The sequence below is a fragment of the Mobula birostris genome, chromosome 1, assembly GCF_030028105.1.
Source record: "Mobula birostris isolate sMobBir1 chromosome 1, sMobBir1.hap1, whole genome shotgun sequence".
NCBI classification, from domain to species: domain Eukaryota; kingdom Metazoa; phylum Chordata; class Chondrichthyes; order Myliobatiformes; family Myliobatidae; genus Mobula; species Mobula birostris.
In genome coordinates this window covers 118,816,668-118,888,756 of record NC_092370.1, presented here as the reverse complement: position 1 = coordinate 118,888,756, position 72,089 = coordinate 118,816,668, and the positions used below count along the sequence as shown (strand labels likewise).

General features: G+C 44.2%; 1 protein-coding gene across 1 annotated transcript; it reads left to right on the top strand.

The window, feature by feature from the left end:
• The first annotated feature begins 18,434 nt into the window (after nucleotides 1–18,434).
• On the top strand, nucleotides 18,435–47,568 carry has2 (hyaluronan synthase 2). The gene is made up of 4 exons (XM_072270896.1): nucleotides 18,435–18,974; nucleotides 29,522–30,148; nucleotides 42,215–42,316; nucleotides 44,792–47,568. Exons 2-4 carry the CDS (start codon nucleotides 29,522–29,524, stop codon nucleotides 45,719–45,721), a joined length of 1,659 nt encoding a protein of 552 aa, XP_072126997.1. The 5' UTR covers nucleotides 18,435–18,974; the 3' UTR covers nucleotides 45,722–47,568.
• The last annotated feature ends 24,521 nt before the right edge of the window (nucleotides 47,569–72,089 follow it).

Here is a 72,089-nt window from a genome sequence, read left to right as displayed (position 1 = left end):
GATGCCTTTTGGTCTGGCCAACGCCCCTGCTGTATTCCAGGCCTTGGTTAACGATGTGCTCAGGGACGTGTTGAACCAGTTTGTGTTTGTGTATTTAGATGACATCCTTATCTATTCCCGCTCTCATCAGGAGCAGGTCCAGCGTGTCCGAAGAGTACTCAGACGCCTCCTTGAAAACGACCTGTATGCCAAGCCTGAAAAAAAGTGTATTCCATAAAGACCAGGTGTTGTTTTTGGGCTATACACTTACCCCATCCAGCGTTCAAATGGACCCGAGTAAAGTTCAGGCAGTTGCAGAGTGGCCCAAACTGTCTACAGTCAAGCAGGTACGGAACTTCATGGGGTTTGCGAACTGTTATTGCTGTTTCATCTGGAATTCCTGCTCGATCGCGGCTCCAATTAATGTACTGACCAAGAAGACCTCGGCAGGATTCCATTGGACGGAGGATGCCAACCAAGCATTTTCCGAGTGAAAGCAACGTTTCACCACTGCACCGCTGCCCTGCTGCCTCAACACCCAGACCCATCTCAGCCATTCATTGTTGAGGTGGATGCATCCGATGTAGGCATTGGAGCTGTTCTCTCTCAGCACTCGTCCATGGATAGCTGGCTGCACCCTTGTGCCTTTTTTTTCCGTTGCTTGACTCCAGTCGAGAGGAATTATGATGTTGGGAACCGGGAGCTTCTGGCTGTCAAGGAGGCCCTGGAGGAATGGTGACACTGGCTGGAGGGGGCAGAGCATCCACTCTTGGTCTGGACAGATCACAAGAACCTCTCCTATATTCAGGATGCTAAGAGACTCAACTCTTGTCAAGCTCGGTGGACCCTCTTCTTCATACGGTTCAATTTCGTCGTCACTTATCGTCCCGGCAGGAAGAATACAAAGGCTGACGTTCTCTCCTGGTAGTTCGTGGATCTGAGGACAGTGCTGATCCAGAGCCCATTCTTCCTCACTCATGTATCGCTGTTCCGGTGATCTGGAGAATAGAGGCAGAGGTGAGGGCCGCCCAACAATCAGATCCAGGCCTAGATGGGGGACCTCCCAACCGGCTGTTTATCCCTGCTGTGGTGCATTCCAAAGTGTTGGAATGGGGTCACTCCTCCCGTTTGGCTGGACATCCGGGAATTCAACGGACTCAGGAGTTTATAAAGAGACAATTTCGGTGGCCATCTATGTCCCAGGGTGTCCACAACTTTCTATCTGCCTGTCCCACCTGCGCTTGGAAGAAGACATTTCGTCAGCATCCCACGGGTCTGTTATGTCCACTGCTTGTGCCCCGCCGCCCCTGGTCTCACCTCTCAGTAGATTTCATCACTGGTCTGCCCCTGTCTAATAGAAACACCACCATTTTGGTCATTGTGGATTGATTTTCCAAAGCTGCCCACTTCATTGCTCTCTCCAGGCTCCCATTGGCTTGTGAGACTGCCACACTCATAGTTCAACATGTGTTCAGGCTCCATGGCTTTCCTCAAGACATAGTGTCTGATGGTGGACGACAGTTCGCTTCCCACTTTTGGAAGGCTTTCTACTGTCTCGTAGGAGCCACGGTCAGCCTCTTGTCCGGCTTCCACCCCTAATCTAATTGCCAGACTGACAGAGTGAACCAGGAGTTGGAGACAACCCTGCGCTGTCTTACCTCTTCCAACCCCACATCCTGGAGCTCCCAATTGGTTTGGGCAGAGATCGCCCACAATAACCTCCAGTCGTTCTCCACCGGAATGTCTCCCTTTGAATGCCAGAAGGGATTCCAGCCCCTGCTCTTCCCTGATCAGGAGATTAACGTAGGAGTTCCTGCAGCTGAACAGCTGATCCAGCACCACAAGCGCACCTGGAGACGAGCCAGGGCTTCTCCGCTGCATGTCCAGAAACAGCATTCCCGGCAGGCTGATCGGCTCCGTCAACAGGTAAGGCCATTCAAGCCAGGAGAGGAGGTTTGGTTGGCATCAAGGGATCTTCCCCTGAAAGTTGAGAACCGGAAATTGGCACCGTGCTACGTAGGATCGTTTGTAGTGGAAAAGGCTGTCAACAAGATGTCCCATAGATTGCATCTGCCAGCATCACTGAAAATTCACCCAGTATTCCATGTTTCCCAGCTGGAGCCAGTTACTACCTCTCCCCTGGCCCCAGTCACCCTACCTCCCTGCCTGGTAGATGGTTCCCTTGTCTATACTGTGCGGTGCCTCCTGGCATCTCGCCGGGTACGTGGTAAGGTCCAATACCTTGTAGACTGGGAAGGGTATGGCCCAGAAGAACATACTTGGATCCCAGCGAAGGACATCTTGGACAAGTTGGTGATCCGGGACTTCCAGCGGACACAGGTCTGTGGCGCCTTAGGGGCTGCACCTAGAGAGGGGGGCCCTGTCACAACCACGGATTCGGCAGCGCAGTAGATACGGCAATTACGCTTGTGAATCTGCACGTGTCAGTTTATTACTTAACTCCACACTTGTCGTCGTAGTGCTTGTCAAGACTTGGACAGACCACAGCATTTTTGTTTGCATCAGTCTTGCCTGAGAAAATGGACTGTTGAGTCAACTGACTCTGAAGATGAGCGGTATTTGTTTAATAATCAGAAGTTCTTTTCAGCTGCAGTGTAGGCTTCGTTTCCCAGTTGAGAATTTTAGTTAGTGGCCCTGCTTGGCCTAGAGTTTATTGTTTTATTTTCCCTTTAACACTGTTTGCATTAAAGTTTTGTGAACTATCGACCCGTTTCAGTGACTCTCACTCCACACTTGGGCCATATCAGAATCTGGTGACAACCACCCCACTAGCCTCCACATCCAGCACATAATTTTCTGTAACTTCTGCCATCTCCAGTGGGATCACACCACTAACCACATCTTTCGCTCCGCCTACTTTCTGGGGAAGTGGCTCCCTTGTCCACTCGTCGCACCCCACTGGTCTTCCTCCTGGTACTTATCTTTGCAAGTGGAACAAGTGCCACACCTACCCCTACACCTCCTCCCTCACTACCATTCAGAGCCCCAGATGGTCCTTCCAGGTGAGAGGACACTTCACCTGTGAGTCTGGTAGGGTCATATACTGTGTTCGGTGCTCCAGGTGTGGCCTCCTATATATCGGTGAAACCCAATGTAGACTTGTCAAGCAAAAAGTGTGATTTCCCAGTGCCCACCCATTTCAGTTCTACTTCCCATTCCCAGTCCATGGCTTCTTCTACTGTCATGATGAGGCCACACTCAGGTTGGAGAGCAAAACATCTCGAATTCCATTTGGGTAGCCTCCAACCTGGTGGCATAAACATTAATTTTTCTACATCTGGTAATTTCCTCCCCCTCCTCTCCTTTACCGCTCCCCATTCTTGTTTACCTCTTTCACTTTATCTCCTTGCCTGACCATCACCTCCCTCTGGTGCTCCTCCCCCTTCCCTTTCTTACAAGGTCTTCTGTTCTCTCCTATCAGATTCCCCCTTCTCTCGCCTTTTATCTCTTTCACCGATCATCTTCCCAATTCTTCACTTCACTCCCTCCCCTTCTCCTGGTTTCACCTATCACCTGCCACTTTGTACTTCTTCCTTTACTACCCCCACCTTCTTCGTCTGATTTCTTCCCCCTTCCTTTCCCGACCCGACGAAGGGTCTCAGCCTGAACTGTCGACTGCTTACTTTTTTCCACCGATGCCGCCTGACCTGCTGAGTTCATCCAGCATTTTGTGTGTGTTGCTTTGGATTTCCAGCATCTGCAGATCTTCTCATGTTTGTGTTTTTTTAAATGTTGTTATAGTGCCCGACTCAACCATTTCCTCTATCAGCTCATACAGATACTGTACCCTCCGTGCAAAAACATTCAACTTCAAATCCCACAGCTTTCTGCTAAGTTTCTCCAGTTCTTGATTCCCCAATCCTGGAAAAGGTCTGAGAGCATTCACCCTGTCTCTGCCCCTCATGATGTCATTCATCTCTTTGTGATCGCCTCTCATTGTCCTCTTACAAAAAAGAAAACTAAAAACATTAATAAGTAAAAATCAAATTCATTTAATGAATATTTAGCTATGGTTAATTAATTAAAAACAGATGTATACAGGAAAAAAAAATGTAAGGCCACTCTAATGAAGACCCCTCTCAGATGCACTAAAGGTGTGCTGGGACTCGAAGGGAGTTTGCAGCCTCCCAGTGTACATCGCAGGGTGACCCTGGTTGCACTGGTGGATACAGGTGCGCAACGGATGATTTACCTCCAGCATGTCGCACGCAGCTTTGCTGTGTTGCAGTCAGCCAGCATTTCTCTGTGAGCCCGATGACTCTTGCTGTCTAGTTCATTCATTGCAAGGCTACTTCCTCTCGTGTGAAGAGATCTGGAATAATGGGACTGCTGAGGCAGAAGTACAAGCCTTCCTTGAGTTATAATCTGAATACATATGCACACCTTTTGCCCAAGTCTCATTCTATAGCTGCATTGATTATAGGTATCCACAGAGGAAAAGTGCCTCATTTAGGACCCAGGCAACCTACAATATGGTTGTATGAACATTGGATTTCTGATTTTCCAGTAACTGCTTCCCACACTCTTTTGTCTCCCTTGTTGATCGACCTGGCTTCCATCTCCCTGGCTCTTTTCTCTCCTCCACCCTTCCCATCTGCCCTTCATGCAATGGTTCCCCTCCCCAGTACTCCAATCCACCTTCCTTACCTCCCTTGCTCTATTCCATGATCCACCTTCATCTCTTATTAGATTGCATCAACTTCAGACCACTTATCATCTCTCAATTCCCACTCGTCCTTCTCCCAATAAACCCTCCCCACCTAATCTATATAACATAATGTTTCACCCCTTCCCTCCACCTCTTTATACTACCTCTTTCTCCTCTGTCTTTCAGTCTCAGGGGTTCCCAGTCTGGGGTCCATGGACGAAGTTAATGGTCAAAATCCATGGCATATAAAAAGTTGGGAACTGCTAGTCTAGATGAATGGTCTCAACTTGAAACATTGTCCATTTTCCTCCACTGATGCTGCCTGACCCATTGAGTTCCTCCTCCATCACATGTGCTGTGATAGACATTCAACAAACAAGGGGCAAGAATGTAGCACTGAGGTAAAAGATCAACTATGAAAGTATAAAATGTGTGAGGGGACAAGCCTTCTCCTGTCCCCTCTTTACATTCTAACAATGACCTGCTCCTCCCTTCAAAATGATTTTGTTGTCACAACATCTGCTTTATGGGGAAGTAATCTGATGTTGTTAGCAGGAAATTTCATGTTGAGCATTTATTAAAAACGAGCAGAGATCTCCATAAAATATTTAATGGTTTCCATCAGCAAACAGAAAAGATTGATGCTGGCTTTTACAGAGCAGTAAAGTTACTGCCTTGAATTAACACTTGCATTGATATACCAGAGGAACTGCCTGCACGTCAGCTCTTTGATAGCCTGGTAATTAAAAGCAGGTTGAATTTTCCTTTCCGCCCTTGGAACTGAGGAAATGTCACAGGGGTTTTCTTATGCTTATTCACGAAGTATGGACTTTTCGGGCAATGTCAATGTTTGATGCATCTTTTATTTATTTCAAAATTAAATTATTCATAATAAAAAATACATGGAAAACAAGAAATAGTATAAAACAATTACATCCATGTCACTACATTGTGTGGTGTTAACTTAATTTTTAAAACCATAATACTGTTGCCGCTTACATGGCCCCAGATGTCATACATCCTTTGAGGGTTTTCCTCACCCAACTTAGCACCTTCCTGTGTGGTAGCAGAAGGAGCTGAGGCTGTGGTCCTTTCCCACAGAACCACTGCGCTAGCTGCACCAAACCTCCGTGCATCCCTCAGCGCGTATTCTTGCAATTTTGATAGTGCCAGCTGGCAGGTCTCCTCTGTGGACATCTCACTGTGCCGGAGCGCCAATGAGTTTCGGGCAGACCAAAGTGCCATCTTTCACTGAGTTAATGGCCTCCCAGCGGCACTTGATGTGTCTCAATGGGAATAGCTCAAGGATAGTGCTGCTTAGGCGCCTTTAATCTGACTTGCTGGAGCTCTTACCCAGGAGTCGGCCATGCGCTGGGTCTGGAGTCGCATGTTGGCCAGCCTCGGTGAGGATGGCTGGTTTTCTTCCTGCAGGATATTAATGAACCAAATAGATTTTTACAACAGTCTGACAGTTTTATGATCATCGTTACTGATACAGATTGCTTTCATAAACTGTATGTAATGGGAATGAATTAATGTCTCTGAAGAACTGGATCCAGCCTCTGGATTGATCTTCTTTTTCTCAGGAAGTATCCCTTAGAATTGGGGATGTCTTCCTTCTGTTTTAATCCCTGGACACAGACTGCACAACTTGGTCCAACTTGCTAATTGGTCTAATGTCATCTGGAAATACTAACTAACAGAATTATCGATGGGTATCAGCATCACTTACAACAGAATAAAAATCAGTTGGAAATTGGGGTGGAGAAATGACAGAGGTGAAGTGTTGCATTCTGGGAGGCCATGAGGTCATGCGGAAGAGGAAAGTATACAGTGAATGTTAAGACTTGTTGGAGCATTGATATACAGAAGCATCTTGGGGTGCTCTGTTGCTCCCTGAAAGTGACAGCACAAGTGAATATGATGGTAAAGAAGGCTCATGGTTCACCAAGATATTGTCCTTGAAGTCTCAAGGTCTCCTTGAATGGCAAACTCCCCTTTCTGATGAACCTTGGTTGTACTTCCTGTATGGAAGTCCATCATTTATCAGGTAAGGAGACCAAAACTGTAATCAGCATTCCACGGGCAGTCTCTTCAAGGCACTATATAATTGCAATGAAATGGAAACATCAGAGACTGCAGATGCTGGAATCAGGAGCAACATAAAAGGTGCTGGAAGAACTCAAAGGATCAGGCAGTATCTGTGGAAGGAAATGGACTGTCAGTGTTTCAGATCAAGATCCTTAATCTGTACTAGAGAGAATCATCACTCTTCATTCAGATCCACCCATCATCCACAAGCAATTGCTCTTTCCCTTCCCAGCATCTTTTTATTCTGGCTATCTATCCCTATCTGTCCAGTGTAGGTGAAAGGTCTTGACTTTCCATCCATAGATGCGGCCTGACCTGCTGAGTTCCTCCAGTGCCTTTTTTATTACTATTGTAGTGGGAAATCTTCAAGCCTGTCCTCAAATCTTCCTGTAATAAAGACCAACGTATCATTTGGCTTACTAATTGCTGGTTACAAATGCATGTTATCTATCAGTGACAAGTGTATAAGGACACCCAAGTCTCATTGAGTGTCAACACTGTCCAATACCTCAGCATTAAAAATCTCCTCTTCATGCACACAAAGAAGCAATCTCCCATTTTTAACACCTGCCATGTGAAGCCACCCTATATCATCCTGTTCAACTCCTGCTTGGACTTAGCGTATCGGCAGACTTGGAAATATAACAACTGGACACATTAGTCAAATCAGAGTTAAGGAATGTAAATTGAAATTTGATAATATAATCACATTTTTTTCAATGCTAAGTCATCATTTCCCAGCAACAATCCTTTACATCCAGTGAGGTAGAAGCCTGTGTCATTACTGCGTTTAAATTCTGGTGAAATTCCACATTAATCATGTGTCAAAACCACTCCGCTACTATGTAAGTGCTTTGGCCAACTCCTCATTCGTTTTCTTGGTTTTCCTTTCATTAATTTCCAGGACTTTACCTCATAATTCCTCTTCTATTTCACTGAGTAATTTTATCAGGTCAAGTATTCAAACTTGCCTTTTTTTATTTTTAAAATAGGATGAGTATCTTTAAAAAAAAACAAGCAATATACGAATTTCCTTAGCTGCTTCATTGAAACTTTTGGATCTGCATGTCATGGGGATGAGTCATGTACAGTTGCTTTGTCTGTGGGCAATTCTTGGCATGAGGTGTAACTTGATGGCGGTGCACCTGTGTCTGAAGGTCAGATGTTGAGGGTTAATGTATTGTTACATTTTGTTTTCCTGGGAGTCCATAGTTCCATTTACTGTGGGCATCATGCGTCTCCAGTTTCATTTTATTGGGAGTCCACAGTTTCATTTATTATATATATAATATATTTATTTATATGAAGTTAACCTTATGACGTATGCTGACAGTATAAAAGTAATGTGGGCATAGAGCTGAGAAGGAGTTGAAGGAAAGAGAGAGAGAGAGTGAAGATCGCAGACATCGAGCTATCCAGGAACAGCTCATGAACGAGAGGGGTAAAGTCTAATGCTTACCCAAACCCAAGGGATTGGGTTAATCAGCGGCACACTGAACATCATGGAGATGTGTCTGTCCTTCGTATGATCCATGGGTGTGGATTTCGTGACAGTCACTTTGTAAAATCGCTCTTCGTGGACCTTGGAACAATATTCCTTGGCTGGGATTTTCAGTAATCGTTTCTTCGTTCGCTAGTCGTGGAAACTTTGGAATTGGTCATGATCGCCTCGTCACTGCACTGTGAATCCACAAATCTTCCCTCTCGCCTATTTCGTGAATTACTGGGATGCTCTGAACTGCCACTTTATGACTGTACTTGAGTAAGATTTGTTAAGAACGGGTTCTAAGTTTGACTGTAAGGGAGCTAAAGATGCACAACACTGTTAACTTCTTTTTAAGAAAGTAGTTTAATTTTCTATATCTTTGAGTAGATGTAAATAAATATAGTGATTTTAATATTAAAACCGGATTCAATTTGTCACCTCTTGTTGCTGGTACATTATGAAATCGTAACAGTATTATTATCTGTCTCGTCCTCCCGCTCTGTTCCAACAGAGTGCGATAAAAGTCAGTGGCTTTTTGGTGAGTTCCCTACCTTTGGAAATATCCTTATTTTAAAGACAGATAGGTTTCCTCTGAGCAAAAATGGTTTCTGGAAATTATAGGCAATTGGGAACAAAGCTAGTGGGGAAATTCCTCTAGCAGCCCTTCTATCTGTTTGACCCAGCACTTTATTTACCGTTCCAGACTCTCTACAAATGTAGCAAGTTGTTACTGTGTGCAACTTTCTGCCTGGAATGTTGGTGGAAAGTGAAGTTTCTCTCTCAACCTGAACCTGGTGGAACATGTCAGTGTGGAAGCAATTTTTCACCTTTCTAAAGTCTAGTATACCCAACCTTTCAAGGACATCAAAGGGTATGGAGAGAAGGCAGGAGAATGGAGTCGAGAAGGAAAATAAATCAGCTACAATCGAATGGTGAAGCAGACTCGATGGGCTGTATGGCCTAATTCTGCCCCTATGTCTTATGGTCTTATGGGAGGCATTCTCAGCCTGAAGTCAGAAGTCCTGGGATCCTGGTCCTACCTCAAAGACGCCAGCATGTGGTCTAGGCTTACGATCCCAGGATTAAACTGAGAACACCAGTGGTGTCATCACCAAGCCATCAATCAATGCATTTGATAGTTATACAAAGCTTTCTTCTCTCAGAAGATGGCGAATTGCTCTACTTCTCTACCTCTAAAGGTCTGGAAGCCGGATTATTCAAAATCTTTAAGATGGAAATGGATAAATATTTGGAAGATCAAGGAGCTATAGAACTGGCTTAGAAGAGTACAGGAGCTCAGGACAAATCAACCATGATCACATAGAATTGAGGGACATAGTGGAAAACTCTTGTTTTATTTTCTTGTGTTCTTGCTTGCAATAAATGGTGAATCAGGTCTGGAATCATCAATAAAGCTTTAGTTAAGGTTCATGGGTTCATCTCAAAGAAGACTAATTTGCTGGTATGGGATCAGTGTGAACGCCTAGTCAATGGTCAGCATGGACTTGGCAGGACTTTAATCCCTGCCGTATGACTCTATGACTCAGACTTGCCAGGGCAATGTCTATAAACAACAGGGCAAACCTAACCATGGCTGTCAACATGCACTATTTTTGCAGGGTAGTTTTTTTTCCCTATTCTTTCTATCCCGTCTCAGAGGTGCTGACTCATCCTGGAACAGTGTTTCGGAAACACCTGCAGCTCTGTTCTCTCCAGAACTATTTTTCACTCCCGCCCTCCTCTTTTCCCAAACAAATTGGCTCTCGTCCCCAGCAAAGCTCTCCATGAATTGACACCCTCTAACGGGGAAAGAAACTGCACTAACCTAGGACACATGTGCAATCTCAGGATACTCCAAAGCACTTTGCAGCCAATGAACTATGTCAGAAGTGTTGTAACGTAGGAATTCACCAGTGAATGTTGGCCTTCAACATAAATTCCAGGAATAACAGAGGCAAGTTGAGAAGAGCGCGGAAATCAGAAGTGAAATAGCAAATGCTGGGAATGGACAAGGAAATGTGACAGCTTCCATGGAGAGAGAAGTATACACACACACACACACACACACACACACACACACACAGATTCACATATACATAAGTTGTTTATCACTAATGCTTATACACATGCACACACATCTACATATATATACCTACAAGCACTCGCACGCACACAGTGGTATTGACGTTGATTGCAGAGGTCAGTGCATAAATCCAGACTGATGCCGGAGCCATATGTGTTAAATCACCAGGGAGGGTTAAATAAACTATAAATTCTCAAACTCTTGATTTAATGGTAATCAACGTTTTCGTAATTATTGATGGAAACTGATAAGAGATTAAAAAGAGAAACTAATTTTATGGTTGGAAAAATTAAAGGCCAATGTCAGAAAATTGGAGCTGGTCTGTTCAGAAACACTCCCACAGAGAGAGAGAGGGAGAGAAACTCTCTCCTGTAAGTGGCAATTTATTCTCAGTTAGCTATTAATTTAAAATCTAAGTCTAATCTTTGGTAACTGAATGTAATAAGGGGTGTGGGATTACTTGGATGGGGCATTGTTCCCTGTGAGGGGAAGAATATAGTCAATAACCTTCTATGCGTTTCAGCCTTGACACTGAGCTCTCGTCTCTACAGTGCGACTCAGACCCACACACTCCTGATTCAGAGGGACAGCGTGAACCGCTGAGCCACAGATTGCCAAGTGTGTCAGACCTACAAACATAGAATACCAGAGGAACTCAGCAGGTCAGGCATCATCTATGGAGAGGAATAAGCTGTTGACGTTTCGGGCCAAGACCCTTCATCAGGACTGGAAAGGAAGGGGGAAGAAGCCAGAGTAATAAGGTGGGAGCAGGGGTAAGAGTACAAGCTTGCAGCTGATGGGTGAAAACAGCTGAGAAGGAAGTTGGGGAGGGGTCGTGAGGTAAGAAGTGAAAAGCTGGCAAGTGATTGGTGGAAAAGCTAAAGGGTTGAAGAAGAAGGAACCTGATAGGAGAGGGCAGTGGATTGTAGGAGACAGGGAAGGAAATGGGGTACTAGAGGGAGATGACGGGCAGATGAGAGGGGAAGGGTAAGAGGGGAGCCAGAATGGGAAATTGAAAAAGAGAGAAGGGGTGGGAAGGAGAAATGAACTGAAGTTAGGTAGTATTCCATATTCTATCTGGGTAGGCCACGTCAGAGGCTATCCAGATGGAATGAGGTGCTGTGCATCCACCCTTGTCCTATGTCAGATCTTCCCTCTGTATTATGATTCCACCACATGTGTATGATTGGGAGATTTAGTTGTTAACAATTCTACAAAAAAGGCCAAGTAATGTTCAGATAATTTATACCCTAGTTCTTCCTTCACCTTGTGCCAGGTGTGCAAGATCAAAGCAAAGAAAGAATGACCTGTAAAAAATATTATGAGGCCCTAGAAATGCAAGGTAGGCATAACATCAACTGCTATCAGTGGTAGGAACACTCCATTGCATCTGAAGCACACTGGTCTTCCAGTGCAAGGAACCACGTGTCACCACTGGCACAGTACAAGGTCCTCTTGCTCCATAGTGCCAAAGATCTGGTTCAATACTGATCTCAGATGCTGCTTGTGTGGAGTTTGCATGTTCTCCCATTGTCCACATGGGTTTCCTCCGGGTGTTCTGGTTTCCTCCCAAATCTCCAAGTCATGAAGGTTGGTTTGGGTTAATTGGTCACTGAAAATTATCCCTAGGGTAGAATCTAGGGGTAGTTGACCGGAGTGTGGGGAGAATTAAATACAGTTCAAAGTTCAAAGTAAATTTTATTATCGAAGTATATATGTGTTACCATCTACAACCCTGAAATTCATTTTCCTGCAAGCATACTCAGCAAATCTATAGAATAGTAACTGTAAACAGGATCAGTGAAAGATCAGTCATAGTGCAGAAGACAACAAACTGTGAAAAATGCAAATGTAAATAAATAGTAATAAATAATGAGAACATGAAATAATGAGGTAAAGAATCCTTAAAGTGAAATAATGGGGTTAATGTAGGATAAGTGTAAATGGGTGGTTGATAGAGTCGATGGGCTGAGCTGCCTGTTTCCAGCTCTGTTCCTTCCTTATGATTCTGCATGTTGACGTTAGTGCTGTCACTGCAAATGGGTAAGGTCACACTAATTTAATGCCTTCCTGCTAATGCAGACTGAAAGGTTGGCTATCTGAAGTCATTGAATTCAATATTAAGTCCCAAGGGCTGTAGCCTGCCCAGTCAGAAGGTTAGGTGCTGTTCCTCAGATTCAGGTTCAGATGAATTTATTGCCATATAGATCAGGGTGCAATGAAATTCTTTGCTTGGGTGAAGTTCAGAGGGTAAACAGTGTACATGGTAAAAATAAATAGAACAATAAATGCTGCGATGAGCACAGACCAACAGAATGATGCAAAGACTGTAAAGTTTAAAGCAGTGCAAAAAGAAATACTCGAGTAAAAATAGTGGAATAACACACTGAAAGGAGTTACAGTGTTAGTGAGGGCTGGAAGACTGGAGGGGCTACAGATCAGGAGGGGTGTAGGGACTGGAGAGGGTTACAAGAGGTGGGAGGCCAGGTAGGGGTGAGAGGGGGTTACAGATATAGGGAAGGGTGTATGGTTCAGGCAGAGTTACAGAGACAGAGAGGGGAGTAGGGGCAGAAGGGGCTACAGTGATATAGAGGGGTGTAGGGGATGGAAGAGGTTACAGGGATTGTGAAGGTTGTATGGACTATGAGATACGGAGGTGAAGTATGCAAGGGTTTGAGGGGTTTATAGTGATAGTGAGGGGTGTAGGGACCCATGTGGGTTACAGAGATAGGAAGGAGCTTAGGAGCTGGGGAGAGTCACAGAGAAAGGTCCACTCTTTTTCACTGGTGACTACAGAGATTATCTTTAGTGATGTACCTCATCTGGGTCATTTGCTGTTTCGTGGCCTTTCAGTATCCAGCTGTAACTGAGGAGCAATTCAAGTTCAAGTTAATCGCCATTCAGCCGTACATATGTAGTCGGCCAAACAACACAACGTTCCTCCAGACCAAGGTGCACAGCACAGTACAGAAAACTCACACACATAACACATCATGTAACATCAGCTCAAATAAATTAACGGATAAGGTGCATATGCAGTATGATAAATGTTAAAAAGTAAACTATTGGCTCTTCATATGTGATGAGACCTGGGTGGTAGCAGGGAGTTCAGTAGTCTTACAGCCTTGGGGAAGAAGGTGTTTCCCATCCTAACAGTTCTTGTCCTAATGTTACGGTACCTCCTGCCTCATGGTAGGGGGTCAAAGAGATTATTGGATCGATGGGAGGGATCACTGACAAAGCTGAGGGCCCTGCGTATGCAGCACTCCTGATAACTATTTCTGATGGGTGGAGGAGAGATCCTGATGATCCTCTCAGCCATCCTCACAATCCTTTGTAGGGACTTTCGGTCATATGCTTTGCAATGACCTTTCCAGACAATGATGCAGATGGTCTTGATGGTGCTTCTGTAAAAACTGGTTGAAACGTTGGGGGGGGGGGGAGAGGGGAGACTCATTCGTCTCAATCTTCTCAGGTCCTGGAGCTAACTGGAGCTGCTGCTGCGCTTTCATGACCGAACTGGTGGGGTTGAGGGACCAGGTGAGATCGTCCGTTATGTGCACTCCCAGAAACCTGGTGCTCCTAACTCTCTCCTCGGAGAAGCCGTATATGTGCAGTGAGGAGCGGTCAACCTGTACCTTCTTAAAGTCCACAGTGTTCTCTGTGGTCTTGCTCACGTGGAGACCCATTGCTGTGATCGCACTAGTCTACCAGCTGCTGCTCTGTCTCCTCCCTGTATGCTGTCTCATCAATGTTGTTGATGAGGCCAACCACTGTTGTGTCATCAGCGAACTTGGTAGTTTGGTTTGAACCAGATCTAAAAATGTGGTCATGCACCAGCAGCCGGATGAGTATGCAGCCCTGGGGAGCGCTGGTGCTCAGCATGATAGAACGAGAGATGTTTTTGCAAGCATAGACTGACAATAGCCTTTATGTCCAGGATCCAGTACAGGGAGAGGTGTTAAAACCCAATGAAGACAGTTTGCCCACCAACTTCTACGATCATATGGAACATATTGAATGTATGAAAATATAGAATGTATTATCATATGGAGCATATGAACATATTGAATGTATAATAATACTGGTCAATAAACAGCATCCTGGCATGTGAGCACCATTTTTCCGATGGGACTGGCAGAGGTTATGGTTATCATCAGTGGACTGATTTGAGTGAGAAGTAAATTGGAAAGGGTCCAATGTAGCAGGAAGAATGGATTTAATGTGATTCATAACCAGCTGCTCGAAGCACTTCATTATTGTTGAAGTCAGTGTACTGGATGGTAGTCATCATGGGAGATTACTGTCACCCTCTTAGCTGCTGGGCTGATGGTGGATACCTTGAATCTCAAGGGGACAATGGACTCTCCCAGAGAGATTTTGAAGATGTCTGCTAGAAGCTCAGTTGGCTGAGCTGCACAGTCCCTCAGCAGCCATCAGGGTATATTATCAGACCCTGTAGCTTGACATGGCCTAGGGTCTTCCTCACATCAGCTGCATCCAGACAGAGCTCCTTGTACTGCGATGGTCTTTTGTAAGGATGGGTCCTTATTCCAGGCAACATAATAAAAGCTCCAAACATCACGTACATCAGTGATTCCTAAACTATCCTCACACTGTCTTCAGTGCTTGAGTGTTTTCAGGCAAGGAGCATCGGGGAATGAGCAAGAGTTTCAGCATTAGCATTAGGAATATCCCTGAGGTGCCCATGGACACCATATATTTCCTCTCCAGGGTCACTCGAGCATGGGTGTCTGTCAAATCTCTTTTAAATCTGTCTCCCCTCACTTTAAAACTATGGTGTCTAGTTTTGGATTCTTCCACCCTGGGAAAATGACTGTGACCTTTCACCTTATCCATCCCCCTCATGATTGTGTCTGTCCTGACAGGAAAGTGCCTGAAGATTTGAACTTTCCAGGGCTGGGGTCAGTGCTGGGTGAGCAAACTCTGCCCAAGGAGGGGCAGGAGGAACCCAACGTTGTATGATTCATTGGTGTGGGCTGGAGTCTGGTTGCCCCAAACCTTCCTCAGTTCCCAGAAGCAAACCTGAGATCCTTGGGCAGGCCTGGCAACAATGATCACAGAAAATGCTGCAGGAACTCAGCAGGCCAGGCAGCATCTTTGGACAAAAGGTACAGTGGACGTTCCGGGCCAAAACCCTTCGGCAGAACTCCAGAGTTCCTCCAGCACTTTGTGTGTGTTGCTCGGATTTCCAGCGTCTGCAGACTTTCTCTTGTTTCTGGCAGCGATGGTCTCTGCCTCCTGTACATCTTGGAATACACAAACCAGGCACCTCAAAGCACCAGGGAAGATGCTGGAGCAACTAGGCAGGTCAGGCAGCATCTGTGGGGGGAAACAGACAGTCAACATTTCAGAGAAGACCTTTCGTCTGGACTGCTCTTGTTAGTTATATTATTTTAAATTTATATTATGCTCGTGAAATGTGTGTTTGTCATGTTTGTAATGTACCATGCTGCTGCAGAAAAAAAGTTCATTTTTATGGCATTTATACTCAGGGCCATCACAATAAATTTAAACTTCAACTCAGACTTGTTGCTACAGATTCCAGCATCTGCAGCCTCTTGTACCTTAGAGCCCCAGTGAGATAACCCCAATCCTGCCTCTACAGAATCTCTCATCTACTGGCAGGATAAGCGAAAAATCTCAGTGTCCAGTCACCCCACAGATGCTGCCTGACCCACTGTGACTTGCTCTTGTGGGGTGTGGCTCTGTTTTCCAGCACATGCAGTCCCTGGTCCTCCATGACCCAATCCCAGGGCAGACATTCTCCCGTTGCTGAGCACCTTAAAATAATGTTCACTTTGGTCGTTAAACTGATTGGGACTGCGTGCTACGATCTGCCATGACAGTGATAGGCCAAATGGACGCATCTTGGCCCCTGTGGATTGCGTTGCTCTCTTGGGACTCCTGACGCACGAGAAGCTGCAGGGTTAAATCACAGGGCAGGTTCTTTCACACAGAGGGTGGTGGGAATCTGTAACGAGCTGCCCGAGATGGTGGCGGGGGTGGGGGTACAATTCGTTGTCCGAACTTATTTTATTATTGTCACATGTGTCGAGATACAGTGAAACTTTTATTTGAAACAGAACGCAGAATGCAGGGTCACAATAGGAGTGAAATTGCAGCACACGTACCAACAAGTAAGGTGTAAGGGCCACAACAAGGATCGAGGGTTGGCACAGTAACACAATCGCTTTACAGCACCAGCGCCTGATAGCATTCAACTTCTGTCCTTGTCTGTAAGGAGTGTGTCCTTTCTCCCCATGACTGTGCAGGTTTCCTCTGGGAGATTCGGTTTCCTCCCATATTCCTCTGGGTAGGGTGATGGTTAGTGAGTTGAGAGTGCGCTATGGTGGGTGCCGGAAGCAGGCCGACACTTGAGGGCTGCCCCCAGCACAATGATCGGATTGCGTTGACACAAAACGACAAATTTATCTGGACGCTTCAACATACATGTGAGTAATGAAGCTAGTCTTCATCGCTTTATCTTTTAGTAAAATGAGGGTCCGCGCAGGAGTCTGATAACAGCAGGATAGAAGCTGTCCTTGAGCCTGGTGGTACCAGCTTTAAAAAGTGTTTGCACAGATACATGGGTAGGATTGGCATTGAGAGATATGGACCAGAAACAGGCAAACGGGATTAGTATAACAGTAAAAAAAACTGGAGGAACTCAATGGGTCAGGAAGCATCTATGGAAGAAACTAGACACTTGGTGCTTCCCGTCCATCTGAACTCAGATCCAGCACCTTGCTTGTTGGTCGAGAATTCAGCGTCTGCACTCCCTAGTGCCCGCACCTGGGATTGGTGTCCCTCGACATGACGGTCGAATTCGGGTTGCGACGGCAGCAGCAGCTCTCCAGTGCAAATACCTAACATTATTATAAATCACAAAACGAACAGATTGTGTAAAATAAAAGCCATAACCAGGAGGTGTTCATGGCTTCATCGACCGTTCAATATGGCGAGGAGCACCAAAGAGCCCGTTTCTGTGCTGTTCCCTCGCACACCCAATATCCTCCGGCACAGGAGGCAGTTCGGCCCATCGTTCACGCCTAGCAACGGTCAGAGGCCCAACCGGCCCGTTATTTCTGTCCTGCGCCGTGCAACTACAGCCTGGCACTGAACTATTCATGCCATCTGACAGCTCTGGGTTTGCTGCCGTTTGCGGCGCTCTGACATCGTGCTGGGTCCGGAGGTTCATATCCAGGAGACCGCCTGGGACGCCCTCTGTTGATCATTACAGAGGGAGTAGACACATATGAATGAATGGGTCTGGTCAGCCGCGCTCTACAATTAAAGTTGCAACGTATTTTCGATAGAGCCGTCCCCGTTAACAGAGCGGAGATGTAAATTTATATATTAAAAAAAAGTAAATGGCCTCAATCAAGTCCACAATGAGGGGAAAATAATCCTGCAGGGGTCCGGGGAAAGAGAAGGACAGTGGAATTATTATAACGCTCCTTCAAAGAGCCGGTATTGTCTCGAAGGACCGAACGGTGAAGAACTGTATGCGGTGGATGATTCCGCCATGTGAGAGAGGTATCGCTGCCGTCAGACAGCCCCTCAGATACCAGTAGCCCAAGACAGAATTATAGAGGGTAGAAAGGCAGCCATTTGGCCCATCTCTCTATTCCGCTGAGTCTTGGTATACAATCCGAAATACAGGTAGTTTAAAGACAGGTGATTTTAAGGTGCACACCTTTCTTTCAGGCACACAATACACAACGTACTTATAAACTGAGAAGCGCACTTTCTCTCTCTCTCACACACACACACACACACACGTAGTCATATTCGGTTTCAGAGACACCTCTTTCTCTCTCTTACGGACAAAACGCGCGCACGTTGAGTCTTGGTCAGTGACAGCGGTAAAATATAAATGTTCCCCTGCTCAGAAATACGGCACGAACAGACTAAAAGTGTTAAAGAACATCCAGGTAGTAAGGCATCGGAAGGATTGGTTTCCAGGGAAGATTTGTACTCAGCTTGCCCGGTGGGCGGGTTTTAGAACCCCCCCTCCCCCCGAAACCCCATCGATTCACCGACCAAAAAAATGTTATAAAAGACGCGGAACTTCCTTTGGGCTGTACTAGTGTTAGAGAAAGTCAGTGCAGGGAAGAGGAGGGGACCAGAATAAAGAAGCCTATTAAGATTACGCACGGTTTAGTGGGAGGAAAGTAACTTTTGCGCAGAATTGGTTCACCCTGGCATTGATTTAATCTCTGGGCGCGCTAGAAACTAACTGTGAATGCATGCAAAGAAAAACGAATGCGAGTATTCTAAACATATTTAAGTTTTATTTATTTTGATAACAGACGCGTCCCAGGTTGATGCTGAAATAAATTTTCACCAGCTGGGGGAAATAATACTTAACCCTCTGCTACTGCGACTGAAGATTTGAACTGAAGTGAAAATTTGCAGAAGGTCTTGCTTTTTTTTTCCCCTGTGCGTGAGTTCTGCACAAATTCTGCTCAGTATCTTTTGGGGACGTGTATGTGCCGAATGATCCAAGTGGCCCCCCGAGCACAAGATGAAGTATTGACTCTATCCTGAGACTTGAAGACCCCACACATACACAGACACAAACACGGGACAACTGTGCCTAACTCAAGAGCAAGACCACTTCAATCAGAGGATACAGCAAGGTGGGTGAACTGTTTTTTAATTACCCGACGGACGAGATTTTTTATTACTTGCAAAAGAAAACACTCCACTGATTTCCAGCATTTGCAGAATTTATTGCTTTGAATTTTGATTTGCTAACGGTTGATCGCAGCAACTTTTCTAATTCTTAGTGACCGCTCGGAAAGTGAAGGCGCCCGTGTGCAGGAGGCTGCTTGTTAAACCGTACAGCGTTGGTGTACGCGAAGGGTTAGGCCCGTGGCTGGGGTTGGGTTAGACAAATTTCTCCGCACACCCACTCAGCAAACATCTGGCAAATCCAGCATTAGTGAGGATGGAAGAGCTATAAACTTTTTCTTAAAAAAAGGATAACTCACAGTGAGCTGCGAGCTACCGGTAGATTTCGAGAGTACGAACTTTTGGTTAAGTTTTAATGATCGGCTCTCTTGAAGTTTAATAGCATGCTAATTAACTACACCAGGGTTAAGTAAATGATGCAATTCAAACCATCCTTATTTTACCGCCGTACAGAAAACTGCCGAGGCTTAATTGGATTTGGAGGCGGGGTAGGACGTTGTTTCATTTGACAGTGTGGCTGTAGCTGCAAATTGTCCTGCAGGAGATCGGAAAAGCGAAGGCAAAACGGGTTGGTACTAGACCTGCTTCCCTGAACCCTGTAAGTTTTACACAGAAGAGGGGAAACGGGCGCAGGGCATTTTCCACCCAGCACCTACTCCCCCATTGTGAAGCAACCTCGTGGCGACGCCGAGCAGGGGAAACGCCCCCTCCTCCCTTCTTTTGTCGCGTCACAATCCCAACCCACGTCACGCCCAGCCACCTGATTGGCTGACTGCAGGGGGATTTCCCCTCGGGATTCGGGAGCCCCCGGGAGTGACGCGTGAACAAGCTCAGTGGCCTCCGCGATATGTGAAATGAGGTGGCCAGTTTAATGGGCATGGAATATGCCCAGTGACCAAAGATCTTGACATCCACTGAAGTTTGCTATCCATTGGACATTCCATTTTCTAGTCGACCAGACTGAATAATCCCACTGATTAAATATTGCTATTTTCAGAATTTTCCCAATTGACCTCGTACCAGCTGCCCAAAATCCCCATTTATTGCATAATTCTAACATTCCCAGCCTCTGAAGATTAAATATTCACGCCACTGACCCCACTTGCCTGCAATGGAAAACAACTACATTGCTCAGAAGAACTTGTTTCACGTATTCAGGCCTGGCGCTTTTTCATACCACTAGAATTGTAAGTAAGAGTAAAACGAACAATACTACAGTTTACGTTAAACGGGAATGTTGGGAGGTCGTAGATTTGAAATAAGAACCATGCTTTTCTCTCCCAGACGCTGTATGACGTGCTGGGTATTGAAAAAAAATTCTGCCCCTTTTTTATTGGATTTAAACACCACTTGTTAGTCATTTCTAATGGAGTGCATTAGTGTTGGCAGTGCTTAGGTCAGTTACTGGTAGGCTTTGAATGGACTGAATTCAACACGTCCAACTAGTTACCAACCCAGCCTTGTGAATCGACGGGCTTCTGAGGATTTGTCAAATGAATTATATTTGGCTTTGAATGCTTAAGGACTTTACAAAGAAAGTAGTGTTTCTCAAAAACCAGAGGGTGTGCAGACGTGGAACCCAACTCATTTAAAGATAGATGCAATCCAGTTTATCCAGTGTTTTTCCATTTGCGTTTTAGAATTCAGCAGTATTTTGAATCTTCCTTTGGCTTTCTCTGTTGGTTTAATCCTTGCTGAAGTTTTAAATGTTCCACTGGTTGGTCTAAAATGAATGATGAGACGTAATTATCACAGAACTGGGGTTGCGTAGTCTGGTCAATGCGTGCGGAGAATCCAGTGTTTAAATGTTTCCATCGACACCCCAGACAAATACTAATGTTGCCTGGTGCCTTGTAATGGAGAGAAGACTATGGATCATTTTTGACGCAGTATCATGTTTGAACGCTATATTGAGTGGTTAGGAGTCAAACACAATGGCGCTGAAAATTAAAGTGCGGGACAGGAAGAGGCAATTGGAGCCAACTGGTGTTTATCCTCTTATGCAGACCCTCAATAATCCTTCTCTGATCCTTTATTCTTTCCTTCGCTCCAATCACAGACCCAACTCTTTAAATTGTCGACAATGTTCTCGGTTACAATCACCTGATTCCCAAGCTCTTTCCTTATTGGGAAATGAAATTACATGGGATCTGTAAAGTCGGAGACTATTTAGAAGTACGTTAAGGCTCAAGATATAGAGCCTTGATTGTTACATACACAGTTGCTGGGTTAGTTCAGTGAATCAGATCCAGATGTGACCCTTAACTTCCCATCTGCAGGGTGGGACTTTCAGCAGAGGCTGTGATTACGCCTCGCAGATGGCCCTGATTACCATCAGAGCTTGATTTGAGCATTATTAGAAAAGGATTTCTCTTGGCTCATACGAAAGAAGGAAGCTATAATCCAAGTTAGCCAAATGGAAAGTGTGAGGAGTGTCTGCTGTCATTGTTCAAGACCAATCCTCGCATGTCACCAAGTCACTGAACCCCTAGGAATCAGCGCACCTTAGAAAGGCTTGGAGAGGAATGGCACCTTCCCCGGTATATTCGCGCTTGAGGACGTGTAAGGTGCTATACATCTGCAAGCTTTTCCATAGATTCCTGATGCCAAAAGGGCTGATTTAAAGAGAAAGTTTGGTGTTGACTATAAAGCTTTCATGGTATACCTAAAAATCCACAAACCAGGTTGTACACAGCAAGCTTCTTCCACAGACAGGAGCACGAAAGTAGCAGATCATCGGCTTTTGTGGCTTGTAAAGGGGGGGGGGGGGCGGATGGCATGTAAATATGGGTCAGGGAATGCCTACAGTTTTGCTCCAAAGTGTTGCAAGTGTCATCAGAGAAGACCCTCCCACAAGTGCTCGCGTTCACGGATGTAATTTCTCCAGCTGAGCTGGTGTGGGACTTGAGCCCGCCACTTCTGGCACAAAGAGCATCGGCTCCATTTGAACCTCTGCACAGACTCTAAAGCCATTTCCTAATCACCATACCAATTGCATTCTGCCCCATGTTCAGCATACTGTGTGGTCAAAGCCAAATATCTACAACAAAATAATGGCAGACAGTGTTATTGCTTCAGAAGCCTGAGTTATTAATGCTGACCAAGCATTACCGTCCTATTGCTTGTAAATCTAGGATTAGTGATCTAGGCAGCACTAGGGCCTTTCCCCCCAATAACTGATCATCGCATAACAAACACAGAAATTCCTGAAGAACTCGATCAGTCATATAGCATCTGCGGAATGAGAAACCACTTAATGTTGGGGTTCAGGTACCTTTCCTCATAGGATCAATGTGTCAACAGCAAGCAATAAATTCCCTGTGTGCGTTGTGTCATTGAAATTAGAGGTTTACCAAACAAATCTGTGTGCCAGAGACATTATTTCATGTGGGAATGTTTGCCACTTTGACTGATGTTGTTACAGGACACTTTCTGGTTAACTACTTACATCAGGTCTGGTGATGATTGATCCTGAAACAGTGACCTTGTCATTTTAATAACCTTTCCTAACACACCAACATTTTAATACCAAGACTGTTAACTGAATTTTGTTAATGGGGTTTGTAAGTAGAGTCTTTTAAGATAACAATGTTCACAATAGCTCCACAGAGGACATGGCCTCCTCTTATTACTGCCATTGGGGAGGAGATACAAGAGTCTGAAGATCCACTCTCCACGATTCAGAAGCAGCGTCTTCCCATCCACCATCATATTTCTAAATGGTCCATAAGCCTGTGAACAATACCTCATTGTTCCTTTTGTTTTATGCACTATTTCTTTTTGTAATTTAAAGTAGTTTTTCATGTCTTTGCACTATACTGTGCTGCAAATCGACGAATTTCATGTTATAAATAAGAGATTCTGCAGAAGCTGTAAGTCCAGATCAACATGCACGAAATGCTGGAGGAACTCAGCAGGTGAGGCAGTACCTATGGAGAAGAATAGACATTCCACATTTCAGGCCAAGACCCCTCATCAAGAATGGGAATATTTAATGTCATTAAAGTTAGTGATAATAAACTAGATTCTATTTCTGATTCTGAAACTGAACTATATTTATTTCTAGTTGCTGGTGAACGCAGCAACTTTTATGTGTGTTGCTTGAATTTCCAGCACCTGCAGAATTCCTGTTGTTTGTATATTTATTTCTGCTCTGTCAGATTTTGTACCGTGCTGACATGGAGTATATACATCCCTGCACTATCCTTGTATATACAAAACTGAGCTCATATCTCAGCTCATTTTTCCCTGCATCACCCAGCCCTTGAAGCCACACACTCTTGTTAAGTCGGGAGAACAGTAAATAATCACAAGTTATACTGATACTTTGATGATTTCTTCAATTGACTGAACTCTCAGTGTTCTTGGTTGGCTCCAAACTGAGTCATAGAGTCGTAAAGCAAACAGCATGGACTAGACCTTTCAGCTCGACCAGTCCCGGTGAATATGGTGCCCACACAACTAATTTCCTGTGATTGCCACATCTCTTTCTAAGCCCCAAGCCTCCTTTTACTTATCCAAGTGCATCTTAAATGACACTGTTGGATCCACCTCAACCACTTCATCTGGCAGTTTGTCCCTCAGATCCCTGTTCAGTCATTCCCTTCTCACCCTAAACTGATGCCTTCTAGTTTTGGACTTTTCCAGAAGCAAATCAGGCCCTATGTCCTACGATGTTGCACTGAATTAATTAAACCAATGACTTTTAATTAATCTAAACCCTTTTCCACGCACATTTAAAGTTCAAAGAAAATGTATTCAAGTACATACAGTATATGTCACCATATTTATTTTCTTGTGGGCAATCACTGTAAATACAAATAAACACAATAGAATCAACAAAAACACCACACACAGCAATGATGGACAAGCAACTGAAGAGCAAAGAATAACAAACTAAGCAAATACAGAAAGACAAGTCATAGATATTGAGAACATGAGTTGTAGAGTTCTTGAAAATGAGTCCGTAGGTTGTGGGAATCAGTTCCATGTTGGGGCGAGTGAAGTTGAGTGAGGTTATCCACTCTAGTTCAAAAGCCTGATGGTTGAGGGGAAATAACTATTTCTGAACTTGGTTGTGTGGGACTTGAGGTTCCTGTACCTCCGTTTTGACGACAGCAGCAAGGAGACAGCATGGCCTGCTCCTTGTAGATGTGTGCAATGGTGAGAAGAGCTTTACCTGTGATAAACTGAGCTATATCCATCTGGTATTTCCTTACCAGGCTGTGATGCAGCCAGTCAGTATATGCATCGCGCATCTGTAGAAGTTTTTCAAAGTTTTAGATGACATTCGGAATCTTTGCAAACTTCTAAGAAAGTAGAGGCGCTGCTGTGGATTCTTTGAAATGGCAGTTACGTGCTGAAATGATAATACATTAACTATATATTCCTCCTTTTTCTACATATTGATGTGTCTGTCTAACAGTCCCTTAAATGTTCCTTTGCTCTCTGCCTTCACCATCCCAGCAGTGCATTCCTGGCTCCCATCACTCTCTGTGTAAAAACATCAACTTTGCACTTTTTCTCACATTAAATAAATGCCCTCTAGTACTCATGCCCTCAAGATACCACCTGTCTAATTTTACCTGCATAATTTGGTAAGTGTTTATCAAATGTTCCCTCAATCTCTGCCAGCCTTGGGTTGTCCAATGCTTCCTCACATCACATGTCCTCTAAATGATGTAGCGTCCTGGTAACCCAAACAGCATCCTCTCCAAAGCCTCCACATTCTTCAAATGAATACCATACTCTGGATGGGGCCTAAAGGCTTACGCCACAGCCTACACAAGTGGGCTACGCCGTTGTGAGCATTTATACTTGTGCATTGGTGTGTCTGCGTCGCTCTGCAATTCGCACACGTCATGCATGCGCACACACCTGCCCATGCAGGGCTTCATGGTCATGGTAGTCTTTCTCGGGGTAAACAAGTTTAAAGTGAGCGTCTTTTTTCGTAAAAGCGAAATGTGTCCTCCATAATTTTGGAGGTCTGTAAAGCTTTATGGAAAGCATTGCAGCCAGAGTTCCTTCCTTGCCCTTCAGTTGCCCAATGGGAAGCTGTTGCAGCGTAGGAGGAAATGCAATGCTACCAAGCGAACCAATCACAGTTGTTGCGGTCTGCGTTGCCGCGATGCGTAGTTACATTTTGGGAGAGGTGCGCGTTAGGCTACGGCGTAAGGATCCGTGTAGGCACTGTGCAGGGTTTACGGCTATGCCGTTCCTATGGCGTTGATTTGATGCACAAATATAAATCAGCCTTAAGCAGAATTTTATAAGGCTGCAACATGAGTTTCTGGCTCTTGAGCTCAATGGCTCGACTAAAGAAGGCAAGCATACAATATGTCTGCTTTACCCCCCAGCCAACCTGTGCAGCCACTTTCAGGGAGAAATCAGCATTACGTTTCAAGTCACCTCTGAGTACTTGAGCCACCATAAAGAGCAGGACCACGGGCTGAGGGCTGGGGTGATTTTGTTTTTGGTCAACGTGGATAGATTAGGATAAAATGCAACCTTGCATGCCATCACTATCCGTGATTCTATAAACCAGATCAGGAGATAAAAGCTAGGAATTTGGTTCAAGATACTGGAATAATTAGTTATAGTCAAGGCATCCTCTTTCATTTGTTCATTCACTTGGTAATCTCACAATTTAATATTAAATATAATTTTAGTTTGCTGATTCCTCTTTGTAAAGATTTGTCACCAAAGCTCATAAAAACACAGTGTTTACTTGCCTGCTGTGTTGTGTTTTTCTCAGGAGTATTTTGAAAGATCTTACTCACCTTTACTTACCACCTGAATGATTATTATTTTTTGGGTTATATCCTCGCTCAATAAGCAATGGAAAAACCAAGCCTTCTACACTGCAAACCTGGCATGGGGTATGATTAATATTCCCTCACTAACTGAGAGGTCAGGAGACAAGAGACTCACAGTCAGGAGTAATGCACTCCCATGCTCGCCACAAATAAGTGATTTTTCTTTAATCAACATATGTTGTAAATGGGCCAATGACTTGGAGCAGGGGTCTGCCTGCCAGATGAGGGCGATGACATTTCAACGTGAGCCTCCTCTAAGGCAGCAGATGAATAAACATACAGAATGGCCAAAGGAAAAATGAATAATGGTATGTTTGCCTAAACGTAGCTTCTGTTAAATAATTGAGACCTGTGTCCCTTTGATGGTGGGTAAGGTGAGGGGGTGGAGCCTGAAATATAAGCCCTTCTACTGCTCTGGCTACAGACTTCAGGAAGTCAAGTTAGTCATCTCATTAAACAAGGTTGACTTTGTTACTGATTATTTCAGGACAGAGTCTCCAACTCTATTGAATTAAAATAATCACGTTTCTCAACTCTGATCAATGCTTCACCAACAAATACCAACTGCAGGCGTCCCAAACTTGCAAAGTGGAAACTAACCTTCAGATTTTGCCATCTGTTAATGAATGCATCTTCAGAGAGAGTGATAGAGAGATATATCACAGCAACAGGCTATCGGCCCACACTGTCTCAAATGGCCAACTATCCTGCAAATCGTATCTTAACCCACTTTATTCTTTCCACATTTTCATCAACTCACACACCCCCCAGCCCTCCCCGATTCATAGAAACATAGAAAATAGGGGCAGGAGTAGGCCATTCGGCCCTTCGAGCCTGCACTGCCATTCAGTATGATCATGGCTGATCATCCAACTCAGAACCCTATACCTGCTTTCTCTCCATACCACCTGATCCCTTTAGCCACAAGGGCCATATCTAACTCCCTCTTAAATATAGCCAATGAACTAGCCTCAACTGTTTCCTGTGGCAGAGAATTCCACAGATTCACCACTCTCTGTGTGAAGAAGTTTTTCCTCATCTCGGTCCTAAAAGGCCTTTATCCTTAAACTGTGACCCCTCATTCTGGACTTCCCCAACATTGGCAACAATCTTCCTGCATCTAGCCTGTCCAATCCCTTTAGGATTTTATACATTTCAATAAGATCCCCCCTCAATCTTCTAAATTCCAGCGAGTATAAGCCTAGTCGATCCAGTCTTTCATCATATGAAAGTCCTGCCATCTCAGGAATCAATCTGGTGATTCCAGTACAGATTTACAGCGGCTAGTTAACCTACCAAGTCAGAACACCGAGAGGAAACCCTTGTAATGACAAGGAAAAGACACAGCCGGTGCTGGAGGTCAGGACTCTACCCAGGCCACTGGAACTAGAGGCAGTGGGTCTACTGGCTGTACTGTACCACTGTGCTGCCCTGATTGTTAACCATGTTGGTCTTTGTGGGAACTTGCTGTGCCCTTATTAACTCTCATGTTGTTATATCATATAGAATCTTAGAATCTGAGTAGCAGGCACTTTGGCCCATCATATCCATGCTTGCCACCCATTGTACCTTTTTCCTCTTGTCCCAGTCAAACCCACTGGGTCCGTAGCCTAAACCATCGTTAAATGCTGGGAAATCTGGCCAGGATTGAACCTGCAGTTATCAGGCAGGAACTCTGCTAATGGGTAAAACATTATCAGAAGTTCACGGGCTATTACTGGGTGATTACCCTGGGAATGTGTACCTGGAGTTGAATTGCATTTACATAAAACATTTGCCAGTTTAACGTTAAAGCATTTTTGAAGAGGAAAAGGCCGAGTGTAAGCCAACAGAAAGAACACTGTCTCTTGAAAGGTAACATAAATAGAGACAAATGGAAAAGCAAACATTACAGCACGAAACACAGGCCAAGACCCAATAAATATAGGCAGCTAGACATGAGCAAGGCAAGAGTAGCGTGCCTGCTGGCTCTCCCCTTCAGTACACAGACTCTGGGAGGGAAAAAATAACATTTAGGTCTTCCGACATCATTCAGTGCTCATGAGCAGTTTGCTGTTGGGATCCAGATTTAACTCATGTGTTGGTGAACATTTGCACTTTCAAATCACAGCATCAGCTAAGTCAAAATGTAACAATTGCATCAGGCCATTCGGCCTTCCAACTTGGTCTATCATTCCGTTACATTGTGCTGCAGCTGTATAGTGCAAAGAGATACAATTGCTATCATTTCTAAAATTTAAAAAATAGTGCAAAGAGAATGGAAATAACAAGGTAGTGTTCATTGGTTCATAAACCATTCAAAGATTCTTTGGAAAAGGGGAACAAAGTGGTTTCTGAATCATTGAGTGTAGGTCATCAGGTTCTTGTACCCCCTCCTCAATGATAGTGATGAGAAATGAGCATGTCACAGACGGTGAGGGTTCTTAGCAATGAACACCATGTTCTTAATGCACCGCTTCGTAAAGGTGCCCTCAAATTGTGCGAGGTTGTCTCCGCAGTGGAGTAGGCCGAGGCTACAACCTTCTGCGGCCTCTTGCAACCCTGTGCCATAGGACCTCCATACCAAGCTGTGATGCAACCAGTGAGACTGCTCTCCTCTGTACATGTGTAGAAATCTGTAAGAGTCTTTGGTGACGTACCAAATGCCCTCATATTATATTCTATTGTGACTTCTTTGCGATTGCATCAACATAGAGCAGTACAACAGAGGAGCAGGCCATTCGGCCCACAACTTCTATGCTGACCATGGTGCTTATTTAAGCTATTGGTAATTAGCTTATTATTGTCAGATATACTGAGGTAGAGTGATAAAATTTATTTTGCAACCATCCATACAGATCACTTCATAGCATTGGTACACTGTAAAGGGTAAAGTAGCAACATTCCCTCATCAGTAACCTTTAATGCTCTTGCCTGTTAAAAGACTTAAATTTAGAAATTCTTAACTCATAGGTGGGCTACAGTCACAGAGGATTTTTTAGGGGAAAGAGCTACAAATTCACCCCACCCTTTGTGTAACAAGGCCCCACTAAAGGTGAAACCCTGCCATTAAGGTTTTATACCATTGTTCCTCTCACCAGAACACAATCCACGGAGTTATTGATGAATGGTTCCTGCCCAGCCCCAGAGAGAACAACCTCTCTACGGGCTGCTGCCATATTTTAATTCCCTGTATCTACTTGTTTGAAAATGACAAATGATGGTGTCAATGGAGAGGACAAAGTGAGAGAGTGAGAGGGAGGTAGGAAGGAGAAGGGGGGGGAGGAGGGAGAGAATGGGAAAGGGTGTAGGAGAGAGGGTGGTTGAGAGATCAGAAGGGAAAAGATTGTGAGAGAGAGAGAGAGAGAAGGTGGAAAGGAGTGAGGGGAAAATGAGAGTGGTGGAGTAGCAGAGTTGGGTAAAAATAAAGGGAGGTGTAAAATTAGAATGAAGAGAGAGAGAGTGAGAAGCGAGGTTTTAGAAAGAGGAGGGAGGGAGATTGTGGTGCAGAGAGCCCTACTGGAGTGGCTGGGGACAAGGTTTGTTATTGCAGCTAAAAGTGACCCTAGTCAAACAAAACTAGATGACCTTGGGCCATTTAACCACTTCTAGCAAAATTTATCCCTCATGACGAGAAAATTTTATCAATAACCTGTTACTTTCTAGAAATTAAAACTCTTCTCTCTCTGACCTTACAGATGCGCTGCAAAAGCCTCTCCTCCATCCTGCGGATAGTGGGGACCACCTTGTTTGGCCTGGCTCTTCTGGTGGGTATCGCAGCTGCTTATATCGTAGGTTATCAATTCATAGCCACGGACAATTACTACTTTTCCTTCGGACTATATGGAGCTATCTTAGCCCTCCACCTCCTTATTCAAAGCTTCTTTGCGTTCTTGGAGCACCGGAAGATGAAGCGGTCACTGGAGACCCCCATCAAACTGAACAAGACAGTGGCCCTGTGCATTGCTGCCTACCAGGAGGACCCTGACTACCTGAGGAAGTGCTTACTCTCCGTCAAAAGGTTGTCCTACCCGGGAATGAGCGTGATCATGGTCATTGATGGGAACAGCGAGGACGACCGCTACATGATGGAGATATTCAGCGAGGTGATGGGAAGGGACAGCTCTGCCAGCTACCTGTGGAAGAGCAACTTCCACGAGCGGGGACCAGAGGAGAGCGAGGAGTCACACAGGGAGAGCATGCAGTACATCACGAGGCTGATCAGATCCAACAAGAGTGTCTGCGTGATGCAGAAGTGGGGAGGCAAGCGAGAAGTTATGTACACTGCGTTCAAGGCACTGGGTCGGACTGTGGATTATGTACAAGTAAGGCTATTGACCTTGGAAATGGTTCTGATCAACTTGTGTGACTGTGAAAGAACTCAATGTGAAATGTAGCAGACATTCTTTGCCCATTGCTCCAGTAAACACTCCCATATTTGTTAGGTAAATGTTATAATGTAGAGCTTTATACAAGGGTACTAAAACACACCATTTTACTACAATAGCAAACACAAGAGATTCTGCAGATGCTGGAAATCCAGAACAACACACATTAGATGCTGGAGGAACTCGGCATGTCAGGCACTGTCTTTGGAGAGGAATAGCCAAGTCAGTAATCTGCAGCAAGACCCTTCATCGGGACTAGAAAGGAAGGGAGAAGAAGCCTGCATAAGAAGGTGGGGGGAGGGGAAAAAGAATACCAGCTGCAAGGGGATAGGTGAATCCAGGTGGGTGGGGGAGGGAGGATGAAATGGAGGGCTGGGAGATGATAGGTGGAAGAGGTGAAGAGCAGGAGAAGAAGAAATCTGATAGGAGAGGAGAGTGAATCATGGGAGAAATGGGAGGAGGGGCGCCAGCCGGGGGTGATGGGCAGGTGAGGAGAAGAGGAGGGGTAAGAGAGGAGTCGGAATGGTGAATGGAAAAAGATAAGGGGGAGGGGGGAGAAATTAGCTGATGAAATAAGAGAAATCAAAGTTCATGCTGTCAGGTTGGAGGCTACCCAGAAGTATGAGACACTAATAGGACTAGTGTATTGTTATGCAGTATCCTGCATAGTCATAGAGTAATTCATACAGTGAGGGGACAGGTCCTTCAGCCGATTGTATCCATACCAACCATCAACCACCCATTTACACTATTCCCATTCTGTACAAACTCCCATCAAATCCCCACACTCTTAACGTGACGTCAGACAATTAACCTACCAACCCTCGTCTTTGGGATGTGGGGGGAAACTAGAGCATCTGGGGAATCCCAAGTGGTCGTGGAGAACGTGCCGACAGGACCAGTGGTCGGGATTGAACCTGGCTCGCTGGTGCTGGGACGTTGTGGCTCTACCAGCTGTGCCACTCTGCATTCAAGGAAATTCTGCTGATGAGAAAAAAGATTATAATCTCCAACTGAGAGCAGGTGATTTTGAAGGAACTGGAGATATTTTAATTTAGTTTGAACATATTTTAAGAGAAGAGGACAGCATTTATGTTTCATCCCTCCTCCTTGACTTCCAGGAAACCATCTCAGAAAAGTAATCTGCCAAGCCCCTGAGATGGGTTTGGTTTCCCACAAGAAGCTGTGCTGGTAGCCAGCACTGGCCAGAGGAGTCTCACGCTTGCTAATACTTAGCACTGATTGGAAGGATGGAGTTTAGCCTATTTGCAGAGTGATGATTAACCTGGCGTTACAGAGTAGTTACAAGATCCTCTCAGACAGTGGTTCAAATAGTGCAGCATTGAAATGAATGAGTGAGTCTAGACATCATGTCACAGGGAGGGTCAAAACAAAGCCTTGAGCTTTCTGCCACCTTATCTCCATCCTGCACTTGTTCACCAGGAGATGCTGGAGGAGAACAGGAGGGTAAAGCAAAGCTGCTCTTCATCCTCTGTAGTCTGTGGGACTGCAGCAGCAGAGCCCCGTAAACTCAGTGGAAGTAGAATCACTATGGCACTGTCACCATAAATGAATTTAGCTGAAAGAATTTTGTTTTGATGTAATAGCTTCTTAGGTCATAAGATATTGGAGCAGGATTAGGCTGTTTGGCTCATTGAGTTTCCTCCCCCCATTCAACCAAGGCTTTTCAACCCCATTCTCCTGCCTTCTTCCTGTCACCCTGAACTCCCTTACCAATCAAGAACCTACCGTCTCTACTTAAAATACATTCAATGGTTTGGCCTCCACAGCCCTCTGTGGCAATAAAATCTTCAGATTAATTATCCTCTAGCTGAAGAAAATCCTCTTTATCTCAGGTGTAAAGGGATGTCCCTTTATTCTGAGACTGTGCTGTCAGATCCTAGACTCTCCAACCAATGGAAAGAACATCTTCATGTCCACTCTCTCCTGGCCTTTCAGTATCTGGTAGGTTTCAATGAGATACTCCCTCACCCTTTAGAACTCTTGAGTGCAGGTCCACAGCCATCAAGCATTCCTCATTATCAGGAAGAATTCCAATATTGTTAAGTATTATGGTGCATTTACAGGTTACTTAAGTCAATTGCTCCATGCTGCTTCATGCAAGTCTCCCCTCTCACCCCTTCCCATCTCACAACTGTAGATACTGAAAATGGACCCTATTATTAAGGAGGCTGTGCTGGCCCTGGAGGTTCAAATGAATAATCCCAAGAATGAAATGTGTAACGTATGAGGAGCATTTAATGTTTCTTGGTCTGTACCCTAGGACGTCCCTTTAGAACTGAGGAGGAATTTCTTCAGCTGGTGAGTGATGAATTTGTGGAGGCCAAGTCATTGTGTGTACGTAAGACAGAGGATGATAGGTCATTGACTGGTAAGGGGTTAAGGGTTACCAGGGGAAAGTGGGAGAATTGGGTTAAAATAGCGTCATCCATGATGGAGTAGGCCCAATGGGCCAAATATCCTAATTCTTCTCCTATATCTTATGAAAGCACAAAATAACAACAAAAAATGCTGGAAACACTCAGCAGGTCAGTCATCTGTCAAGAGAAAAAGCAAGTTAATGTTTTAGGTCGAAGATCCTTCTTTGGAACTGAAAAGGAAAACAAGTTGGTTTTGTTACCGGGAGGGTGGGGAAGGGATGGGGAGGACAAAGGAAATGCCTCTAGTAGGTGAGACCCAGGGAGCCATGGGAATAAAGTGTTGATGAAGTTATCTGGTTGATAGGTTAATGAGTGTAACCACAGAGATAGGAAAGCAAGGAGCATGTAACAACTGTGAGGTGCTGTTCAGAGTCATAGGAAATTCCCAGCAGATCAGCCAGTGTGTGTGGAGAGATGGATGAATTGGCCACCATTGAGGCAATCAGACAAATCAAGTTACCTGAAACTGTTGCATTCAATCTCCTTTTAAGTTATGCAGGCTCCCGTGTGCCCAGTCAGAAGGTGAGGTGTTCTTCCTCAAGCTTATCAGAATCAGGTTAAATATCACTGGCATATGTTGTGAAATTTGTTAACTTCATCGCATTTGCTGGTGATATTAAACCCGATTCTGATCGACTCCTCACCTTCTGAGTGGGCCTCCGTGTAACAGTGCAGGGGGTCACAGAGAGGTGGGAGTGGGGGATAGGATTAAAGTGGCAGACAACAAGAAACTCAAGGTTGCCCTGCGGACAAAATGCAGCCATATGTGTAACCTTGGTTGGGCCGCAGTTCTAGTCATCTTATTTCAGGAAGGATGTGGAGGCCTTGGAAAAGGGTGTAGAAGAGGGCAGTGTCTTAATGAGGGTGTGAGAGCAGAGGGACCCACTGCAAGAGGCAGGGTGAATTGAGGAGATGTTAACAAAATATAACCTTGGGCTAGATTAATGGCACAGAGTTTCAATGCTGGGGCGACCTGCTGAATCTTCACAAAACATTAGTCTGACCACAGCTGAAGTGCTCAGTTCTGGCCAGCTTTTCACTGGAAGGATGTGAAGGCATTAAAGAAGGCCTGAAAACATCTATAGTCCGGCAAGCAGAAACTACAGTTATTCGAAAGGATCAGAGAAGCTGGAACTGTTCTCATTGTAGGCACATAGCATCATATAAGCAGCATTCACAGGAGAAGCATAAATTAAACACAATTTTAATAAGAAAACAGAATTAGAACAAAAGAACAGACTTTCGTAGTGCAAAGTGGTCAAACTTGTTTTGGTGTTGCTATTCTGAGGTAGTGATTAGGATTGTATGGGTTGGTCAAAAGACTGATTGGTTGAAGGGAAGCAGCCGTTCTTGAACCTGGTAGTGTGAGACTTCAGGCTGCTTTACCCCTTATCTGCTGGAGCTGTGAGAAGGTGGTATGGCCCAGATGGTAGAAATCATTGATGGTGGATGTTGCCGTCTTGAGGCAGTGCCTGGTGTAGATACTACCGATGGTGGGGAGAGATTTGCCCGTGAAGTATTGGGCTGAGCCCACTACTGTCTGTAGCTTCTTGGGTTCCTCAACATTCGAACTGCCGTACCAGACCAGGATGCGGCCTGTTAGGATACTCTCAGTGGTACATTTCTAAAAATAGCTGTAAAGTAGAAAGATGCAGGAGTAGGCCATTCAGCCCATCAATCTTCTCTCTCATTCATTAAGATCATGTCTGACCCATCAGTACCCCGCCTATTGCCTAGAGGCCTTGACTCCCTTGCAGACCACAAATCCGCCCGAATTCAGTAATGGCACAGGGAGCAAAACCTCCTCTAGTCAGTGGATCACCCCTTGCTCCCTTTTATCCCACTTCCCACACAAGGGGAAAAAATCCTCCCTGCCTCCTTCAAGAATCTTTTATATTTCAATAATGTCACCCACTAAATGGTGGCGCCATAGCACAGTGGTTAGCACAATGATTTACAGTACAGGCGACCCGCGTTCATTACCTGCCGCTATCCGTAAGGAGTTTGTATGTGATGGTGCATTTTTCCTCTGGGTGCTCCAGTATCCTCCCATAGACCAAGGTAGGTTATTGTCATTATAAACCATCTCGTGATTAGGCTGGGCTTAAATCTGGGGGATTGCTGGGTGATGTGGCTCAAAGGAGCCATTCTGTGCTATATCTCATTAAAAAAATAAAAATAGTAAATAGATTATTAAATAATTCTTCTGGACCCACTAACGCATGTTAAATCTAAAATGTGTGAGTCCTGGATGTTCTCACTTGTCAGAGAGCTTTGTATTGTTACCTGTAAGATTTATCTAGTGTCCAGGCAGCTTCAGACTAAACGCAGGAGGTCAAATCCTTCATGAAGTGCACTGATCCATAAGAAATAGATGTTGGGTTCTCCAAACATTGCCCTGATATATAGGTAGTCAAGATCTCATTGCTCAGCTTGAGTCAAAGCAAAGGCTGTCTGATCATAAATAGACTAATACAAATCTAGTTGATCTACACAATGGAGACAAGTGTGGGAGACAGGGCCTTTGATGTAGCAATTTGATTCTTCCTCAGTAAATGTGTTCCAGATTGATCCTTTCAGCAGCTAATGGGAGAAGGAAAATATATCTATCTGCAGTGAGGGTGAAAGAAATTTGTGGTAAATGGCTTTCAGATTGTAATAAATCTGTGAAGCTGTTTGCAGTTTGCAGGAGGAACAATAGAGAGCCTACATTAGTGACCCTTCGGTTGACGAATTCAACTGCTTTATTCAGCAGCTCCCCACCAAGCAGAGACCCAATGTGTCAGGATATGCTATAGAGTAGGAACGTTCCAGGCTGTGGTTCCCCAGGCATGCAGCAGCAGCGAGGACTCAGAGGCATGGGTGATCATCACTGGGTTGTGATTTTTGCCAAAAATGTGAATTTCACAATGCCGGGCATTAACCACACTGAGCAGATTATCTAATCTTTAACCCTGGAATTTAGAGCACCAGCTCTCCCACCCCAGGGTCTAAATAAGTCTCTTCCTACCCACACTTCCAGTGTCTGTCTCCTTCCTCTCTCCACTCGCAGTCTCCTTCCCCTCTTCATTCTTTTTTTTAAATTTTTTATTTTTATTTGGATGAGGAATTCACAAGTATCATGTACTTTTTTCACAAGTATAACCTTTTCCATTTTTTTATATGTATAAAACTATAATCATTTATACATTCTTAAGTACACATTGAGATGATATAAAAAGAAATTAGACACTTAAATAGATAATTATGTACAGTTGAAATTCTAATCTATTAGGCTAAGTAATGGTATTAGTTGTTCAGAAAAATAGTAATAATAGTGGATTATTAGTAGTTTCCATATATCTCTTCTGGACCATTTCTTCTGGTCCAAAATGTTGTATGTAAGCCTATGTAAGAACCATTGTAGGTGTTTATATCCTAACTTGTTCATGCTTGCTCCTGCCCCCAAACATAATTATCCAATCCCTATGTACTTATTTGCTTAATTTTAGCATTTTTTATCCCTTTGCCAAATCTTTTCCTTTACTTGTATTAATTCTCTATTTTCCAAAAAAAACAAAAACAGTAAACATTTAGACCAGGGGTGCTTACGTTAGCAATATTACTGTGTTGATGAGAAGAGCAGTATAAATCATTAGGGGAGTCATCTAAGTCTGCTCGCATTGGGGTTATATATTCAATCCATTTATTCCAGATTTGATAAAATTTTACTTTTTAAATTCTCAGAGAGTAAGTCAACTTTTCCATTTTAAATATTTCCAAGATGATTTTGTGCCAATTTTCTAATGTAGGTGGTATTGGATTTAGCCACTTTCTAGCGATTGATTTCTTACTTGCCGCTAAAAGGGCCTGCAGCAACTTTCTATCTTCCTTCTGTTCAAGAAATAATACATGCCCCAAATAGAGCATCTCAAAGTTCAGAGGTATCTGGGTCATAAGTACCTTAACTAATGTTCTATGAATACCGTTCCAATATAAACTTAATTTAGGGCAATCCCAGAAAATATGGAAATGATTTGCCTCCTTGGAGCCGCACCTTCTCCAACACGTCACGTTTGTGTCTTTATATTTTTCCTGATATGGGGTCTTGAAGTATCTTATAATATTTTTCCAACAATGTTCTCTCCAAGTCAAAGAATTAGTCGAAGACCATTGAAAGCTGCAGATTTTCCCCCAAGCCTCCTCTGAAAGTACCAACCCTGCTTCTTTCTCCCACTTCTCTTTAATATACAATGTGTTTACATTTTTAGCATGGGACAGTGCATTATATAATCGAGAAACTGATTTACTAGGTATTGAACTGCAAGCCGAATTCAGAATCTTGAAAAATTCTAATTCTACTGTTGATAGGTCTGTATATCTACAACTCCGGTTAACATAGTTTCATACTTGAAGGTACCTAAAAAAGTCATTATGTTCTAGGCCATGTTTGTCCTGCAGGATTTGGAAACTTTGTAATACTCTTTTATGTATAAATGAGAGGTAGGTTGTAAGACCTTTCTTTATCCATAGTTCAAATCTTTTATCTCCTCTGTTGGGATGAATTCGGTATCATATGCACACCATCTGAAGAGTTTTAACATATTCCACATGAATTAACCACCTTCTGCCATATTTTTAATGTAAGATTTATCCAACTGTTTTTAAACTTTTCCAATTGGGCCATCAGTCCTTTGTCAGCTATTGAGGCCTGTAGAGGAAAACTGTCAACCAATCCAAATTCTATTTCCTTCCATCTAGCCTTATATTCCCTATTACACCAATATAACAGAGGGGTTATCTGTGAAGCATAAAAATAATTTTTCAAGCAAGGAAGCACCATACCTCCTCCTTCCTTCCCTAACTGTAAGGTGTTATATCGAATTCTAGGCTTCCTTCCTTGCCAAATGAAGCGGGAAATCCATTTGTCCCATTCCCTGAATTGATTATCATCCACCTCCACAGGTAAAGTATGGAAAAGATACAGTAACCAAGGAAGAATAATCATTTTTATAGTATTTATCCTTGAATTTAAACTTAAAAAGGGGATAAGATTCCATCTATGCATATCTGCTTTTATCTCTGAGATTAATGGCCCATAATTTACCTGTGACAGCGTTGAAAGATCCTTCGGCAGGGTTATTCCTAAATATTTTAATGATTTAGCTTCCCACTTAAGATCATATGTATCCTGCAATTTTTTGGATGGTGTATAATTTAGGGACATAACCTGCGCTTTCTTTACATTTATTTTATAACCCGATATTTTCCCAAAGTCATCCAACAGTGTAAACAATCCTATAAATGATTTTTCCGGTTCACTCAGATAGACTAAAACATCATCTGCGAATAACGCCACTTTCTGTTCAATCCCTGCCACCTTGACCCCTTTTACGATTTCGCTCTGTCTTATTAGTTGGGCAAGCGGTTCAATATATAGCGCAGAAATGAAAGGAGAAATTGTGCATCCCTGTCTGGTACCTCTCTCTAAAATAAAGGAGTCAGAGAGGTCCCCATTTATCTTAATTCGAGCTGTAGGGCTGTCATATAGAGTCTGAATTACTTTAATAAACTTTTCTTGAAAGCCGAATCTTCCTAACACTCTATAGGAATGCCCAACTAACCGAAACAAAAGCTTTCTCAGTGTCTAATCCTACTACCATTGTCTCTGTCTCGTTCTTATTAACCTGTTCTAATATGTGTAGAGTTCCTTATTAACCTGTTCTAATATGTGTAGAGTTCTTCCCCTCTTCATTCATGGTCTCTTTCCTTTTTCCCTCCCCATTTCCCACCTCTGTCACCATATAACCATATAACAATTACAGCACGGAAACAGGCCATCTCGGCCCTTCTAGTCCGTGCCGAACTCTCACCCTATCCTATTCCCACCGACCTGCACTCAGCCCATAACCCTCCATTCCTTTCCTGTCCATATATCTATGCAATTTAACTTTAAACGACAACATAGAACCTGCCTCAACCACTTCTGCTGGAAGCTCATTCCACACAGCTACCACTCTCTGAGTAAAGAAGTTCCCCCTCATGTTACCCCTAAACATTTGTCCTCTAATTCTCAACCCATGCCCTCTTGTTTGAATCTTCCCCATTCTCAATGGAAAAAGTCAAACCACGTCAACTCTATCAATCCCCCTCATAATTTTAAACACCTCTATCAAGTACCCCCTCAACCTTTTACGCTCCAAAGAATAAAGACCTAACTTGTTCAACCTTTCTCTGTAACTTAGGAGATGAAACCCAGGCAACATTTTAGTAAACCTCCTCTGTACCCTCTCAATTTTATTGACATCCTTCCTATAATTTGGTGACCAGAACTGTACACAATACTCCAAATTTGGCCTTACCAATGCCTTATAGAAATTCAACATTACATCCCAACTCCTATACTCAGTGCTCTGATTAATAAAGGCCAGCAAACCAAAAGCTTTCTTCACTACCCTATCCACATGAGATTCCACCTTCAGGGAACTATGCACTATTATTCCTAGATCCCTCTGTTCTAAAGCATTCTTTAATGCCCTACCATTTACCATGTATGTCCTATTTTGATTAGTTGTACCAAAATGTAGCACGTCACATTTTTCAGCATTAAATTCCATCTGCCATCTTTCAGCCCACTCTTCAAACTGTCCTAAATCTCTCTGCAAGCTTTGAAAACCTATCTCATCATCCACAACACCACCTATCTTAGTATCATCTGCATACTTACTAATCCAATTTACCACCCCATCAAGGTCACTCTCCCCTCCTCCCAGTATCTCTCTCCTTCCTCACTCTGGGTCTCACTTCCCCTCCCCTCTCCCCCCCATTCCTAGTTTCTCCCCCTTTCCTCTCCTCAATCCTGAACTCTCTCCCCTCCTTCTCCCCAGACCCAGAATCTCGCCTTTCTGCTCCTAGTCCTGGTCTCCCCCTTCCCTCTTCCCTCTCCCAGTCTTTCTCCTTTTGTCTCCCCACTGCCTGTCTCTCTTCTCTCCCTCTTCCATTGTGTCTCCCTACAGCTCTCCCCACTCCCAAGTCTCTCTCTCCTTCCTCTTGGAGTCTTTTGTAGTAATTAGAAATATTAATACGACTAATTTGTCATATTTTGTCTTGTCCTTAACTCAGGTGAAATCTTCTGAAGTTGATCCCATAGTTCTGGTGAGACAATGATTGACACCAGACAGGACAGCACTGTAGGACAATTCGTAAATAAATGGAGAAACAAATGCTTTGTTGTTTAAATTATAAAATCATTTTTCATCAGGTCATCTTCCAATGCCTGTTAAATCAAAGCCACAGAGTCATAGAGCACAGAAACAGGTCCTTAAGCCCATAGAGTTCATAGCAGATTTCAATCAATTGCCAATCCTGCCCTAGTCTGTTTAATTCTCCCAACATTCCTTAAAATTCATCCAGGTTCCATCACTCACCTACGCGTGCAAGGCAATTACTGTACCAGCCTGTGTGTATTTGTGATGTGGGAGGAAAATGAAGCTCCCGGGGAAAAGCCTTGTGATCATAGGGAGAACACCCAGACAACAGCTGGGAGTGAACCCAGGTGGCTGGTGCTGTGAGCCTCACAGGCAATGAGGGAATGAGTGAGAGAGTCTTGTGCAAGGTTGTAACTGTGGGGGAGGGGGGCAGTGTCCGGTGAAGAACTCCCATAACTTCTCAGTCAAGTTTGAAAAATTAATGGGATCTAAATTCATGAAAGCCTTTGTCAAGCTAGTTGCTGCTAAGTAGTAATCAACTTTGCCCAACATTCTTTCCTTCAAGAAGCTGTAGTCCCTGTAATGGTCTTCCTATGGGGTAGGGCTAAGAACTGACCATCAGTAACAACCCTGACACTGGCAGCCAAAGTAGGTAGTCTTGACTATTCCACTGTCAGTGTTATATGGTTAAATTACCAGACTAATAATACAGATGTTTCAATTAACATTCTAGCAACATAGAACATAGAACAATACAGCACAATACAGGCCGTTTGACCCACAGTGTCATGTGACCCTTTAATCTACTCCAAGATCAATCAAGCTCTTCTATCCTACATTGTCCTCCATTTTTCTTTCATCCATATGCCCATGTATCTCTCTTTACAGCCACCCCTGGTAGCGTGTCCATGAACCTACCTCTCTCTTTCATCCCCCCATACTTTTCTCCCAACACCTCAACATTATTCTCCCTTGTGACAGTCATTTCCACTCTGAGAAAAAGTCTCTGGTTGCCCACTGGATCTATGCCTCTTATCATCTTGTATATCTCTATCAAGCCACCTCTCGTCCTCCTTCTCTCTAAACAGAAAGCCATTTCCTCATAAGATATGCACGCTAAGCCAGGCAGAATCCTGGCAAATCTCCTCTATACCCTCTCCAAAGCTGCCACATTCTCCCTATAATGAGGCAACTAGAACTGAACACAATACTCTCTAAGTGTGGTCTAACCAGAGTTTTACAGAGCTGCAGTGTCACTTCGCAGCTCTTGAACTCGATCCTCCAACTAATGAAGGCCAAAACACCATACACCATACCGTATCAACTTGCGCTGCAAATTTGAGGGATGGATGCATGTGAACCCGCTGACAAACTTAAATTCAGTTACTAATCCGGAACTTGGAATAATAATTAGTCGAAGTAGCCATAGCGATTACTGGGTTATCATAAAAGCTTACCTGGTTCACCTGTGATTTACAGGGGAGGAAATCTGCCAACCTTTATGTGAATGACCCAGACCCACATCATGTGATGGACTTTACAACGCCCACTCACAGCTCCTGACATCACTCAGTTATTGCTGCTACTTTGTCAAGGGCAATTGATGAACAAACAAATACTGTTGTGTAGTGGAGCAACAGCCAGAATCTAAAAAATGAATACATATTTACCCACTGTATAATGTCCTTGATGCTGGACCATTTCGTTCAGTGCTATCTTGAATGGCAGGTCGGAAGTAACACAAGGGGTTTCAGTTTGTCAGCTGTTAACACTGCCAACCAAATTCATTTCAACATATTGTAATATGCCTGTGGTCCAATGAAGGGGAAGGTCATCAAAATTCAATGAACAGAGCAAGGCCATACAAATTCCAAATTAGAAATATGCTAATGACCAATGTGTGGTGTTGACTACATTGATGTTGCAGTTCCTGTTATGTTGCTTTAGAATTAGCTGCTTGACCACTTGGTGTACTAGCATCACCGAATGGAAGTCTCTTCCTCCATCACCAACCAGCCATCCCCAGTTCTTTACCAACATGTTATCCGTAATCTAATTATTGCCTCCAGCAGCACTGGAGAGGGACGGGAGGAAGCTGATGAGGGGAGGAGTAGTTGGACTGAATGACCTGTTTCTGTGATGTGAACTCTACCTTCATTTCTGCATTAAGTTCCCTACACAGTAGCACATTGCATTTTGCATCCTGTTCCAAAACTTAACTTTATCAAAGTGAAAGGAATTGAGTTTCCGAAATGGGGACAAACTGGCAGGCACTGGACTTGCAGCAAGTAGCCTGGGCCATCCTTGAATGTGATGCTGCGAAGGAGGTGGATAGGCGTGATAAAGGGTTAACAAGGTTTCCCTTCTCTCTGCAGGTGTGTGACTCAGATACCATGTTGGACCCTTCTGCAACGGTGGAGATGGTGAAGATCCTGGAGGCAGATCCAATGGTTGGTGGAGTTGGTGGAGATGTCCAGGTACACGACAGTGTTTGTGGCTACTTATGAAACTGTTTTGTGTCAGAGAGCAGTGGGAAAGAGTGGGTGACTTTGGCTGGCCACGAGGAAGGAGAATGTAAGCGGAAGGGGAGCAGAGCCTCTATAACAGAGCGAAGGGAACCGATTTTTTAGCATCACTAAATGAGGTGGAAGACTTGACCAAACAAAGTGACCACTCTCTCCACTTAGATGCTGAGTTCTGTGTTTCCATCACCACCATAGTTCCCCGTCACCCTGTTTTCTTGGGCAAAGCAACAAAAAGTTTTTTGTTAGGAGGAGGTTTCAAAAAAATAGGATTCAGATGTTTCAAGTCTGGTCGGGAAGGGTCACTGGGAATGGAAGAAAATGTCCATCCAGCTTCAGATGCTTGAGAGAGTGACTGGGTCTCTGGAGCTGTGGGAAGGGATGAAGGTGAGATTCAGGAGCCCCTCTGTTTCAGTAGCTGTGGGAGGTGTGGGGAGTTCTGTTCCTCACTTCGGCCACAGCCTTTTGTTGTTGCTTCCCTTCTCCCATTGCTCCCAGCATCCACTGACCATGGGTTAAAACCTTCTTAAAGTTGGATGATTTCCCATCCAGCCCCAAAGACTGACTCCTTTGTGGGACCCTTTGTTCAGATCTTGCAGTGCCAGTTCCATGGATTGGCCTTGGAGCCTTTCCACAAGGAAGCTTCAGGTCATGACTGGCAGCTACTCTCGATGGGAACGGCTCCTTTTAACCAGCAGACCTTGCACCATTCTGCAAAGTTCCTAGCAGTACTGGGCACCAGGTGTCAGTATGGCTGACAAACGTTGAAGGGGATATAGAGGGGATTTGTTGAAACATACCATTGACGTGGAGAAGGTTGTTCCTTAGAGCAGGGAAGGTTAATTGGGGATTTAATGGGTGCTGTCGATGAAGAGCAGGAAATGACTCAAAAGCTTCTATCCTGCTGATATACGACTCTTGTACAGACCACTTATGATGAAGGTGCTCTCTGATCTTTGTCTACCACATCGAGGCCCTCTGCTTTGTCCACCTGCTTTAATGTAACACTATATCCTTCAGGGTTATGCGCTGTATAGGAAGGAGGGATTAGATTGATCATAGGCACAGCATTGTGGGCTGAAGGACTCCCAGTACGTTTTATATTCTGTTTTTCCTTTTTACTACCTCAATGCTCTTACAGTATGTATAGAAAAATCTGTCTGGATGACACACAAACAAAAGCTTTTTACAGTACCTCAGTACATGTGACAATAATAAAGCAATTACCAAGAATGATTCTACTGGTGGGAGAAAGAGGGTAACACAAGGGGGCAGATCAGAGGACAGAACGAAGCAGGAGGGAGGGGAGAGAATGTTCCTGTACACAATGAATTACGCTGAGCTGGGGACACACAGCCGTAAGGGAGGGGGTGGAAGCTGATTGCTGAATTAAGCTTGCTGAGTTAAGGCTGAACAATTCAATACTGGCAGGGTTCGGGGAAAGGTTGGGAGGAGCACCCACAGGCCAGCTGTACAGTCGCTTCCTGGATACAGAGCAGGAGAGGGAACTGTACCCATTGCGCAGTACTGCACCTCTCAGTCTCTCCTGTAATGACATTTTTGGCCTGATATTTCCGGATGCAAGCAAATCCAATGGATCCCAGCAAGGAAATGCACAAGTTTCTCCCTACAATTCCTTACATTCAGCTTGTGCCACTCTGGGAGCATGGGGGGGGACGGCACTCATCACCCTGTCAGAGGATTCCGCTCCTGCTCCAGGTGTCTGAACGTGAAGATGTAGGCTGGGCCTCCAGAGGGAAGCACAGCTCTGCGGAACGAGATGCAAAGGATCTGAATGCGTGTGGCCCATCACACCATCTCCAAAGATAACAGGGTGGTTGCGTCTTCATCACCAGCTCTTCTCCCCCAGTCACCATGGAGAGAGATAGCACACTAACAAAGCTTTTGGCTCACTGAGTCCATGTCAATCAATCGCCCGTTACATTAATCCCACGTCCCCATTAACTCCCCCTAGATTCTGCCCTTCACCTACACACTAGGGCAACATAGAGGGGCAAATGGACCACACACCTGCATGTATTTGCGATGCAGGAGGAAACAGGGGCACCCAGAGGAAACCCACATCGTTGAGGCTGTGGATCCAGCTGCTGCTTGATGATTAACCACGTTGCTCTTTCTGGGAGCTTGCTGTGCCCAAATCGGCCCCTATGCTGCAAGACCACACAGAATCTTAGAATCAGTCACATAGCTCAGAAGCGGGGCTTTTGTCCCATCACGTCCATGCCCACCCACCGCCCATTGTCCCACCTCCCCGAAAGCCCGTTCAACCATGTTACCTCCGTAGACTTAAACCACAATTGCTGGATCTAAGATATTCTGTGAAATCCTGCCAGGGCTGTGAAAGGTGCTATATAAGCGCAACTTAGTCTCCATGTTTAGTAACAATTGGTTTTCTTCACCAATTAACAGATTCTCAACAAGTATGATTCGTGGATTTCGTTCCTCAGTAGTGTCCGATACTGGATGGCTTTCAACATTGAGAGAGCGTGCCAGTCGTACTTTGGTTGCGTGCAGTGCATCAGCGGCCCCCTGGGCATGTACAGGAATGATTTACTGCACCAGTTCATGGAGGACTGGTACAACCAGGAGTTCCTGGGCTCACAGTGCAGCTTCGGTGATGACCGGCACTTGACGAACCGAGTGCTCAGCCTGGGCTATGCCACAAAGTATACAGCAAGATCCAAGTGCCTCACTGAAACCCCAACACAGTACCTGAGGTGGCTGAACCAGCAGACTCGCTGGAGCAAATCCTACTTCCGGGAGTGGCTCTACAACGCCCTGTGGTTCCACAAGCACCACCTGTGGATGACATACGAGGCAGTCATCACTGGATTCTTCCCCTTCTTCCTCATCGCCACCGTCATCCAGCTCTTCTACCGAGGTAGGATCTGGAACATCCTCCTGTTCCTCCTCACCGTCCAGCTGGTGGGCCTCATCAAGTCGTCCTTCGCCAGCTGCCTGCGGGGCAACATCGTCATGGTCTTCATGTCCCTTTACTCCATGCTCTACATGTCCAGCCTGCTTCCTGCCAAGATGTTCGCCATCGCCACCATAAACAAGGCAGGCTGGGGCACGTCAGGGAGGAAGACCATCGTCGTGAACTTCATTGGGTTGATCCCCGTGTCGTTGTGGTTCACCATCCTCCTGGGAGGGCTCATTTACACCATTTACAATGAGACGCGGGAACCCTTCTCCCAGTCCGAGCAGACGGTTCTGATTATCGGGGCGATACTCTACGCCTGTTACTGGGTCATGCTCTTAACCCTCTACGTTGTCTTAATTACCAAGTGCTGCAGGCGAAACAAGAAGCAGAACTACAACATGGTATTCGATGTATGATGTTTACATTGGCACGTGGCAAGTGAAATATTCCAGGACATGGTGGCTTTATCAAGCAATGCCGCTGCGGGATATGAATCGTTGCTGCTTCAACTTCAAGAAATGCAATAGGGTTCACGTGGCTCATGCCAAAGAAATGAAAGTGCGTGAGAACTGCACGGAATTCACGCTGAAGGAACTAATCTGTGTGGAACTATTTACGACTTGTTCTGATGTCGCTGCACTTTGTTTTCCTTATTGGACAAAATGCTTGATATGCTTCAGAATACCTCACTGGCAGTACTTGTGGATAGCGAGGCGGAGAACAATGTTTGGTCACTTGAAACGAATCAGTCCCTCACTCCTGCACACAACCTCAGCAAATCCAGATTAATTCCAAGCCATACAGATGGAGTGAAAGTGAAAAGGTCACGACTTGCAACCATTGGCTCTCTCACTCCGAGAAAGTGCCTCTAGCTTAATTTTTGGCTGAAATTGTAGGGTTTTTATGTAAATTTTACTTTATAATTGAATTTTCCAGACTAGCGGACTGATGAGATTTGAATTTTGCATATCTTATTATTGTCCTTTTTTTTTCCTGTTTTTAATATTAAATCTAAAAAGTTTTTATTACAAATGTTAAAATTTTTGCTTGAATGACTTATGTGAATATCTGAACAAAAATGTGAAATGTTTTGAGAATCTGGTCGGGTTCTGAGGTGGCAGTTAAAAATGACAGCAAATAGAAACCTCTACTCTCAGCAGGTGAAAGTCTATCTGGTCTCCAGTCAAGCACTACAGCGAGGCTGGAAAATGCATCTGCACCCTGCCTCAATATGTCTTAGATGTCTTTTTTTGTTTAGTCCATAAGTGTGATTATTATACACTGGCTGCTCAATCAGTGGTGGTTCAATGATGATGTTCAAGCCAGTTTAGAAACTAAATTTGAAACCCAGGGCTGTCCACCACTTGGCATTGTCCACTCAGCTGGGATGAGGAGTGCTTTATAACAAACACCTTTCCTTGGGTGGGCTAAAGAGAGAGCTAGCACCCAGAGGTGAGAGTTATTGAAAGGCACAGTCCCTTGCCTGCTGAAGATAAGTGAAAATGCAAAACAAAGATCCTGTGGGCCAAACCTAATCCCATTGACAGTGTGATCCACCTTTAACCAAAGTCTTGGAATTATTGAGGGATGATTGTATACCACTATTAGAATAGAGGAAAGCACCAGATTCAATCTCAAGGTCTTGAGTGATTTATTCCAAAGACAAGTTGCACTGCAATGAACTGGGGACTGAAAAACCGAGTGAATCAAAGGTTAGGACTCTTGCATTTGTTGTGTTTTCCACAGAAAGGTTTTTCTGACCTTTTCCTGTTTACCAGTCATCCTCTTAATTGACACATTTCAGGAACAAGATTGCCATATGCGCATTAGAACACTTCCAAGGGACTTTTTAAGGATGTGAGTCATATGTCTATCTTTGGTTGAGGGGGAGAAGGGGTAGAAATAGATTTTGATAATTTGTATTCATTGTGAACACATTGTTAGGAGCATGCAAGACTTTCGAGTGAGAGGTGGAATCCACAGTTTGTATGTGGGATTATGAATAACTACATCGTGTCTGCTAGACATTGACTTTTGTTTACATTTTCTTGTTAAAATTGACTTTGTTTTCTGGTGATTATATAAAAAATGGCAATTTTTCTTAATGTATTCAGCAGTATTGCATTTTTTAAAGAAGATAATTTTTGTCATTATTGCAAATAATAACCAAAAAATGTACATGCAAATCATTAAATTTCATAAATCTGCAAACATTTGATGTCTTTATGTAGCCTATATCATTCCCTTTAGAATGTTAACCATAGCACCCTATATTTATTTAAGCAAAGTTGCTGCATATTCCAAAATACAGATTGTATTAGATAAAGTTATGAATAAATATTTTTGATAACACAGAACACTTGTTTATTCTTTATCCTACAAGGAATAACAGAGGTTAATACTCCCTTAGTGGCACCAAGTCTTCTGTGTCTTTGGGCCCTTGGAGAAAGACAGTGGAAGGTAGAGCCTGTGAAAAATTGAACATGGGACTTTGGAAAACTCTTACCTAATTCTAGATCTGATGAATACAGAATTAAGTTAAAGAACTTCAAATTGAAGTAGAATTTTGTCTTTAACATCCCAAATGGGTATTTGTGCAGGTTGGAGTCCAAAAGGTGTCAGGAAAGCATGCTGGAATGTTTAAATAGGTAAAGCAACACGCACAAAATTCTGGAGGGACTGAGCAGGCCGAGCAGCATCTGTGAAAAAGAGTAAACTGTTGATGCTTTGGGCGTCACCTGTTTACACTTTTACATAGATGTTGCCTGGCCTGCTGCATTTTTGTGTGTGTTGCTTTGGATCTCCAGCATCTGCAGATTTTCTCGTGTTTGTGTTCACATACATAGCTGAGTTTTAGGCTCACTGAGTCTTCATCGGCCATCAGCCACCCAGGAGGGGTGGGGCTAAGACGTGAACTGTTGCAAAGCATTGATTGGCAGCAAAACTGATCCTACAAGCTGTGAAAGTTCACCGGTCCGTGAGCCCTCAATAAAACTAGGCCCAGAAGCAAAGTCACAAAAATCCTCAAAGCAAAGCCCAATTTGGCAAAAGAGGTCTTCCTGCTCATCAGTGCAGGTAACAGCACCACTGAGATTTAATCAATCAGCCCAATTATCTTTCAATGCATCCAACAAGCTCAAAACTGAAAAACAAAGGATGGAGGGGGAGAGAACAAAAGGGAGTGGAAGTCCAGAGATTAAATGACAAAGGCACAGAGTAACAAATTAAAACGGATGTGATAATGGGACAAGAACAGAAAAGCAGGTGCAGGAGAAGGTGTAAATGGTCAGAAAGAATAGTGGGGGCAGAGAGAGAGAGTAAACATGGGAAAGATTATGCGGTCCTGGGAATGAGACTTGAACTAGGTGGTTATGCCATTAAATGCAAGCCCCTATTGATATAGAGCTGATCCTAGCTCTGTAATACACTAAAATGCTGGAGGAACTCAGCAGGCCAGGTAGCATTTATGGAAAAGAGTATAGTCGTCATTTCAGGCTGAAACCCTTCATCAGGACAGCAGAGAAAAAGAAGAGGTGTCAAATTAAGGTTGGAGGAGGAGAGGAAGAAACTCAAGGGGATAGGTGAAACTGGGAGTGGGAGAGCTGGGAAGTTAATAGGTGAAAGATACAGGGCTGGAGAAGAGGCACTCAGAGGAGAGAACAGAAGGCCATGGAAGAAGGAAAAGGGGGAGGAGCACCAGAGAGAGGTGATGGGCAGGTAAGGAGATAAGGTGAGAATGGGAATGGTGAAAGGGAGCGTTATTGGAAGTTCAAGAAATCAATGTTTTGCCATCAGGTTGGAGCTACCCAGACGAAATATAAGGTGTTGCTCCTCTAACCTGAGTGTGGCCTCATCGTGACAGGAGAGGAGGCCATGGACTGACATGTTGGAATGGGAATAGGAAGTGGAATTAAAATGGGTGGCCATGGGAGACCCCTCCTTTTCTGGCAGACGGAGCCTAAGTGCTTGGCAAAGTGGTCTCCCAATCTACATTGGGTTTCACAGGAGGCCACACCGGGAGCATTGGATACAGGACACAGTAGGTGACCCCAACAGACTCATAGGTGAAGTGTCACCTCAATTGGAAGGACGGTTTGGGGTTCTGAGGTGTAGTGGCAGGTGAAATGGTAGTGAGGAAGGAGGTATAGGGGCTGTAATATTTATGTGACTCGGACACCGGTGTAGATTGAACAACCAACCTTTATTCACCAGACTTCCATTTTATTAAAACCCTTTTCCACGTCCTGACGTCATACGCACTCTGATGCTACGAATACTCACACAATACATTACATCCCCCTTCTCAAGATTTTTTTTACAACACTGTGAATTACCAAAACAATGCCTCTAGGTATGCCTTTCTTACAGTGCAACAACTATGACATAAACTAAAAAAATGTTACCTTCTTGTACTGTATTCTGCATTGTATCTTACAATACTAACAGCAGTGTATTTTCTTTTACTAACATAGACTAATAAACCTTTTATTTCACACCTTGGAACTTATGACGTGTGACTTTGCCTCAAACTGTGTGTCTAGTCTCTGTATCTAGCTGGAAGTTTGACTTGTCTCCCAGACCGTGTGTGATACAACTGTGACTGTGCTTGTCCTTCATCTGTGTCAGTCTCTCGAGTGACCTCTGTGTCTTTGGGGTCTGCATCACTCTTGGTGTCATTTGTTTCCATGTCTGTAAATGTGGAAATGTCCCGTGCACCTGTACGTGGAAACTCCCTCTCGCCTTGTCTTCAGCAGACGCTTCCTGTTCCTCCTGTAGACTCTTCCATCCGGTGTGCAATCTATGAAGGATCTTGGTTGCTGATGTCTGTTCACAACCACAGCTGGTTGCCAAGTGTCTCCTCTCTGTATTCTGACATTTTCACCTGTATGCAGATCTGGCAACTGTCTTGTATGTCTGTCATAGTAGCTCTTTTGGTTTATTTGCTTGTACTTTTGCTTGTCATGTACTTGAGCATTACCTTCAGGAGTCATAGAGCTGAGGATATTGGTAGTTTGGACTTCAGACGACATCCCATCAACAGCTGTGCAGGAGAGAACCCCACACCCTCAATTGGTGTGTTGCGGTATTCAAGCAGAGCAATGTAAGGGTCACTGTTGCTGCTATGTGCCTTCTTGAGCATGTTCTTGACAGTTTGTACAGTTCTCTCTGCTTGTCCATTAGACTGAGCATGCCCTGGACTGGAAATAACATGTTGAAATTCCCAGCTTTCTCAGAACCCTCTGAACTCACCACTGGCACATTGTGGACCATTGTCATTAACGACAATATCTGGAATACCATGTCTTGCAAATGTCGACTTCATTGCAGTAATGACACCTCAACTGGACATGTCATTTAACTTGGTGATCTCCGGATATTTCGAATAGTAGTTCACACAAAGCAGATATTCTGTACCATTGTAGTGAAAGAGATCTGTGCCAATCTTCTCCCATGGTCTTCCTTTGATGTCCAGTGAGTTGAATGTTTCTGCCGACATTACATTGCACTTTGCCCCAGTGTCAAGCTTAATTGTCACTTTCCTCCTGTTTATTATCAGATCTTGGGTCCAATCATCTTCATCCCCCATCTCTGAATTGTCAATATTCTTGATGCATACCTCCTGTTCCGCTTCAACTGTGCCAATGAACATGTCACTGTTGCCCTCACTCTGTTCCACAGCGTGCATTTTCCTTGTGTGCTCCTTCGATTTGCACATCTTTGCAAAGTGATTTCTTTTCTGGCATAACTTGCATGTCTGACCAAAGGCTGGACATTTTCTGTATCCATGTTTATAACCACACCTGTTGCAATTAAATTCCTTTTGATCATCCTGTGGAGCTGGATTTGTCCTACTCTTGTTAGTTTTCACAGTTTTTACTTTGTGCACTTCAATCTCTTCATTGAGCACTTTAACCTGACTTGACGTGATCTCGCTGGCACGGCAAACATCAATTGCCCTTTCTAATGTAAGATCCGCCTCTCTCAATAGCCTGCATCTCACTTGATCATCTCGTATGCCGCACACAATCCTGTCATGTATTAAAGAGTCATGCAGTTGTCCGATCTCACAGTCTTTTGCTTTGCTCTTCAAATCTGTTACGTAGGCGTCTATGGTCTCCATTGGTCCTTGAGTCCTCGTGAAAAACCGGTTTCGGATGTATGGTAAGTTTTTTTCTCGGTTCGCAGTAATCTTGAAACTTTTTTTTCAACACTTCAATTTTTTCTTGCTCATCATCTTGGAAGACAAACATGTTGCAAACCTTTATTGCCTCTTCCCCCGCCACATGCAGAAACGTAGCACATTGCACTTTCTCCATCTTTTCAGCTACGCCGCTAGTGGTGCAAAACAGCTCAAACTTCTGGATCCATATTTTCCAGTTTTCAGCCAGATTACCTTGTAGGCTTAAACTTGATGGTGGCTGTAACTGTGACATCTTTTACGTGTCTTCTCTTCCTTTTTATTTTTCGCGTTTTCTTCTGACACCATGTAATATTGATGTGACTCGGACATCGGTGTAGATTGAACAACCAACCTTTATTCAGCAGACTTCCATGTTTTTTTAAACCCTTTTCCACGTCCTGACATCATACGCACTCTGATGCTATGAATACTCACACAATACATTACAGGGGCAGATGAAGGACTTGTTCCACTTGCATGGATAAGTGCCAGGAGGGAAATTAGTGGGGAGAGACGAATGGACAAAGGAGTTGTGTAGGGTAGCGATCCCTGCGGAAAGCAGAAAGTGGTGGGCGAGGAGAGGGAAAAATGTGCTTGGTGTTGGGATCCCATTGGAGATGGCAGAAGTTACAGAGAATTATGTTTTCGGATGCGGAGGCAGGTGGAGTGTTTGGTGAGGACAAGAGGAACCCTATCCTTGGTGGGGTGGCGGATGGATGGGGTGAGGGCAAATGTGTGCAAAATAGAAGAGATGCAGCTGAGGGCAGTGTTAATGGTGGAGGAAGCCCCTTTCTTTGAAGGAGGAGGACATCTCCTTCATTCCAGAAAGAAAAGCCTCATCCTGAGAACAGTTGCGGCAGAGACGGAAGAATTGAGAGAAGGGTATAGCATTTTTACAAGTAACAGGCTGGGAAGAGGTATAGTCCAGGTAGCTGTGAGAGTCCATGGGTTTATAATAGACATCAGTAGATAAGCTGTCTCCGGAGGTAGAGACTGAGAGATCGAGAAAGGGGAGGGAGGTGCTGGAAATGGACCAGGTAAATTTGAGGGCAGGTTGGAAGTGGGAGGTAAAGTTGATGAAGTTGATGAGCTCTGCATAGGTGCAGATAGCAGCACCAATGCAGTTGTCGATGTAGCATTGGAAAAATTGGGGAGTGACACTAGTATAGACTTGAAACATAGACAGTTCACGTAGCTGACAAACAGGCAGGCATAGCTGGGACCCATGCGAGTGCCCGTGGCTACACCTTTCATTTGAAGGAAGTGGGAGGAACCAAAGGAGAAATTATTGAGGGTGAAGACCAGTTCCACCAGATGGAGGAGAGTAGTGGTGGAGGGGAACTGGTTGGGTTTGGTGTCCAGAAAGAAACCGAGAGCTTAGGGGCCTTCGTGGTGGGGGATGGAGGTGTATAGGGACTGGAACTCCATAGAGCAAAAAAAATGATCAGGACCAGGGAACAGGATCTCCCAGTGGCCTGCCACTTTAACTCTACTTCCCATTCCCATTCCGACCTCTCAGTCCATGGCCTCCTCCATTGTCACAATGAAGCCACACTCAGGTTGGAGAATTAAAACCTTATATTCTGTCTGGGTAGCCTCCAACCTGATGGCATGAACATGGATTTCTCGAACTTCCGGTAATGCCTGCAGTTCACTATTCCCCATTCCCATTTCCCTCTTTTACCTTATCTCCTTCCCTGCTCAACACCTCCCTCTGGTGCTCCTGCCCCTTTTCTTTCTTCCATGGCCTTCCGTCCATGGCACTCCTATCAGATTCTCCCTTCTCCAGTCCTGTATCTCTTTTACCAATCAACTTCCCAGCTCTTTACTTCACCCTCCCCCTCCCAGTTTCACCTATCACCTTGTGTTTCTTCCTCCCCTCCCCCCACCTTCTTACACAGGCTGCTTATCTTTTTCCTTCTGTCCTGATGAAGGGTCTCGATGGGAAACGTCGAATCATCCAACCAGGTCAGAATTGATCTTCCCTCTAACACCACTCCCTGCCTTTCCCCACACAGAACCACTGATTCACTAACGTCGACCAACCTCAGCTTTAAAATGAATATTTGTTTGGTATTTTCCTAAGTTTCAGCACCGCTCATGCAGAAATGTTCCGGAATCAGGTTCACACACAAAATGCTGGAGGAACTCAGCAGGCCAAGCAGCATCTATGGAAAAGAGTAGAGTCGCGTTTCAGGCCAAGACCCTTCATCAGGGCAGGAGAAAGAAAGACGAGAAGTATGTTTTTGAAGGTGGGGGAGGAGAGGAAGAAACAGAAGGGGACAGGTGAAACTAGCAGGGGGAGGGTGAAGTAAAGAGCTGGGAAGTTGATTGGTAAAAGAGATACAGGGCTGGAGAAGTGGGGAATCTGATAGGAATGGATAGAAGGCCATGGAAGAAAGAAAAGGAGGAGGAGAACCAGAGGGAGGTGATGGGCAGGTACGGGGATAAGGTAAAAGAGGGAAATGGGAATGGGAAGTGGTGAAGGGGAGGAATTACCGGAAGTTTGAGAAATTGATGTTCATGCCATCAGGTTGGAGGCTACTCAGACAGAATATAAGGTTTTGCTCCTCCAACTTGAGTGCGGCTTCATTGCGACAGTAGAGGAGGCCATGGACTGACATATCAGAATGGGAGTGGAAAGTGGAATTAAAATGGGTGGCCACTGGGAGATCCCAAGTATTTGGATCCTGAGCTCTGGGAGATCCAGCACCCTGGCCCCTTGCATCTTATTTTCTCTATGGGTGTCCAGTCCCTATACACATCCATCCCCCATCAGGAAGGCTTCAAAGCTCTCCATTTCTTTCTGGACACCAGACCCAACCAGTTCCCTTCCACCATTACTCTCCTCCGTCTGGCAGAACCATTCCTCACTCTCAATAACCTCTCCTTCGGCTCCTCCCACTTCCCTCAAACAGAAGGTGTAGCCATGGTCTTGGCCTGAAACATTGACTGTACTATTTTCCATGATGCTGCCTGGCCTGCTGAGTTCCTCCAGCATCTTGTGTGTGTCGTTTTGGATTTCCAGCGTCTGCAGATTTTCTCTTGTTTTGAGATCACGTTTAATATCACTGGCATATGTCATGAAATTCATTGTGCTGCTGCAGCAGTAGATTGCAATACATAATAATAAAAAAATTTCAATATATATAAAAAGAGAGGGGAAAATCATGAGGTAGTGATCATGGATTCATTGTCTATTCAGAAATCTGATGGCGGAGAGGAAGAAACTGTTCCTGGAACACTGTGTAACTCCTCCTTGATGGTCACAATGGGAAGAGGGCATGCCCTGGGTGATGGGGTCCTTAATGAATGATGCCACCTTTTTGAGGCACCTCATTTTGAAGTTGTCCTCAGTGCTGCGGAGGCTAGTGCCCATGATGGACCTGGCTAAAGGCTGATTTATACTTGTGCATCAAATGTACGTCATAGGTACCGCCTATCCTATGGCGTGGGGTGACGTGCACCTCCCCAAAAATGTAACCCACGCGTCGCGGCGACACAGACAGCAACAACTGTGATTGGTCTGCTTGGTAGCATCGCATTTCCTGATACACATTTCCGATTGCTTTCCTCCACCATGTCTATACACTGTTGCGAAATAAATGGTTGGAGACGATGAACCAAATCGTCAAATCTACCTGCCTACATCCGAAAATATTTGAAATGCATTTCCTCGTCCATGTCTGTCACAAAGAAACTCAACACAGTGGCATAGAAACACCACCGCCAACTAGCGTTTTGGCAGTGAATTGCAGAGTGACGCAGACACAACTACGCATGCTCGCTACAGCGTAGGGCTACGCAAAAGTATAAATCAAGCCTACGGCGTAGCCTGTGCGCACAAGTATAAATCAGCCTTAAGTTTGCTATTTTCTGCAGTATTTTTCCAATGCTCTGCAGTGGTCCCTCCATACCAGACAGTGATACAATAAGTTAGAATGCTCTCCACTGTACAGTAATAGAACTTTGTGAGTGCCTCTGGTGATTACCAAGTCTCCTGAAATGCCTCATGAAGTATAGCCACTGTCTTCCCTTCTTTGTAACTGCATTGATATCTTGGGCCCAGGATAGATCCTCAGAGATGTTGACACTCAGGTGATGTCTGTCACCATTCGAAATTCTGCCAGCAGTAGTTGTGTTGTTGGCAGATTTATAGATGGTGTTTGTGTTGTGCCTAGCCACACACTCCTGGGTGTAGAGAGAGTAGGGTGGTGGGCTAAGTACACACCCTCCAGATGCACCTGTGGTGATTGTCAGCGAGGTGGAGACTCCCAGTGAGGATCAAGGATCCAGTTGCAGAGGGAGGGGCAGACGCCCAGGTTTTGGACTGAGGGTATGATTGTGTTGAATGCTGAGCTGTGATCAATAAACAGCAGTCTGACATAGGTGTTACTATCGCCTGCGTGATCCAAGGGTAAGTGGAGAATCAGTGAGATTGCATCCGCTGTGGACCGATTGTGGTGATAGGCAAATTGCATTGGGTCCATTTCCTTACTTAGGCAGGAGTTGGTTCTCGCCATGACCAATTTCTCAAAGCACTTCATCACAGTAGACGTGAGTGCCCTGAGCCATAGTCATTGAGGCTGCTCACCCTGCTCTTTTTGGGCACTGGTATGATTGTTGTCCTTGAAAGCAGCTAATTTTACAACTGATTTTAACTCTCAGCCCTGGTTCCTTGCTCCCCGATCAAAAGGAATAGATTCTCTCTCTAACTATATCAACTAACTTTTACACCTTGGAAATATTAAGTCAATGAAGGAAAAATGCTACTTTGTTTGGAGACACAAGAGACTACAGATGCTAGAATATGAAGCAACAAGCAATCTGCTTGGGGACCTCGGTGAGCCGAGCAGCATCTAAGGAAGTGAAGTGTTGACATTTTCTCCTTTGATTCTTGGAGAATGGGAAGCATTTTAGTAGACTAATAATTAGACGCATACTGCAAACTGAAAAATGAAGGTGTTGGTTGAAAATATTTGAACGATTTATAAACCTGAAACATTATGTAAGCTGCCAGTTGAGTTCACACATAGAAAGCAGTTTCTGTCAACAGAAAGGAGCCATTTAATGTGTTGGATGAACTTGCACATTTAGAACAAGGCTCATTTAGTGTAAAACCTGAAAAAGCTTTCTTCCAAACATGGCCTGACTCAACTGGGATGTTTCCAATGCCAGACTTATAACCTTGCTAACTGTGCATTTATTTAATCAACGACTAAATGCTCACACAGCTCTTCACTGACTCTCTGTCTGGAAAGCAATGTGCAACATGAGCAAATTTTAACCCCAAGACTTTCATTCAAAGTGTAGTGGCTTCTGGAAAAATGACCCCAGGAAAAAGTTTCACCACAACCTACAATTTCTTTTTCTTCACTTTTCAGGATGAAATAATTTTTTCAGATTTGTGGACTATTTTTTCTCCCGCACTCTTACTGACTGGTGTCAGTCAGGATCATCGACCAGCCGCTGAAACTCTTTCATAGAACACAGAACAGAACATAATAGAGTACACCACAGTAGGGTCCCTTTGGCCCACAACATTGTGCCAACCTTTTAACCTACTCCACGATCAATCCTCCTATACAGCTCTTAACACTCTGTTTTTCTTTCATCCATATGCCTATCTATGAGTCTTTTAAAGATCCATAATGTATCAGCCTTTACCATCAACCCCACAGAGAATTCCAGACACTTACCACTCTCTGTATAAATATCCAACCTCTAACATCTTCCCTAAGCCTTCTATGGAAAGCAGAGGAAGGTTTAGCAGAATGCCCGTTCTTTGCAGGTGTAGACTTTGATGGGGCAAATCACAATAGTTGATGCAGCAATTACATGTGCCTGGGTAATGCAAGCACACACATATCTATGCTGATGCATGCATGCAGTCTCTCTGACACACACACACACACACACACACACACACACACACACACACACACACGCACGCACACACGCATACACACACACGTACACACACATACATGACACATACACACGCACACATACACACACACGCACACACATCCACACACACATATACAGACACGTAATGCACACACACGTGCACACACACATGCACAAATACACATACACACATGCACGCTCATACTCACACACACATGCATGCAGACACACATACACACACACACACACTCACACACACACACACATGCACGCATGCACACACACACACACGCACATGGACATACACGCGCACACATACACACACATGTACACATATACACACATACACACACGCACACACACACATACACACACGTACACACATATACACAACATGCACAGATGCACACACATACACACACATACATGCTCACATTCACATACACATATACATACACACACACACACACACACACACACACACACACACACGCACACACACTCACACACGCACACACACTCACACAAAGCCATTCATAACCATGGAAAATTGCGCAGCTGATGACGTTTTCCAGAAATAGACCATGTAAGAACTTGATTTGTTCCTTGGAAAATTTATTGTAACTTGAAAAAGCAGGAATACTGGAACCACTCAGCAAGTCAGGGAGCATCTGTGTTAAGAGAACCTAGAGTCATAGAATCATAGAGCAAGCCCTTCAGCCCATCTATTCCATGCTGATCCATTAATCTGCCTAGTCTCATCGACCTGCACTCGGGCTATAGTCCACACCTCCCATACATGTACCTAAACAAAGTTCTCTTAAATGTTGAAGTTGATCCCGCATCCGCCAAAAATGGTGAATATGGAATGAAAAATAGAGAGACTGCTGAAAATCTTAATGCTGGGTCTTGACCTGAAACATCAACAGTTCCTTTTCTCTCAGAGAAGCTGCCTAACCCACTGAGTTCCTGCAGATGTTTGTTCGCTGCTCCCAATTCTGGCATCCATACTCTCTTGTTTGTCCAGGAAGAATACTCACCAGGCTAGGTGGCATCTTCAGAGAGTGAAACAGAGTTAATGGTTCAAGTTGTAAATTCCTTTAATCTGATAATATGGAGATGGCTCAATTATATAATATACAGTACTGCAGTTATAAATATCAGGAGAAATTTTTGCTCTTCTGAGATGGATGCAAGATATCAACTCCAAAAAAAGAATCAGCAAGAATTGGATTGATAAACTATCTTAAAAGGGGATTAGACTAATCAAGTTTTCCTGGGAATATTATGACTCAGGGATGATGAATGAGTCTCGCATTATACATAGCTCATTCCACACTTTCACCACCCTCTTAGTGAAGTTTCTCCTCACATTCCCCTTAAACATTTCACCGTTCACCCTTAACCCATGAGCGCAGAAAAAAAAATATAAGAAAGTTGCTGGGACTTGAGGACCTGAGTTATAGGCAAAGGCTGAATAGGTTCGGACTTTATTCCCAGGAACGCAGAAGATCAAAGGGAGATCTGATGGAGGTACACTAAATTATGAGGGCCAAAGATAGGGTAAATGCAAGCAGGTTTTTTCCACTGAGATTGGGTGTCCCAAATTATGGCATGGTACCTGTCCATTGAGAAGCACCTTGGACATGATGTTCACCATGAGAAATAAAGGGAGCAGCACCAAGCATAACATGGGGCCTTCTCCACCCTCACTGAAGGTTTAGATTCTGACCAACACAAGTTGTGGAGCAACTTCCTCAGACTTAGCTTCCCACAACGTATTTCATCTCCATTTTGCACTTGCTTCATGATGTCATGCAAGCCTCAAAACTAACTTAATGGATCTACCATGGAATCGGTGAAGATCAATAGCAAACTGCATTTCCACGCCAACACTTTTCTCCATACTCCTCTCTGCAATGCTGGTCCTCACCTTCAACAAGCAACCTGCTGAGGCGGGGCTGATCTACCTGACAAGTGAGAAATGGTTTAGCCCCTATCACCTGCAGTCCAGGATCAAGATCACCCCAACCTCAGTCATTAGGCTGAGAGAGAGAGAGAGAGAAAAATGTGCAAAATAGTGTAAAAAATCAAAGACACACTCAGAGATAGGTCCATGGTAGTGCAAGAGGTGGTCCGTAGCTTTCCATTGCGGATGTAGGGTTAGAGTTTTACAAGAACCTGATGGCTGTAGGAATGCATCTGTCCCTGAACTTGGTGATGTAGGACATCAAGCTTCTGTACCTCTTACCCAACAGAAGCAGCAAGAAGAGATCCTGACTCAGAAGGAGGGGATGCTAGATGACAGATTCTGCCTTCTTGACACATTATGTCCTGTGGATGATATCAATGTTGGATTAGGGCTGTGCCTGTGATAGACTGGGTGTGTCCGGTTCTCCCTGCAGACTTTTATATTCATCTTGGTTAGTGCTGCTGTGAAGCACCTCTCAGAGAACGTTTTTGTCAAAGGCAGTTCACTACTGCCTTCTTTTTACCACCACAACTTCTGACTCATTGAGAAATAGAGTGTTGGAAGAGAGAGAGGCAAGAGACCGCAGATACTGGAATCTGGACCAGGACAGATCCTGATCTTGATGCAGGGTTTTGACTGGGAACATTGAGAATTCACACCACCACCCCCCACCCCCCGACAACAGATACTGACAGGCTGCTCATTCTTCTAGCAGATTGTTTGATGACTGAAACCAAAATGAGCACAGATCTCGTAGTGTACTGGTGAGCTGGTGTCCCAAGGCACTGTAGAGATTGTACCAAAGCCAACTCTGCAAAGTCCTCCATATCTACTGCCTATGTGCACTCCCATGACATCATTCCCCAAACAACCTACCCACCCATCCTCCCTGTCAACCACCTCCTGCCCCGTCTGTGGAAGAGTCAGGGATTCACACTCGGACCTCATCAGTCACTTCTGAACTCACGAATCTGGGGCGGTGACAATCCATCCTCAATCTCAATGGACACTGAGCGACCACTCTCCATTGACCATCGACGACTCCTCTGTAGAGATCGTTAGGAGCACCAGATTTCTTGGTGTTCACTGGCAAAGAATCTCACCTGGTCCCCGAACACCAGTTCCATAGCAAAGAAAGCCCAGCAGCGTCTCTACTTTCTGCGAAGGCTGAGAAAAGTCCATCTCCCACCGCCCCCCCATCATCACCACATTCTACAGAGGTGTATTGAGAGCATCCTGAGCAGCTGCATCACTGCCTGGTTCGGAAATTGCACCATCTCAGATCTCAAGACCCTGCAGCGGATAGTGAGGTCAGCTGAGAAGATCACTGGGGTCTCTCTTCCCGCCATTACAGACATTTACACCACACGCTGCATTCGTAAAGCAAACAGCATTATGAAGGACCCCATGCAGCCCTCATACAAACTCTTCTCCCTCCTGCCATCTGGCAAAAGGCACCAAAGTATTCGGGCTCTCACGACCAGACTATGTAACAGTTCCTTCCCCCAAGCCATCAGACTCCTCAATACACAGAGCCTGGACTGACACCAACCTGCTGCCCGCTACTGTGCATATTGCCTTGTTTATTATTTATTGCAATGCCTGCACTGTTTTGTGCACTTTATGCAGTCCTGGGTAGGTCTGTAGTCTAGTGTAGTTTTTGTATTGTTTCAGTAGCACCATGGTCCTGAAAAATGTTGTCTCATTTTCACTGTGTACTGTACCAGCAACTATGGTCGAAATGACAATAAAAAGTGACTTGACTTGACTTGACTTGACTTGAAGAAGATTCATTGAATAGTTTTCTAAATTTATCCGGTGTGCTGGAAGATAAAATTCTGTGTCACCTACCACAATGACATTTTATAGCTTCTATTGTTTACAAGATGTGTGCTTTTTTCCCCTTTCTCTGTGCAGTAGTTATGGTTTTTTTCTTAATTAGGTTCTTCAGGTTTCTTGCTTTGTGGCTGCCTGTATAAGTTATACATTCTTTGATAATAAATATTCTTCAAATTGGCCTCATAATCCTCTAATGTCTTGGAGAAACTTTGGAATCAACAGATGATTTGAAATTCTGTCTTCTATATAAGCAACTACTTAAAATTACTAAAGAAAATTGAATGAATTATAATGCAGAATAGAAATGGTAAATATAGAAAGAATTTGTTTCATTTTCTTTGATCCTTTCTGTCCCGTAGATACTGAGTAAACCTTTTCCCTCAGTGAAGTTGTTATTAGTTTCTGTATCTGAAACCATGGGATGATTAAACAGAATGATTTTCAAAAATACTTTGGCACAATTGTGTATATAACTGTGTTTAATTAGTGTCTTAGTACCATGTGCTGTAATGAATAGATATGAAATTATTTGGAATATCTTTGCTGTGACCCAGAAGACGAAGAAGAAGAAGAGAGAGAGAGGGAGTGTAGAGGTGGGGAAGAGAGGGAAAGACACAGAGATAGGGAGACAGAAAGTCAGAAAGTGTTTATCAGAAACAGAGAGAGAGGGCAGAAAAAGACAAGCAAAAGTATGCGCACAAGGGAGAGGGGTGAGAGACACAAATGGATGGAAAAAAGTTAGAAAGAAAGAAGAATTCATCAGACAGAAAGACAGAGTCATGTAGAAAGAAACATACATAAGCAAAGAAAATGATAGAGAGAGGTGGGAGTGGGAAATACAGATAGATGGGGAGAGAGAAAGAGAGGGAGCTCTTCTGTGAATTAATCCTTCAGATCTTTCTCAACATGCTCTGTCAGACTGTCAGACAAGGCCTCAGTTTAATATCTCATCAGAAAGACACCATTTCTCACAGTGCAGCACTCCCTCACTATTGCCCTGTAAATGTTAGCCTAGATCCAGAGTCTGGAGTATGCTTTAAACTCACAGATCGTCTGAAGTGAGAATTTTGGTAACTGAACCAGAATTGACTTCATTGACTTCCGTGAGCCAAACTCATTTTCTACATTTGGGCTTGTTCTGGCACTTTAGAGGAGAACAAAACAAAAGTTTACATTTTCCTGATAATCTCTTGATGCTCATTGTTTATATCAGATCTCAATTTGTAGTGCACTTGGGCAATATTGGCACCGACCTTTGTTATTCCTTGAACCAGTGAGAATCAAACCATTCATTGGCTGGGTCTGTCAAATTCATTTCAAGATTTCGACATACACACTGTGTTCTTGGTTTAAGTGGTTCACTATCCCAAATAAATAATGCAAGCACAGGGAAAAGCAAACTTTTGAAAAGCCAGTATTTTACCAGTGCAGTGATGATGGAAGAGCCAACATTTAGATGAGATTAGATTAGATTAGATTCAACTTTATTGACATTGTGCCAAGTACAGATACAAAGCCAATGAAATGCAGTTAGCATCTAACCAGAAATGCAAAGAATGGTGTTATTTACAAAATAACTGCAAATAAAAAGTAAGTGCTACAGCACACAAATATAAAAGTACTGAGACAGTACAATATGGGTGCAATACTGCTTAGCGCTGTGATGTGAGGTTCAGCAGAGTCACAGCCTCAGGGAAGAATCTCTTCCTGTGCCTGCTGGTGCAGGAGCGGAGGCTCCTGTAGCAGCTACCGGATGGGAGGAGAGTAAAAAGTCCATGGTTAGGGTGAGATGCATCCTTCATAATGCTTTTTGCCCTGCCCAGGCAGCGCTTAGGGTAGATGTTCTCAATGGTGGGCAATTAGGTGCCGATAATCCACTGGGCAGTTTTCACTTCACGCTGGAGCGCTTTGCGGTCCAATACGGGACAATTGCCATGCCACACTGAGATGCAGTTGGTGAGTATGCTCTCAATGGTACAGCCATTTCCATTCCAGATTCACAAAAGTTGCTAAGGAAAGAAGTTCCAATGAACTTTGACAGGAACCACAGCTCAAGTGACCCAGGTGCAATCCTGACCTCAGACATGGTATACGTGGGATTTGTGAGTTTCCCTGTGACCAGTGGGTTTCCTCTGGGTGCTCCAGTTTCCGTTCACGTCTCAAAGACAGAGAACAACATAGAGCACAGAACAAGCCTTTTTGGCCCACAATGTTGCGTTGCACTAATTAAACTGGTAACTAAAAGCCTGCTACACTAGTCCCTTCTGCTAGGCAATGCCCATAACTTTCCATTCTCTGCATATTCATGTGCTTATCTAATACCTCTGTTATATATGCCTCCAGTACCACCACTGGCAGCACATTCCAGGTATTCATCACTCCCTGCATAATAAAAAATTACCCACACATCTCCTCTGAACTAAGGCAGTTAGATGGAGTCAGGTCACAGACCGTTTGTATGGAACATGCTGAAAGGGTTAGTATCCAATCTGGGTTCCTATTTGACCATGCTGACGAGTCTGCAAGCCAGATTGGGAGAATGTGAGAGCTGGTCCCTCAATGTGCGCAGATGTCTGTCATGGGAAGCTTAAAGGTTGAGCCTTCAGACAAAAAGCCACATAGAAGAATGGGTTATATTCTTAGCTGGTTATTGCAGCAGTTTGTTTAACTCACCCTAATATCTCATATCTGACTCAGTAAGAATGAGTTAGAATTTACAAGGTATTAAACAGAATAAAAATCTAAGTGGCAGGAAAGACTCCAGCAGTGGTGGTTAGTAACAAAGAGTGAATAGGATCTTATCCCCCTGCCAGAACTGGATGAGTCTCGGATTAGTCGGCTGTCAGAATACTAAAAAAATCTTAACCCCATTGCAACCTGCTCAAACCCATCCAATCCATTGTAACATATGTACAGGGTAACCAATTCAGTCCCTGGGCTGTGCATTGCTCTGTTTAGTATGTTAATGAGGCTTAACCTATTCTAGCTCTAACATTAACCAAATCTTTGGACCCCTGTCAACCGAAGGTAGGCAAGGGCAGCTGTGGTGAGATGTAAATGTTTTGCCAGCACAGTTTTTAGTACAGGAGGGTTAACCTGTTTCCCCTCACTCACTCCACCCTACTGAATTCAGCTATTACTGACACTTACGTGGTCACACGCTCCCCTCCAGTCTGAACCCATTCCCTCCAATCAGATGTAATCAGGTCCAGTACCCATCCATGAGATTAGATCATTTCTGGTGGTCAACAATCATTAATCCCTCAGCCTTTGTCCCTGCAGTGACTGTAATCCCCTCCCTTGATCCACAGCCCCCTCAAGCCTCCAGCCCCAAGCTGCACCATCAGCACATACACTGGCCCGCAGTGCCATCTTGAATGTCCCATCTCACAGGGCGGTGATCACAAACTGACCATCAAATCATTCAGTTTGGATAGTTCGACTCTCGGGTGGGCATTGCTAGCAGTTATTGTCCATCACTACTTGCCCTTGAGAAGGTGGGGCTGAGCCATCGACTTGTGGCACAGTAGCATGGCGGTTAGTGTACTGCTTTACTTGGCTGTGAGATTGGGCTTCAATTCACACCTCTGACTGTAAGAAGTCTGAATATTCTTCCCATGACCATGTGGTTCTGTGCGCTGGTTTCTTCCGACATTTCAGATAGTCGCAGGCATGCCATGTTGGCACCACAGTGTTCCAGTGAAGGTGCCCCTCACAGTGCTGTTGAGGAGGGAGTTCCACGGTTTGGGTTTGGCTCCTGAAATAAATATCCAAATCCGGAAATACTGGAAACCTTCAGCTGGACAGGTAGCATCTATGGAGAGAGAATGCCATTTCAGGTAAATGGCTTTTCAGGAGGAGAGCTCCTCCTGTGCTGTTTATCTTGCTGAGTAAGTTCAGTCTAATTGTCATTCAACCACATATGAATACCCATGCATACAGTCAAATGAAGCAGTGTTACTCATGGGCCAAGGTGCAAAATACAGTACCGATAGTCATACATGGCACAAGGCATATATAGCACATATAAACATGCAGTCACACAAAAAAATTTATACTATAGCCCAAGTTGCTGATCCATAAATGTTATCGGCAAGAGCAAGCCTGCAGCAGTCAGCAGACGAACACCATTCAGCTTGTCCTCCACTGAGCAAACACTGGAGGGCAGCACTGATGCCAGTATAGATCACCATGCCAGTATAGATCACTGTTCCAGTACAGATCACCGATGCCCATATAGATCACCGTTCCACACCACCTCCAGGCACTGACTCCGATGCTCCTCTCCTGGACAGCAGCAAACAGGCAATGCCGCAGCACGAGGCCTGGACTGCACTGCAACCCGAGGCCACGCAGCTCCTCCACCACTGGTCCCATCAATAGAGAACTGGACTTGCAGCATTCCATATTACCAACATCCAACACGGTCTTGTGATCACAAGAAAAATGACTAAGACAATCTCTCGTTGCTAGACTGCACTCCACCTTCACCCACTGACTCTCTGTAGCAGACAGCAATACAATCCTCATCAAGTCCAGCTCCTCCACCAAAGTGCAACTCATTAATGGGGTAGGTCTGTAATACTTGGAGTTCTTAATGTCTACCAGTGTCTTGCCATCGTAAAAAGACAATTGATGTCTACTTGTGTCTTGCCGTCATAAAAAACAATTAATGTCTACCAGTGTCTTGCCATCTTAAAAAAAGACAATTAACATCTACCAGTGTCTTGCCATCGTAAAAGGACAATTAATAAAGACAATAACACCTTTGGCTGGCCCCGTAGAGACCACTGTGTCTGAACGTGCCACCATCTTAACTTCAACATTCTGATTTTAGTGATGAAAAGAAGGAAGTTAGGGCATTCAAAAGAGCCTATTGAGCTTTACAATCTCGGGATTACTGCCTGTGCCATGCGACAGTGAGAGTAGGAATGCGATGAGGTGGAGGATAAATGCGTGGCTGAGGGATTGGAGCAGGAGGCAGGGATTCAAGTTTTTGGATCATTGGGACCTCTTTTGGCGCAGGCGTGACCTGTACAAAAAGGACGGATTACACTTGAATCCTAGGGGGACCAATATCCTGGCAGGGAGATTAGCGAGGGCTACTGAGGTGACTTTAAACTAGAATGGTTGGGGGGTGGGAATCAAATTAAAGAGGCTAGGCGAGAGGAGGTTAGTTCACAACAGGGGGATGGGAACCAGTGCAGAGAGACAGAGGGGTGTAAAGTGAGGGTAGAAGCAAAAAGTAGTAAGGTGAAAAGTAAAAGTGGCAGGCCGACAAATCCAGGGCAAGCATCAAAAAGGGCCACTTTTCAACATAATTGTATAAGGGCTAAGAGAGTTGTAAAAGAGCGCCTGAAGGCTTTGTGTGTCAATGCAAGGAGCATTCGTAACAAGGTGGATGAATTGAAAGTGCAGATTGTTAATAATGATTATGATATAGTTGGGATCACAGAGACATGGCTCCAGGGTGACCAGGGATGGGAGCTCAACGTTCAGGGATATTCAATATTCAGGAGGGATAGACATGAAAGAAAAGGAGGTGGGGTGGCGTTGCTGGTTAAAGATGAGATTAATGCAATAGAAAGGAAGGACATAAGCCGGAAAGATGTGGAATCGATATGGGTAGAGCTGCATAACACTAAGGGGCAGAAAACACTGGTGGGAGTTGTGTACAGGCCACCTAACAGTAGTAGTGAGGTCAGAGATGGTATTAAACAGGAAATTAGAAATGTGTGCAATAAAGGAACAGCAGTTATAATGGGTGACTTCAATCTACATATAGATTGGGTGAACCAAATTGGTAAAGGTGCTGAGGAAGAGGATTTCTTGGAATGTATGCTGGATGGTTTTTTGAACCAACATGTGGAGGAACCAACTAGAGAGCAGGCTATTCTGGACTGGGTTTTGAGCAATGAGGAAGGGTTAATTAGCAATCTTGTCGTGAGAGACCCCTTGGGTAAGAGTGACCATAATATGGTGGAATTCTTCATTAAGATGGAGAGTGACATAGTAATTCAGAAACAAAGGTTCTGAACTTAAAGAAGGGTAACTTTGAAGGTATGAGACGTCAATTAGCTAAGATAGACTGGCAAATGACACTTAAAGGATTGACGGTGGATATGCAATGGCAAGCATTTAAAGATCGCATGGATGAACTACAACAATTGTTCATCCCAGTTTGGCAAAAGAATAAATCAAGGAAGGTAGTGCACCCGTGGCTGACAAGAGAAATTAGGGATAGTATCAATTCCAAAGAAGAAGCATACAAATTAGCCAGAAAAAGTGGCTCACCTGAGGACTGGGAGAAATTCAGAGTTCAGCAGAGGAGGACAAAGGGCTTAATTAGGAAGGGGAAAAAAGATTATGAGAGAAAACTGGCAGGGAACATAAAAACTGACTGTAAAAGCTTTTATAGGTATGTAAAAAGGGAAAGACTGGTAAAGACAAATGTAGGTCCCCTACAGACAGAAACAGGTGAATTGATTATGGGGAGCAAGGACATGGCAGACCAATTGAATAATTACTTTGGTTCTATCTTCACTAAGGAGGACATAAATAATCTTCCAGAAATAGTAGGGGACAGAGGGTCCAGTGAGATGGAGGAACTGAGCGAAATACATGTTAGTAGGGAAGTGGTGTTAGGTAAATTGAAGGGATTAAAGGCAGATAAATCCCCAGGGCCAGATGGTCTGCATCCCAGAGTGCTTAAGGAAGTAGCCCAAGAAATAGTGGATGCATTAGTGATAATTTTTCAAAACTCGTTAGATTCTGGACTAGTTCCTGAGGATTGGAGAGTGGCTAATGTAACCCCACTTTTTAAAAAAGGAGGGAGAGAGAAACTGGGGAATTATAGACCGGTTAGCCTAACATCGGTGGTGGGGAAACTGCTGGAGTCAGTTATCAAAGATGTCATAACAGCACATTTGGAAAGCAGTGAAATCATCGGACAAAGTCAGCATGGATTTGTGAAAGGAAAATCAAGTCTGACGAATCTCATAGAATTTTTTGAGGATGTAACTGGTAGAGTGGATAGGGGAGAACCAGTGGATGTGGTAGATTTGGATTTTCAAAAGGCTTTTGACAAGGTCCCACACAAGAGATTAGTGTGCAAACTTAAAGCACACGGTATTGGGGGTAAGGTATTGATGTGGATAGAGAATTGGTTAGTAGACAGGAAGCAAAGAGTGGGAATAATCGGGACCTTTTCAGAATGGCAGGCGGTGACTAGTGGGGTACCGCAAGGCTCAGTGCTGGGACCCCAGTTGTTTACAATATATATTAATGACTTGAATGAGGGAATTAAATGCAGCATCTCCAAGTTTGCGGATGACACGAAGCCGGGTGGCAGTGTTAGCTGTGAGGAGGATGCTAAGAGGATGCAGGGTGACTTGGATAGGTTGGGTGAGTGGGCAAGTTCATGGCAGATGCAATTTAATGTGGATAAATGTGAAGTTATCCACTTTGGTGGCAAAAATAGGAAAACAGATTATTATCTGAATGGTGGCCGATTAGGAAAAGTGGAGGTGCAACGAGACCTGGGTGTCATTATACACCAGTCATTGAAAGTGGGCATGCAGGTACAGCAGGCGGTGAAAAAGGCGAATGGTATGCTGGCATTTATAGTGAGAGGATTCGAGTACAGGAGCAGGGAGGTACTACTGCAGTTGTACAAGGCCTTGGTGAGACCACACCTGGAGTATTGTGTGCAGTTTTGGTCCTCTAATCTGAGGAAAGACATCCTTGCCGTAGAGGGAGTACAAAGAAGGTTCACCAGATTGATTCCTGGGATGGCAGGACTTTCATATGAAGAAAGACTGGATGAACTAGGCTTGTACTCGTTGGAATTTAGAAGATTGAGGGGTGATCTGATTGAAACGTATAAACTCCTAAAGGGATTGGACAAGCTAGATGCAGGAAGATTGTTCCCGATGTTGGGGAAGTCCAGAACGAGGGGTCACAGTTTGAGGATAAAGGGGAAGCCTTTTAGGACTGAGATTAGGAAGAAGAGTGGTGAATCTGTGGAATTCTCTGCCACAGGAAACAGTTGAGGCCAGTTCATTGGCTATATTTAAGAGGGAGTTAGATATGGCCCTTGTGGCTATGGGGATCAGGGGGTATGGAGGGAAGGCTGGTGCAGGGTTCTGAGTTGGATGATCAGCCATGATCATAATAAATGGCGGTGCAGGCTCGAAGGGCTGAATGGCCTACTCCTGCACCTATTTTCTATGTTTCTATGTAACACAGTTCCGTTGGCTTAAGTTTAAAACTTTCAAGTTCCAAAGTTTCAATTGAATGAACTGCCTCTGTAACATAGAGACAGTTCATTGTAAGCAGGACAAGACTTTGCTGGTTTGGGCTGTAATTAAATTGTTCCTTCCTTGCCAATACATAGGCATATACTTAAAGATTTCCACATAACCCAATGGTGTTTAGACTGTTTGTGACATCTGGTTTTCAGAATGTAGCCTGTGCATCAGGCTCTGTGGTGGTCCCAGTTCTGTGATGAGTAGACTCTGCAGAGCTGAAATATTACTCAGCATTGATAAAGTCCAGCTGGATTAGAGTACATCATCTCTGTGATGGAAACTTCAGACTTTGGCAAGTCTCCCAGGCCACAATAAAAAATAAATGAAAGTGCTTTTTACAAATATTAAGAAAACTCCCATCTCACCAGCTATAACTAAATGAGACTGATGCATGTGTGGTGTGTGTGCGTGTGTAGTGCGTGTAGTGTGTGTGTATGTGTGTGTGTGTGTGTGTGTATGTAGTGTATATGTGTAGTGTGTGCATGTGTGTGTGCGTAGTGTGCGCGCGTGTGTTTGTGTGTGTACAGCGTGCGTATGTGTAGTGTAGTGTGTTTACTCTGTGTGCGTGTGTGTGTGTGTGTGTGTGCGCCCGCGTGCGTGCGTGCATGTGCGTACATTACTTCAGTCAGAATAAAATCTGTTATATGCTGGTAAGATAGAGAAACACAGACTTTGGAGAGAATTCTTTTATTTCCATGCTTTGAATAACTAATTTCTGAACAATTGTTGGAAATGATAATTGTGCATTCCTTGTGGAAAGTGCACTCTGTGGCCACTTTCTTAAGTATACCTGTACACCTGCTCGTTAATGCAAATATCTAATCAGCCAGTCATGTGACAGCAGCTCAATACATAAAATCATGCAGACATGGTCAAGAGATTCAGATGTTGTTCAGACCAAACATCAGAATAGGGAACATCTAAGTGACTTTGACCATGGAATGATTGTTGGTGCCAGACAGGTTGGTTTGAGTATCTCAGAAACTGCTGATCTCCTGGGATTTTCACATATAACAATCTCTAAAGTTTACAGAGAATGGTTCGAGAAGCAAAAAGCATCCAGTGAGTGGTAGTTCTGTGGGTGAAAATGCCTTGTTAATGAGAGGGGTCTGAAGAGAATGCTCAGACTGGTTCAAGCTAACAGGAAAGTGATAGTAACTCAAATAACCTTGTGTCACAACAGTGGTGTGCAGAAGACCGTCTCTGAATGCACAACACACCAAACCTTGGGATGGGCTACAGCAGCAGAAGACCATGAACATTTACTTCGGGGTCACTTCATTAGTTAAATCCTGTATCTATTAAAGTGATCACTGAGTGTATGTGACAATAGCAGCAGAGCTGAAAGAAAATAGACTGCAGGATATGAAAGCTTACATACCACTTGTCTTATGCACTGAAGGTAGTACTCCATAACGTGAGCAGAAGCTTTATACCAGCTGAGGTCCCCATGACAACTCTTACAGTATAAAAAGTCCTTTACATAGAAACATGCCCTTTGGCCACCATGTCCATGGTACCAAACCATACTAATGGCACTTACCAGCAAGCAGTTGATTCAAAGCCTTCTCTGCCTTGGTAATTCTACTGTTCATCGAGAATCTGATTTACTGTCACTGACTTATATGACATAAAATGTATTGTTTTGTGGCAGCAGTATAGTGCAAAGATATGATAATTATAAATTTCAAAATACACTTTTGCAAAAATTGAATAACGAGGTAGTGTTCATTGGTACAGAACATGGTTCATTTTGAAATCTGATGGTGTATGGGAATAAAACTGTTTCTGAATCGTATACTTCTTCCAGCTCCTATACCTCCTCCCAGGTGTTAGTATCAAAAAGAGGGCATGTCCAGGTACTTGATAAACATTGTGAAAGTCTTTGCCTCCACTACCTTCTTGAGCAGTGTGCTTCAGGTTCCAACCAGCCTCTGCAGGAAAGAAATTCCTTCTTAAGAGCTCTCTAACCCTTTTCCCATCACCTTAAACCTATTCCTTCTCATTTTAGATACCTCTGCAACGAAAATTCCTTTGAGAAGGAATTTCTTTAGCCAGGAGGTGGTGAATCTGTGGTATTCATTACCACAGATGATTGTGGACGCCAAGTCATTGTGTATATTTAAGGCGGAGGTTGATAGGTCCTTGATTAGCAAGGGCATCAAAGGTTATGGGGAGAAGGCAGGAGAATGAGGTTGAGAGGCATAATAAATCAGACATGATAGGATGGCAGAGGAATGGAATGGGCCAAATGGCCTAATTCTGCTCCATGTCTTATGGTCCTCTGGCAACGTCTTCTCTCATCTATTGCCCTTCATAGTTTTGAATATCCCCTCTCCCTCTTCTGTTCCCAGGAAAACAAACTGTCTATCAGTCTCTCCTCACAACAAAAAGCTTCTGATCTCTGAACTGTACCTGGGAAATAACCAGGTTGTTCCTGACTATTGATTAAAATCTCAAAAAAAAAATTGAGAAAAATTGAAAGGATTGAAAAAAAAGCCAATTTGGGAGGAAAGGAGGAATCCACAAGATGGGTCTAGGTGGGCCAGGCCAACACAGATTAGATGGCATGA

What these genes read in the sequence shown, in the direction of transcription:
- has2 (XM_072270896.1), top strand. Translation starts at nt 29,522, where the DNA reads ATGCGCTGCAAAAGCCTCTCCTCCATCCTGCGGATAGTGGGGACCACC. An exon ending in GGACTGTGGATTATGTACAA is followed by an intron (nt 30,149 to 42,214) that starts GTAAGGCTATTG and finishes TTCTCTCTGCAG; the next exon opens with GTGTGTGACTCAGATACCAT. An exon ending in GAGTTGGTGGAGATGTCCAG is followed by an intron (nt 42,317 to 44,791) that starts GTACACGACAGT and finishes ACCAATTAACAG; the next exon opens with ATTCTCAACAAGTATGATTC.